At 42.4% G+C, this 67,596-nt stretch overlaps 1 protein-coding gene across 1 annotated transcript; it reads left to right on the forward strand.

The window, feature by feature from the left end:
* The first annotated feature begins 2,756 nt into the window (after window positions 1-2,756).
* Sycp2l (synaptonemal complex protein 2 like) lies at window positions 2,757-59,833 on the forward strand. Its single transcript, XM_036188920.1, has 29 exons — window positions 2,757-2,765; window positions 4,185-4,253; window positions 5,445-5,582; window positions 5,669-5,788; window positions 10,667-10,771; window positions 11,182-11,206; window positions 15,902-15,987; window positions 16,099-16,187; window positions 18,180-18,214; window positions 19,511-19,653; window positions 22,144-22,196; window positions 23,133-23,178; window positions 25,713-25,805; window positions 25,905-25,965; window positions 27,081-27,231; window positions 29,840-29,928; window positions 30,768-30,892; window positions 32,364-32,421; window positions 32,519-32,597; window positions 35,723-35,771; window positions 40,103-40,247; window positions 40,767-40,816; window positions 42,909-43,035; window positions 51,035-51,108; window positions 51,259-51,328; window positions 54,764-54,838; window positions 56,005-56,114; window positions 57,139-57,230; window positions 59,566-59,833. The coding sequence occupies exons 1-29, from the start codon at window positions 2,757-2,759 to the stop codon at window positions 59,831-59,833; spliced, it is 2,634 nt and encodes an 877-aa protein (XP_036044813.1).
* The last annotated feature ends 7,763 nt before the right edge of the window (window positions 59,834-67,596 follow it).

Consider the following 67,596-nt stretch of genomic DNA (forward strand, 5'->3'; position numbering starts at 1 on the left):
TCCAGTCAAGAGCTTGCATGCTAGAGAGGGTCAACTCAATAGAAAGTCTATGGGCCAGTTCGGACCACAAGGGTGAGAAGAGATGGGGGTTAGCGGTTGGGTGCCCGCTGAGAGCATTTCCTGAGCTTGCTTCCTCTAGCTCCAAGCTGGATTCTTATTTTAAATACGAAAAGTCCTAGCAGATGGAAGAGTTTTGGTAACTTCAGAACGGTTCACCGAAGTCTTTTCTAAAAATCGCTCTCACCTTACTGGGGTAGTTGGGGACAACGAAGCGTCTCCATTTTCCAGTGCGCCCTCGTGTTATTGACCGTGAAGGCCCAGGCTGCTTCTGCCATTCAGTTGCTTTTTTGTTCGCGTGTCTTTCATATTTTAGTTTAAACTATTGACTATTTTAAAACAAATTTAAACCTCACTAAAAGTGACAGCTTAAGACAATTTATGTTTTTGAACATATTAAAATAACTTCAAAAACAGCCATTTAACACGACCTCAGAAAACGTATAAAGATCAATTTCTGGCCACAGTGCAAATATTATTAGAATGTTCCTCGTCTCCGTCCTTTAGTAAGATTCCTAGAGCCAGTCCTTCAAAAACATGAATGATGGGCCTGTGAGTCAGGTTAATGGGTAGAAGCACTCACTAAACAAGCCTAAAGGTCTGAGTTGGACCCTGCAGAGGACAGAGGGAACAGACTCCCGGAGGTGGGGGGGGGGCTGGTGCTCTGACCACCACAGAAACAGAAAATGTAATTTATACATTAAAGGCAGATTAATTTGTTTGGGAGGAGGGAGGAAACAACACCCCCCCTCCCCCGCCAACGTACTCAGCCCAGGGTGATGGTGCAATCATGTAACCCCAGTAGCTGAGAGAAAGATCCAGGAGAATCAAATGTTTGAGGCCATAACAGGCTACAGGAGACCTGGTCTCAGAAAACAAAACAAGAAGGTTTTAGTTTGTGAAGAGTTAAAACACATGGTTCAGATTGCCCTGTAATGGTGTGGGGGTAAAATACATTATTAAAAGGAGCTAATCAACGTGAAAATATGAATAAACTACGGTGTATTGATGCCTGTCTTGTTGCTTTTAATAACTTCTCAAGATTGAGATGCATTGCCACTGTAGGGTTTGGAAGTATATAATTTCTCCCAAATTCTGAAAATGATGTTTCCTGTCTAATATTTAAAAATGAATTTTTATCTCTGAGTACATTTGGGTTGGGTTTGGTCACCACTTTTTCGAGACTGTGCTTTCTTTCCTGCTGCAGTCTTGGCATTGACTTAAGATACTCGGTATTGGCTCCTGCCTGTCACATTCTTGATCACTATTTAATATGCAAGAACCTGTGAATTTCAGAAAGGAGCAAGTCTCTCAATTTGCAAAGTTTAGGTTAAAACAGGTGAATTAACTACATTGTCTTGACATCATATTTTCTAGGAGCTGATATGTTCAGTACTAAAAAGACAAATGGTCAGACTTGCAAGTTTGGGCTTATTAACAGGGATTGCAGATACATGCACACAATATGCTTTCTGTTCATGTAGGCTAATGTCTTCTGTAAGCATCACAGCATAAAATTGGGTCTGGTTGTAATAAGTCGGGCTTTACACAAGGGATGCTTGGGATGTAGGAGGCATCTATTTTGTTTATTTATTTATTTATTTATTTATTTATTTATTTATTTATTTATGTCTGTGTGTGTGTCTGTGTATGCACACATGCCACAGTGCTATTTGGAAGTCAGGACAAGTTCCAGGAGTCACCCCGTCTCCCTCTACCCTCTGGATCTTGGAGATCAGTCAGGTCCCCAGGCTTTGTGGCAGGCCGAGCCACCTCTCCAGCACTGTGTCCTTACAAAGAAAACCATAATACAATTTATATTTGTCATGGGGCTCACATTTTTGGTCTCTCTTCAAAAAGCAGCCTGTCCCTAGAACACACACTGAGGTCAGGAAGTGGCTGAAAACCAAGCTATTAAAAACCTGTCTCTCAGGTGGGTCCAGTCTGTAATCACAGCACTGTAGAAGACTGAGGGAAGAGGTCAGCCTGGGCTGAGACTAAAAAAATAAATATGATCTTTCTTCCTTTGACTAGGGTACCATATAACACTTTATTTTATCAGGGTTGTATTAGTAACGTTGAGTCCAAGTCTGGTTCAGAGGGACCACACCACTTTCTGAACGAGAATCCCTTCCCAGGGTGCTTTTGTTTGGTCAAGATGAAGCAGGGAGCATGTTCTGGTGGCCCACACTTTAATCCCAGCCTTCTGAATGTTTGAGACTAGCTTGGGGTACAGAGTAAGTTCCGGTTAAGTCTAGAGTGCAGAATGAGACCCTGAAACCAAACCAAGCTCAACCCCTGCCCCCACAGTGACTCAGTCTAGCAGCTTGGTCAGATTCCTGAGGGCAGTAAACTTCACTGGCTTTAGACACAAGGGTGCGAGTTCAGAACCTCCAACTCCCGCAGGTGCACACTTTCCCTGCCTTACCCGCATTCCCTGCACCTGTGTGCCCAGGCGGCAGGGCAGCCTGACCTTGTTACTCGCGTGCTTTCTAGAACCACAAACCCCGGGAGTCCAGTAGAGCTGGTAGCAGGTTCATCCTATTGGAGTTCCTGGAGAAGATTAAACTCCAAGAATCACCTGCGACCGATCCTCCCTTTAATCTCAGCAGGGATCTTGGGCTAGCTGAGGAGCAAGCCGTGCTGTGCAGCTGGGCTCGCAGGCACTGGGATGGTAGTGTTGCTTGGAAAGCATCAAGATGCCAGCGGTGAGTGACATGGCCAGGGGCCGGGGGCGAAGGAGCACTGTCTTCTCTGCACTCGGGGCTAGGCAGCCCCCACCGGCACAGAGGCCCAGCGCCCAGCACCGTTCGTTCAGCGGTCCAGACAAATCTTTGGGGATACCGGGTACCTTGGGGCGCATCATCCTCTTGGGTATGCTTGGCGCTGGCTGGCAGCATTCAGGAAGATGGGGAAACAACAGGGATCCTGATCCCCTGCTCAAAAAGCCACTGGGGAGGGAAAATGGGGAACTGGAACTCTGTAGCTCTTTTGAGTGCACTATTCAGCGCTTTTCCTGATGGCGCTTCTACAGACCTCTTTCTCTCTTTCCTAGTCCTGGTCACCCAGCCACCAGCAAGAAAAGGACAATCCTGGTGACAGATAGGGTCTTAATACCTCTCGAGCTTCCGCTTTTACCTGTCATTGGCTAGTACACTGGAGAAAAACAAGTCTAGATGGACATGGGTCTTTGCCGTCTTCTATTTGTACATAATGATGGTAAAATATTTCAAAAATACACTTGACATTAGGGATTTTGATTAAGTTCCTACAAATAGGACTGTTAACCTAAAGTAGATTTTCTTTTGTTTTGCCTTGTGTGAGGCAGGGTCTCACTTGTCCAGACTGCTGTAGATTCTCCACATAGCTGAGGATAATTTTGAACCCTTGATCGACCTCCCCAGTAGTGGGATAACAGGAGGTACCACCGCAGCCGGCTCCAGCGTGACTTAAAAAGAGCCATTTAGCAGAGATTTACCTTGTGTACCCTGTACCTGCCCAAGAAATTGTAAGAGGCAAAGGAAGAGACTGGGGGCTATGTGTAAAAGCAGAACCTTCAACCAGGCACCACCCCTTGATGAAAATGTACCAGCCCACTACACGTTTGGAAACTTTGGTGTGCTGTGGCTATTTAAACCTTGAAATTTCACTATGTAAGCCCGAGTGTTAAACTTTGTCACAAATAAAAGGAGCTTTTGAATCTAATTCCTTGTTACAACTTGTAATATAAACTTTGAATATGGATATGAATTTAAACATGGATTTTATTAACTCAAAGTCCTTTTCTAAGTTATGATGCTTTCTATAAACCTTGTTTATCCTGTACAGACATTTATTCAGGTTTTGTTGTTGTTGTTGTTGTTGTTGTTTGTTTTCTTGTGAGATGGTGCTTTGTTTCCACAGACCATGTCCAAGAAGATAACATTTAAAAAAACCCCTCTCTACTCTCTTATTTAAACTTATGATTAGCAATATGTATGAACAACAACACCTGTTCAAAAAAGCTTCGAAAACTTTTCTATTTTTAGAACTTGAAATGCGTTTTTTAATCGTCTTTTCTTTTTTTGGTTTTTCAAGACAGGATTTCTTATTTCCTTTTTAAAAGAACATCTTTTTATTGCACACAGAAAAATGAAAATTCTCTGCAGTCTGTTAAGGAGGATACTGGAACTGGCAAGATCCAAGGTGCTTTCTGGGTAATGATAAAGTTTATTTTCTATTCCATATGTGTTATAGTTGGGAGTTTCGGGTGTCTTCCCCATTGTTCCTTAAGCCTGGAGCAGAGAAATCCTGGCTTACTCTACTGTTGTATCACATGATAACCATACTTGTGATACTTTCCAGAACTCTACCCATAAATTATCTTGTGTCTAGCATTTATTCCAAGTAGAAGTAGCCAGGACTGAAGACAACAAATTCAATGCAGGGAACTTAGGACCTGCAGAGGGCCAACCACCAGTTGCCCAAACCTGATAGAGCAAGGTTATAGTGCAGGAAAGCACCTGGCCTGCTCCATTTAAGGGGATCCTAGAAGCCTTGCCTTTAAGTCGTTACTTGGCAGCTTCACTGAAGAGACTCAGAGACTTCACTGGTGAGGCTCAGGAATCCTGACATACTAACTGTGTGAAAAAGCCTGAGGCAAGCAAGACCTCCCCTTATTCTAGGCCTTAGCTTTCTTTCTCTCCGGCATTGTTTTCTGACCCTTACAGGGTGAGCCTAGGCTGGAAGATTTTGGTTTAGACTTTGCTTTCACCCGTTTACCCATAATTGAAGAGTAGTTTCCCTAAAGTCCATCCTTGTCAACTCAAACAGGGTCCACGGGGAGTCTGAACTCTAAGAAACCCCAAGGAGACACAGCTGCTGCAGGGGCCCTACCAACCCCACATTTAGAACTTTTGTCTGATGCTAATGAATGCTCTGACATTTTGATAAGTGATTATCAATAGACACTACTATTTTGTAGCTCCCATGTCTAGACCTTTTGTCTAAAGCTAATGAAAACTAATATTTTGAGTGATTGTCAACAGATATTTTGCTATTATGTAGGTCAAGACTGATGTCATTATTGTATTTTTGCTTTATATTATCTCACACTGAATTATAATTATTATTTGCAGTAAGGATGTTGGCACAGAAGGTCTTTCTCATGTTAGACAAGTGTTCTACCACTGGACTATATTCCCAGCCACAAAATTACATTTATCCATTTCTTTAGTGGTGCTGGGCCTTGAACCCAGGACCCTGGCTGTGCTAGGTGGAAGCTCTATCATTTAGCTACATCCCCAGCTCTTACAGAATTTTTGTTGAAGACACCATTATTTTGAAATATTGATATAAAACTATTGTGCTTTGGAAAATTAATAATCCACACACCATCTCCTTTCCAGCTTCAGTCTCTTGTCAATGATGCATTCCATGGCAAAGGATTTCACATAATAGAAGAATATCTGCAGCAGAAAGAGAGTCACGTGTCTCAAAAACACAACCATCTCCTCCTACACCATCTTGACAGACTGATAAATGAGGCAAGTGGTCTGATTTGTTTGAGGCCCAAAAAGCCAATGTGTGTGCACTGGGAAGCATTCTGAAGTCAGTGTGTTCTCATGCCTAGGAACTGGATAAAAATGAGTTCTGGAATTGTTCCCTGCTGCTGAAATGTATCCAGAGATTCTTCAAAGATGACCCAGACCAAGATGAGCCCTTGCTAATTCAGCAGGGACTGATCCCAAAGATAAGTGCACTTTACATTTAGGAGGCTTGGGGCCATTTAGAAAATCAGGGTGAGGGGTTGAGGGTTCTGCCCAAGAGTGGAACACACGTGCTTAAGGCATGTGAGGCCCTGGGTGGGGGTGGAGTCAAATAAAAACTAGTATGCTGGCATGGTGGGGTTGCATGATTTTAATCCCAGCACTTGGAGGGTGGGGTTGCATGATTTTAATCCCAGCACTTGGAGGCAGCAGGAGGAGGATCTTTAAGTTAGAGGCCAGCCTGGTCTACAGAGTGAGTTCAAGACAGCAAGGGCTACACAGAGAAACAAACAAACAAAACAAAACAAACCCCAAACAAAAAGCTACCATGAATTTAATTAGATAGTTTGCCTTTTTTTTTTCTTCCTTTGAAATCAAATTCAAAAAAAAAAAACAAATGGAGTCCAACCTTGTTGCTTCTGTCCTATAATTCATGCTGGGCAGAGCATTTCAGTTGTCTTTATAGCTGAAGTTCTGGGGATTGAACTCAGACTCTGCATGTGCTAGGTAAGTGCTCTATTAGTGAGGCAACTCCTCACTCCTCATGCAGAGCATTTTGAGGAAATATGGAATCACATAGTTGTGTAATGAACAACCACTGTTCTTGACAGGACTATGTGTGGTGATGGCATTTTGCTGGGGGAGAGGGAACAGGATTGGCTGTAGACCAGGCTGGTCTCAAACTTTCTGAGGATGGCCTTGAACTTCTGCTCTCCCTGCCTACAGCTCTTGAGTTCTGGGCATAAAATGTAAGGCTTTCTGCATGATACAACTAAGTTACTTCCCAAGCCCATCTTTACTTTTAAATTGTGTGTGTGTGTGTGTGTGTGTGTGTGTGTGTGTGTGTGTGTGCGCGCGCGCGTGTGCGCGAGCGCCTGTGGTACCCAGAGGTACCAGATCCTCCGGAGCTAGAGTTTATAGGTGGTTGTGAGCTGCCAGATAATGGGTGATGGGAACAAACTCTGGTCCTCTGCGAGAGTTGCTCTTTCAACTGCTGAGCCATTTCTATAGCCCTCTATATATCCATATCTAGATTTTTTTCTGAGACAGACTTTTGCTGTATAGCCCTGGGCTAGCCTCAGACTTATATCAGTCTTCCTGCCTCAGCCTCCTAAGTGATGGCCTTGCAAACAGACGTATGCTGCTAAGCTCAGCTAGTAATGGCGTGCTAGTGATCATTTCAGAGACTCTGGGGAAGATCAGGTGAGCAGGGATCTGGCTCTCTATTTGAGTATACTTCCTGAACATGATCAAACATAGAAAGATCATAAAAAACTTCCCATTGATCTTGACACACCTCGCTCTTCATTCTTCTAAATCCTCAGTCTTAAAAAAGGAGCAAAGATTTTTTTTTTTTCTTTTGCTTATCCAAGTCACATGAGTGACAACATTTTACTGCTTTTTGAGATTAGCCAGGTAGGTTGGGGATTTAGCTCAGTGGTAGAGCACTTGCCTAGCAAGCGCAAAGCCCTGGGTTCGATCCTCAGCTTAAAAAAAAAAAAAGAGCAAACAAAAAGATTAGCCAGGCAGTAGCGGTGAGTATGTAGATCAAGGGCAGCTGGGATCAATGCAGTGTGGAAACCTCACTGCTGCTCACTCTAGTAGCTAGTGAGCAAGGTTTCTGCTGCCCTGTTTATGGGAAGGAAGGTGCAGGGAAGGTGCTGTGGCCAAAGGCAGTCCGGAGAGGGAGAAGTCTCTGCTCTACCACCTGGGCTGTCTCACTCCTAGAGTTTACCAAGACCTGATAGGGCCAAGAAAGGACCATTTTAAAATACACTGTCACTCATTCTGGGCCTGCCCCCTCCAGGGCGAGAGTAAATTGGAGGTTTTTAAATTATATTTAATATCATTGAGCATATGGTGTGTGTGTGTGTGTGTGTGTGTGTGTGTGTGTGTGTGTAGGTCAGAGGACAACTTTTGGATGTCGATTGTCTCCTTCCTTCATGGATTCTGATAACAAAACTCAGGTCATCAGGTTTGATGGCACACACTTTTACCCACTAAGCTTTTAAAATGTTACAGAGGGCATTAAAGACTATGCTTCAGCTGGGTCTGGTGGCTCAGGTCTGGAATCCCAGTTGTTTGGGATTCTAATGCAGGAAGAATCTAAGTTCAAAGTAAGTCTGAACTCACTGCAGAGTGAGTTCGAGAGCCACTTGGGCAGTTTGCACATTGTCTCAAAATAAAAGGTGAAGGCTACTCCTCCTGTGGGGCTTCTCCTACTCTTGGGAGTTCTTTATAATTTTTCCCTAATAAACCTATGTTTGCTTTTTTCCAAGAGTAAAAGAAAATAACAGGTAAAAAGAAAACTAGGGATGTAGTTCAGTGATAGAGCACTTGCCTAGCATGGATGAGACCTAATATCTAGTACCATTAAAAACAAAAGGCATGATTTAATTTTGTATTTGATGTTCCTTAACTCCCTGGTGCCCTAACTTAAACAGACAAGGAAGAGGAGATAAACCTCAAAGTAAACAGAGCAGGGATGTCCCATGGGCACTTTGGAAGCTAAGCTGGTTGCTAGGGAGTTGTGAATTGGAGTATGCCTCAACCTGGTTTTCCTCTTAAAGGCTACATTAAACACTTCCCTCATTTCTATGACACAATGCCTTAAGCAAATTCCGGAAGTGTTTGTTTTGGCTCACAGTTTGAGGGTAAAGTCCATCATGATGGGAGTCACAGCTGGAGGAGCATGAGGTAGCTGGTCACCTTGCAGCCACAGTCAGGAAGCCCATGGAATTGAATGCTAGTGTTCAGTTCTTGTTTTTGTTGGGTCTAGGACCACAGCTTGTAAGACAGTGCCATCTACATTCATTGTGGATCTTCCCTACCTGGTTAATTCTCCTGGAAAGAACCTCACAGACACACCCAAAGGTGTGTTTCCATGATGATTCTAAATCCAGTCAAGTTGACAATGAAGGTTAATTATCACAAATGCTCTCCCAATATGTAAAAAATGGGTCACATCAAATCCCTACTGGATTTTGAAATGGAAGTTTCTATGTTCTATCCAAACTCTATTTGCTGATGAGATTGTCAGGCACCTTCCAAAGGGTATATTATTTCATGTACGTTTTGACCAATGAGAGCAGATAGACATTGTTGAGGAGAAAGAGATACTTGATTCTGTACTATAAAACTAACTGTAGACTCAGCACACAGTGTACTTAGGAATTAATTCTACTTCATGGAGTAAGAATTCCCTGCAGAAAGCCCATATCTAGCTCTGTCCCTAAGATCCAGTAGGACTCAGCATCAAATCCTTAAACTATTGCTATTGTCCAGTGAAGAAGCTGGGTATCTGGTAAATGATGTATCATTGGGGTACACAAGAGGGCTTTGAGAATGCTTCTTTTTTTTTTTCTGTACATTTATTGTCACACTAAAACTCATTGTTCTGTAATTTACAGGATTTCTCTTTAAAATTTTTAAAATTGTGTGTGCATGTTTGTGTGTACATGTGTGTCTCTGATTGTGGGTATTGCACACAAGCATAGATGCTCTTGAAGGCTAGAAGTGCTGGACCCTACCAGTGCTGGTTATAAGTGGTTGTCAGTCCTCTACAAGGATAGTTAATACTCTTTGCTACTGAGGCTTCTCTTCAGCCCCATGTGGTTTCTCTTATATCAATCATTTTAAAAACATTTTATGTGGTTTTGGTTTTTATTCCTACAACAATCTGAGAAACATACATTGTTTTTAAATCTGTAACTAGCATAGACACATAGCACAAACTAATCAAATCTCTCTTCCTGTTTCCATGTACTACCTCCCTGTGCCAGTGACTGGTAATCAAAACTCTCCTTTATGTTCATTTTTTTCAGCTTATAAGCTCTCCTGTATTTTATTTTATTTTTTAAAGTTTATTATATTATATGGCTGATGTATAAAATTAAAACACAAATATAATAAATTTAAAAAGAGAATGCTTCTTATTTTTAAGCATTGATCAACTATGCAAAACCATGCCCCTTTCCAACTCAAGTTTTCCATCAATGGTTCATGTCCCTCATGCTATGTTCAACTGATGATTTATGACTTTATATGCATGTATTTTCTTACCCTCCTTTGTGTATATGTGTTACTGAAGATTGAACCCAGGACTCTGCATGCTAGGCAGGTTCCCTACCACTAAACTATATCTCTAAACTTGTTTTTCTGTTTTTATGAGTGGCCAGTTTCAGCAAAAATGGTCCAAAGATGGCCCATGCTTCACTGAGCACATCTATTTCAAGATGCCAGGGAAGTTATTCTCAACTGTTCTAAGCACAGCATGAAATTGAACTTATGTTCTTGTGGGGAAATCCAATTAGCCAAAAGCTCCTAGAAGAAGAAAGATAACAAGGCCTGAAGTATGTGACTATGGTCATGAAGACTTCTGCAGCAATGCCCAAGCTGTTCATCTTTCTGTTTAATTTGGTTTTGTGAGAGGATCTCACTGTGTAGTTTAGGCTGAAGTCCTCCTGCCTCATCTTCCCAAGTCCTGGGCTTCTAGGCATGCTCTACCACACGTACCTCATTCATCTTTTTTGATTCTTTGCTTTCTATAGCTTCTCAAAGCCATACTATTTGCCCTGTGCTGCACAGGTTCACCTAACCTTAAATTCCTTGGCAGCCTCTTCTGGTGGTGCTTTGGCACCAACCCTCATCAAGTGTCCCATTTTTACTGATGTGTGTGACTTATCCTAGTTCTAGACTATTTGCATACTTTCTGACTTGCTCTTGGTGCATGGGAAGCCTATATTATGTGAGGGAAAAGGTTTTCAGGCTGCTTTCTCTAGTGGGAGATGCTCTCATAAATCTTGTGAGGTAGGTGGTACTCACTCGGACCATGCGGTTCTATCAGCATCTCCTCTGTGCACATGGTTTCCTGGTTTGAAACAGTAACAGGATTTCTGATGACAAATGACATGGCCTCAGATGCACTGCTGACTGCTGCCGTGGGAGACTTCCTCGACACTGCGCTGGTAAGGATGGGAGTGTTCAAGGGATGATGCCAGAAGTGATGGGCAGGAACTACGTGATTTGTAAAGTCACTTTTGGATTTAAAAAGAAATCTTTTATGAAGTGGCCTTTTATAAGATGTGGCTTTTAAAAGACTTCTGTAGTTTATAATTAAGTCATTGTGTGAAAGAGTAACAGACATTAATATATTCAACCAATGACATAGGAAACTGAGAGTTCATTTATTTTATATATTCTAACATGTTATTTGTGTGACTGTAGGGAATGTGCTCATTTTAATGAGGTAACTGTAATTCTAACAGTCTCCTAGTGGGTTTTTTCTTCAGTTTCTGTCCGTTAGTATTCATGTGTTAGTGTCGGAATGTGTGATGCTTTGAAGTAACAAGCTGCACTTTTCCTTCCCATTTATCAGGTCATTTCCAGGCACAGCAGGAAAGGTATGTATACGAGCAGTTACTAATTGGCAATTTTTCATCAAGAGGATATCTTGGCACCAATGGTTTAAATGCCAGGCAAGGGTGAAATCTAAACACATCTGTGTGGTGGGTATTGTGTTCCCTGAAATATTGTGTGTTCCCTGAAATAAACATATCTGGGGTCAGAGAACAGACAGCCACTAGAACAGAGCCAGAAATGGTGGCTAGAAAATGGGAAGAGTAAGCTGTAGCAGAAGTTGGGCGGTGGTGGTACACACCTTTAATCCCAGCACTTGGGAGGCAGAGCTAGCTGGATCTCTGAGTTCAAGGCCACTTTAGAAACAGCTAAGCATGGTGACCCATGCCTTTAATCCTAGAAACACAACCTTTAATCCCAGGGAGTGGGGGGCAGAAAGAGAAAAGTATATAAGGCGTGAGGACCAGGAATTAGGGGAGAAAGAAGCATGTAGTGAGTAAAGCATTCAGCTGGTTAAGCATTCAGGCTTTCAAGCACAGTTCAACTGAGAGCCATTGGGATGAGGATTCAGAAGCTTGCAGTCTGAGGAAACAAGACCAGCTGAGGAACCAGTGAGGTGAGAAAACTGTGGCTTGTTCTGCTTCTCTGATTTCCAGCAATCACCCCAATAACTGGCCTCGGGTTTGAGTTTTATTAACAAGTACCTTTAAAATTCCTACTACACATCTGGATTTATCAGCCACTTTACACAGTCCCACACTGATGCAGGAAGGCATTTTTTTTTTTTTTTTTTGTTAAGCGTGTCTCAGTTTTCTTCAATGTATGGGTGTATGGGTGGCTCTGGTCACTGCTGTGTGAAGCTCCTCTGTTTAGGTAGTAGAGAGCCATTCTGTCTCCAAAGCAGCAGGAATTTTAGCTGGGTTTGGGTCTGGTTTCTGCCTAGGTTCACACACTAGAGGCCTGGTCCTGCTGGGCCCACTGTGAAGAAGTCAGATCACCTTGGCCCAGCTCTGTGAAGGGATTCATCAGGTGTGAGACTGAACTAGAACTCATGAGAATAGGCACTACCTGCTGGAATTACTTGTTAGAAAGAGTTGGGCTGTCGCCTTTTGCTTTCATGCTCTCTGCTGCCCACGAGACCCTTTCCACACTGTGTTCCTGCCACTGTGACTCCATCCACCATGGGTTCCTCCCCAGAAGTCACAGACTATGCTGCCATGCTTTGGAGCCTCCAGACCTGTGAGCTAAATCACCCTCTTTTTCTTTGTTAAACGGACTCAGCTTTAGGTATCTGGTTATAGCAGCAGACAGTTGGCCAAGACACAAACCAGCAAGGTGTAGCTTCTATTGACTTAACTTGGAGCTGATATTGATTTACTTTGGAGCCAATGAAAATAGCTTTGCCTTTCCAGGGTGTACAAGGGAAAATACCCTAAAGGCAAAGATTTGTTCCATTCAGTTCCAGTTAAAGGGTAGTTGGCAATTTGAAATATGATAGCCTGGAAGCAAAGATGCACTTGGGATGTTTGAACATCCCAGAACACATGGCCATCACACTATGAAATGTCATTTTTCCCAGGGTGCTATTTGGTTTTAAGAAGCTGTTAATGAGCTGATGTTATGTTCCACAATGGATGGTGATTGAGGAAACAGTACCAGGAGCTGAGGTGCATACTGCATCTTTTGTGTACTTGGGAACAAACGCCACCTGCAAGGTGGTAGGAAGCTATGAGCAGCAGGAGCATGGGCAGCCGTTTGCTCACATCTCAGTAGATCAGGAAGCAGAGATGAATGCTGGAGATCAGGAGATCTGGCTTTCTTTCTTTCTTTCTTTCTTTCTTTCTTTCTTTCTTTCTTTCTTTCTTCCTTCCTTCCTTCCTTCCTTCCTTCCTTCCTTCCTTTCTTTCTTTCTTTCTTTCTTTTTTTGAGATAGGGTTTCCCTGACTGTCCTGGATCTTGCTCTGGTAGACCAGACTGGCCTGGAACTGACAGATCTGCCAGCCTCTGCCTCCTGAGTGCTGGAATTAAAGGCGTGTACCGCCACCGCACAGCTAGAAATCTGGCTTTCTTAATTCATGCTAGCCCCCAGCCCATGTAATGGTGCCACCCACTGAAAAGAATATCCCAGTCAATTGTTTCTAGGAAACACTATAACAGACACAGAAGAGAGATGTGAGCGAAGTGATTTTTAAAGGCAGTGAGGCCAGCAATGAAGACTAGCCATCCCAATCTCCAGCTGCCATACTATAATTTTGAAGAGCATCATTAGGGTGTGGGTGGGACATGGCCGGAACTTTTGGACATTTTCTATCTCTGACTTTAGTTCCTAGAATTCTTGCTCTGCCTTCTGTCCCCATCATAACCCTGCTTCATTCCTTTGTGTTGCTGAAGTTGTAGGCAGGAACCTGTGAGTATATGCTCACACATGGTTGTGTTACATGGCTCATGAATGCTGAATCCAATCTTCAGGAAAATTTGCTCTTTGATAATTTTATTGATGTGCAAAAATTCTCAGTTCTGACATTATCCACTGATGTGAAAAATTCTCAGTTCTGACACTACCCACTCACCCCATTCCTCACCAGCATTCAGTGTATTAAGAGTTTTCAAGTTTTTCTCAGATGGCATTGTTTTCCTTCATTGCTTCTTCCCCAGACTTCAATTCTGTAAACATTACCTTCCCCTCAAGGCTCCGCCCCTCAAGGATGGCGGTGGTCTGCCCCTGCTCCCCTCAAGGCGCCGCCCCTCGAGGATGGTGGTGGACTACCCCTGCTCCCCTCGAGGATGGCGGTGAACTGCCCCTGCTCTCAGGTCTGCCTTCCACTCTTCACTTGGTGTTGCGAAGTGCTAAGTTTCACGGGCCCTCTTGCCAACTGATATAGACTGCTGATTCAGTACAGGAAAACTATTGAGGGGAACAAATAGGACATTTCCTCCCCTCCTTCTGTTGGGGTACCACCTTCTTAAGTATCTTCATTGTCCTTGCGGTTCTGGCCCAGCTGTGGATGTAACTTTTGTAAGATGGCTGTGAGTTCTCCTTCCTTCCTTCCTTCCTTCCTTCCTTCCTTCCTTCCTTCCTCCTCCTCCCCCCCCCACCCCCATGGCTATCACAAAACACTGGAGAAAAATCAATGTATAGGAAGAACAGTTGATTTTGGATCACAGTTTCAGAAGCTCTGTGGTCAGTTGGCCCCACTGTTTGGACCTGAGATGAGACAGAATACTAGAGGCATATGGCTGAGAGGCCATTTCACGGTGGCCAGGAAAGAGAACAAAGGGCTGGGGAGAGCATAAACCCTTGAAGGAACACCCATCAGTGGCCTGTTTCCTCCAACCAGATCTCCCCTGCCCTGCTGCCCTTAAGTAGCCCATTGAGCTGTGAACTCACCCATGAGGTTAATGTAGCCATGGAGTTCACACTCAGGATCACTCACATAGCACCACCACCAGCTGGGAACCTTCAGCATGTCAGATTTTGGGAACATGTTATGTCCAAACATTAGTGCTGGCTTTCTTCTTAGGACCCTCAGTGCTGGGACATTAGGGAATGGTGGGCAGTGGCTTCTGCTGGTGTAAATCTGGGGGCTGCCTCACTGTGCCTTCTCAGTTTTCCCTATCTTTCCAATGATGTTCATGTATTACACCCCTCATACTTAAGTACCTACAATGACTGGAAGTTTTATTTATACTTTTGTTTTTGCGTATGTCTACTTTTGTTTCAACCTGGTGCTTTCTCATGCAAGTTTTCTGCAAATTTATTCCCTAGTTTGTGTTGTCAGCCCCAGGACAATGAGGCAAATGCTTCCTACTTTTTAACAAGGTTTCTTGAAACACGTCTCAGACTTGACTTTTCTGCTACCCCTTTGTTACAGAAGCCCTCCTGCGTCCCAGGGCCACATCCTCTCCCTTTCTCTAGCTTGTCTCAAAAATGAAACCACAACACTTGACTTGTCTGTATGTGGGACACGTGCAGACACCTTCAAGAGTCTTGCTGGCCAGCCAGACTTTTAGTCGAACCTTTGAGTCTAACCTGGTGGACAGTTTTTTTTTGTTTGTTTTTTTTTTTTTAATACTTCCCAGTTTGGTCTTCTACAATTGTATGAGTTATACTGGGGTAAAAGGCATATACTTTGTGACAAAGAACTTACATATTGAGATGATACATTTTAATCTACCAAAATTATACTCTGACCTGGCATTAATTTTTTTGTGCTGTTCACTATTATTTCCACTTACTACCTTAATGTAAGTCCACAAACAAAACTGTAAAAGGTAGCTCTCATTTAGTTATGTGTAAAATAGTATCTCCCAGATCTATAAACAGCTGTGGAAATTTGTGTTCTGTTAATGAAGACCAACTTATTTAAAAGTTCCTGCTTCAATGCTATAGACTTATAGCAGTTTAATTGTATATCATGTATACTATTTGCATTATTATGTAATGTAAATTCATATAAACCATGTAAACAGCACAGCCCTCATGCCTGCACTCGGGATGTTGCCCACTGTAGACAGAAAGTGGCTTTGTTCAAGTTACAGCAGGTTTGCTGGGGCAAAACAAAACAAGTGTCTGGCAGCCTGGGGGCCGCCGTGACCCAAAGCTGGCTGTAACCTGCCCCTTGCCTAGATTGTCATTCCTGCACTGAATACTATTTCCAGCTTGTCCATCTGCCTGCTCGCAGGAGTCAGCTCTGACTCTTTCCAGCATCCATTTGATGCTTTTACAACTGCACTTTCAGGGACAATCCAGATGTTGGATTCCTTCATACGTAGTTTAGGATTCCTGGTAGCAGAAGGCACCTTGAAGCCCTCCATTCAGCAGGAGGTGAGTTGTAACGGAACTGTAAGTTAACGGTTGCTCTGGAAAACTCGGAGAAATCATGCATGCATTTTCATTTGTTTCTTTTCTGTGAATCCTCACTCCAATTCTGAGCAGGCTCTGAGTACTTTGAACTGCATCTTGGACACCGTGCCCCGGGAAGAGAGAAGGAAGCTCTCTTCAGCAGAAGGCACGCACAGTCTTATGTAAGTGAACTCACACTCAGGTGATGGTGTAAGCCCCAAATCCCAAATCTCTGTACCTTTCTTTGTCCTCTGTACACCCATCTACTTTATTCCTTCCTCCAGCTTGTACCTTGTAAGTTCACCAAGCATCAGGCTGAGAAGGACTTAAGACCAAAGGACAGACTTTGCCAGGCTCTGCTTGTAACATGCAGGGTTTTCTCCTATTTGTTGTTGTTTTTGTCTTTTGCAATACATTTGTGGGCCAAAATGCTTTCTCAGCTAGTTATGTGATTGTGAACTCCATTGTTGACTTATGGAAGGATGTCAAGGGCACGTGTGTGTGAGTGTGTACACACATTCTTAATTTTAGTGGCCCAGTAGTGGCTACATAGACCTTAGAATGTGATATTTGAAGATTTGAAGATAAGATTTTTCACAGAGCTTAGAATGTGACATTTGAAGGTATGGTTTTAAAATAAGGTAAAGTGAATTGCAAACATACACCTGTTTTGAAATTTGGACTTAAACATGTCTATGAGGATGGCTAGCCAGGAAGGAGGTGGTAGTACTATGCCCAGCTGGGAGTGTGGGACCCTGTGGAAGCCTACAGGTTGGCTGCTCTTCAGGCTTGGAAGACATGGCCCAGACTAGGCAGGGACACTAGCTGTGGGACCTTAGCTAGATATAGTAAGTTTTGGGAAAAGTATGGGGTGGTGAGGGCAACTTACCAGGCTAGACCCTGGAAGAGGATGTGGATGTCTGGCTTTTTAATGTGGCCTCTGTAGCTAGAACTCAGGCTGTTATGCTTGTAAGGTATGCTCTTCACTGTTTAAGCTTTCTCCCTGACCCCACAAGACATCTTTATTCTTTAAAATGGTATACCCCTGACTTCCCAGTCACTCAGGAGGCTGAGACAGCATCATCAGGTTAAAGCCGGGCTTGGGCTTTATTAGTGAAATGGTCTCGGAACACCAGGGCTATGGATGTAGCTGAATGAAGCATCTGCCTAGCATGTACAAAGCCGTAGATTGGAATCTCGGTGCCACCCTTCCCCATGCCAGCCATGCACAAAGATTTTCAGACATTAAGGAAAAAGAAAGAGTGTGTTTTAGTATTTAGTGGATGGATACACACTAGCACACTAGAGGAGAATCTAAGATTTTGATGTGTCAGTAATGTAAAATGTAATAGCTTACTTCCATTATGTTTCAAAATTAAGTTGGTCAGTTGAAAATTACATTCATTTTTGTCATGGGAGAGGCTCAGGACCAAAGGTCTCAGCTACACCAGGTTCAAGCTGTATGTAAGATGAGTACTCCCATGGGCTGCTGACTGGGGAAAGAGAACAACTAGAGGTGGCCCATGCCTGTAGGGCTGAGACAGGGGGATTGCTATGAGTTTCAGGTTAGCCTAAGCTACAGTAAGACCCTGTTGTACAAAAACCAACCAAAAACCCTCCCTACCCAAACTCCAAGAAGCCTTAAGAAACCTCAAACTTCAGAAGCAGATCATTCAATGGTCCTTCAAATCTTAGGAAGCTAAATTCATTTCATGAAAGAGAAAATGGAACCTCAAAAATACAGTAACTTCTAGCTTCTTTGAAAATGCCTATCAGGGCATTGGAGAAATGGCTTAGGGATTAAGAAGAGCTCTGGCTCTTCTTCCAGAGGACCAGGATTCAATTCCGTGCACCCACATGGTGGCTCACAACTATCTGTAACTCCAGTTCAAAGGTGTCCAGTGTAGTCACATAGACATGAATACAGGGAATACAGCAACACATCTAAAATAAAATGAAATAAATTATTTTAAAAGAAAACTTTTAAAAATGCACATTGATCATTAATGTATGACCTTGAAGAAAATTTCCATTGAAAGGTATTTATGTGCACATTGTGGAAAGTCTGATAACTGATTTCAAGAAATATTTATCTTGGTTTTAAACATTAATTTAATAAGGCTTTACCTCTTGATGTTCATCTCAGTAAAATGTAGTTTATGTAAATGTTTCAGGAAAGAATTGGCAAGGACAATCTTGACCGTGGGAGGTAAGAAGTGTTTAGAATTTTAAATGCTTAGAATATTAGACACTGGGAGATGTATGAGGATTAAATTACGTTCCATCTGAAGATAGGAAATTAAGATTTTGTTTTTACTTCTGAGAGACTCTGGCCTGCTGGAAATCATAGTAGTTAACAGACACTTACTGACCAGTTTTGTCACATTTTAATATCTTAATACATGTGTGTCAGTTAAAATCCTTTCAAGTAAAAGCCATCAGAGTCGTAGATAAAGCCTTCTATGCCCATGTTCCCACTTCCTGTCTTTGACTCAGAGTTCTTTTCATTCTCAAACATAATTTTTATCTGCATAATAATTACATGACAGTTTTATAGATTTAAAACCATTATGTGACCACTGCCTTGTCAGTCTATCTGATTACATCCCTCTTTTTGCCTTTACAATTATTCGAGGTTTGGCCTATAGATGTAGCTCAGCTTGCCTAACATGCACAGAGCTCTGGGTTTGAGCCCTAGCTCCCCCATAAACCAGCTGTGGTGACATACGTGTCTATACTCCCAGCACTGGGGAGGTGGTAGGAGAAGATTCAGGAGTTCATTACCCTTGGCTATATAGTGAATACGAGTCCATCCTGAGCTACAATAGGACCTTAAAAAAAAAGAATTATTTAACATTTGAGAAGATAGTGTAACTGCAGTAAAATACTGTAACTTTAATGAGATTTTATTTTTTATTATTTATTTATTTATTTATTTACTTATTTATTTATTTATTTTTGGTTTTTCGAGACAGGGTTTCTCTGTAGCTTTGGAGGCTGTCCTGCAACTCGCTTTGTAGACCAGGCTGGCTTCGAACTCAAAGATCCACCTGCCTCTGCCTCCCGAGTGCTGGGATTACAGGTGTGCGCCACCACCGCCCTGCAAGATTTTATTTTTATTGTAGAACTATTTTAAGGCTATTTGATCTGACTTCACATTTTAATATGCCTTAAATATAAAATCTAAAAATATATGTACACACATTTGCCACATTACTGGGGAATGAGCTTAGCACCTTGTACATACTAGGCAAATATTGTACCATTGACCAATATTCCCAACACTCAGAAATAGTATTTTAAAGCTGTTCACTATATGAAGCCTATTCTTACTTCCCCCTAGCAATCCTTCAGTATACTTTGGATGGTCATAATGACTCTGAACGCATCTTATTGCATTTCCCTGAGTGCCTTAGCACTGGACCAAATAGTGACTTTAAAATGTCTTATTTTCTGTCACTTTGTGCCCAGAATTGACCATGTCTGCTGTGTTTTGAATCTCTAGATTACAGCCAGCAGGTTGCTCTAGCTGAGGCATTGTGTAGAATGACAGCTGGCACAGTGAGGAATGAACTTGCTCTTCAATGGTTTGATGATGCTGTCCTGGCTGAAGCTTTCCAAGAAATTAAGAACCGGGAATTTGAGACGGTGAGAATTCTGGCCCTAAGAGTCTCTGCTGTCATTATGTAGTGAGGATCCTCTTAGAACTTGCCTGGGTTTTAGATGTAGGGGAAGACTTAATTTTCTTAAGGATGAGAACAATTTCATTACGTGTATATATGAAGGAATATGTGTGTTGAGTGCAGTGCTGTTGGAAGCCAGAAGACGGATCTGGAGTTCGAGGCAGTTGTGAGCTGACGACAGAGGCAGTGGGAACTACAGTAGGATGATCTGCAGAAGCAGTATGTGTTCTTAACTGCCGAGCCACTCCCCCAGCCTCTCAATGGTTAAAGCATGATTGGGCTGCAAACCTTAACTTTCTGTTCCCCCATGTCAGAGAAACAATTTGAAGGTGGCATAAACAAAATATCTGGGCACCATGTGAGAAGATACCTATAGAGCTTCCTTAGAGGGAACTGGTTAAGGAGATACTGTGAATTTGATGGGTCCATCCAGGCAAGGAAAACATTTGGGAGCAGGTAGAGACTTTGAATGGCCCTTGAAGAGCAGGGATCCAGTTGGAGAAGAAAGAGCAGAGACTTGGAGCCTTGAAGAGAGAAGCTGTGACCGTAGCAGGTGGCTGGCATCTGCTCTCATGGTGAGGACCATAGCATGGTTAGGCTGTGTGCCATAAGGCTGCTGCAGTTCAGAAGCACAGAGATTTGGTGGGTGTGGGTGGGTGTGTGTGTGTGTGTGTGTGTGTGTGTGTGTGTGTGTTTTGTGAAGTCTTAGCTTACTATGACTGTTCCCAAGGAGCACAAAAATAGCTTTCAGTTTTATTGTGTATCTGCCTTCTACAGTTGCTAATGTATTTTTTTTTATTCCTTTCAAAATATCTTTAAATCAGGGTTAGAGTCTTAGGAAAAGGTAAAATTAATCTTAAACGCTCATTTTAATAAAGCCTTCTAATCATTATCCCTGTGTAGTCAGGATTATTACAAGATTCACACTGTACTACATTTGAATCTTTATATTGTGCTTCTTGGACTCCAAGACTACCATATGCACAGAAAAGCCAGGATGCGGTATGTTCTAAATGAAAAGGTCGTGATTCTAGGCTCTTTTGGCCAACTTGATTTTGAATTTTTACCTCAAATTAGAGTCTCACTTGCCTGACTTAGGTGATGTTTGCATAAATTTAGACAAGGTCATGGACTAGGGAAGTCTTAGCATTTCAACTACTAAGTGAGAATAAATTCCACCTTAAAATGAGGAGTTTCTTAAGGTTACTATTGCTGTGATGACACACCATGACCCAAAGCAACTTGGGCAGGAAAGAAAGGGTTTATTTGGCTTACATATCCTGAATCACAGCCCATTGAGGGGAGCCAAGGCAGGAACTCAAACTAGGCAGGAACCTGGAGGCAGAAGCTAATGCAGAGGCCATGGAGGGGTGCTGCTTACTGGCTTGCTCCTCAAGGTTTACTCAGCCTATTTTCTTATAGCACCTAGTACTACTAGTCCAGGGGCGGCACCACCCAAACTGGGCTGGGTCCTCCCATGTCAATCATTTATTAAGAAAATACCCTACAGGCTTGCCTGCAAACATATCTGGGCGATATGTGGGAAGGTAAATATAGGGTGTCTTTAGAGGAAACTGAGCCAGGAGACAAACTGAAAATTTAATGGGTCTTATGGAGGCAATTTCTTAATGAAGGGCCCATTGTCTAAGATGACTTTGGCTTGTGTCAACTTGTCCTAAACTAGCCAGCACAAGGAGAATTTATGGAGAGAAATCGAGACTGCCTGGGATGATGTGGGCAACCAGACGCTCCCTTATCTGCTTCTGCAGATAGTGAAAATAGAATAATTATCTTGTTTCCAAAGTCATCTCTCCAACTGCCTCCCAGCCCATCATTTTCTCTGTTGAATTGATTTTAGAGGAAAGCCTTGTGCTGCTCATGTCTATTTAGGGCCAAGTATAGATTTGAAATGTGAGAAACATTTGGCTACAACAGCCAGTCCTTGGAAACAAGAATGAAGAGAAATCTGGACCCAAGTCTCTTTGTCCTCAGAAAGTCAGGGCAGTGTATTGAGCGCCTCGATGACTGTTGCCTAGGAGGATTCTAGTGGTAGTTCTTGCTCTTGGAGTATATGGCTTAGATGGACCTACAAAGGAGAGGCATGCGAAGTATGTCCACATGAATCCACACAAAGTTAATAGGTTGTATAGCCGGGCTAGGCAGGTATTAGAGAAGTATGTGCTAGATTGGTTAGTCAAATACTGGACCCTAACTATTAGGGAAATCTATTTTTCTTGCTTTTTTGCCCAAATGAATCTATCCCATATTTGACTTGTGAGCCCTGGTATTATTCCTCAGCTGAGCAAGCGATGCTGAGGGACTGAGGAGGCATGCCTCCAGCCTTCTCCTGGGGCACAGAACATTGTTGACATAAAGCAGAGAATCCTTGGGAAGATCTAGGAAGGTAATCTAGATAGTGTGCTTTTAAATTGAAGACCTGTGTTACTTATTTTAGGACTGCCGACAGTTTCTCAATTTCCTGAATAACAGACTCGGTGACAGGAGAAGGTAATGTGTATCTTTGGGGTTATCTTGTTGACTAGCTATAATTTGATATGGTCTGATATTTTAAAAGAATATCTAGGATCTTTTTAATTTTTGTTTTGTTTTTGTTTTTCGAGACAGGGTTTCTCTGTGTAGCTTTGTGCCTTTCCTGGAACTCACTCTTAGCCCAGGCTGGCCTCAAACTCACAGAGATCCGCCTGGCTCTGCCTTCAAAGTGCTGGGATTAAAGGCGTGCACCACCACTGCCCGGCAGGATCTTTTTAATTCTAAGAGAATATAGGATCAAGAGTTTACTGATAGAACTAAATGGTTAATTGATTAGAAATTTAGGAAGAGCCTGGCGTAATGGCTCACACCTGTAATCCTAGTACTCAAGAGGCTGAAGTGAGTATGTGTTAGTTTTTTTCCCAAATTTATTTATTTTATGTGTATGAGTGTTTTATCTCTGTGTGTATAGCAGATGTGTGCCTGGAGGGTGTCAGATCTGGAACTGGAGTTATAAACATTTGTGAGCCACAATGTGGGTGCTGGGAACTGAACCCAGGTCCTCTGCAAGAGCAGCCAGTACTCTCAACCACTGAGCCATCTCTCTAATCCTAAGAGTTCCTGGATTTCTTGAAGAATCATTTTGAGAAGACTAAAGGTGCCCAAGGATAGGCACATCACAAACAGGTAAGTCTTTGATGAGACCATCTTTGCTAAATTCACTCTGTTCTTCAGGATTTGGACCAAGTAATTTTTCTGAAATGAGTACTAACCGTTACCTGACTTATAAACTGCCTGCTGGAGAGTTGTAATCTACCCACAATGGGTCTTTATTTGCAGAGCTGTAGCCCTCTCATAGCCTGTGGATAGGGAACTTCCCAGCATGCCATGGTTGTGAAAACTCATAAGACATTTGCAGCTCATTTTGATTTTTAATTGTGGGGTGTTTTGCAGGGTCTACTCATTCCCGTGCTTAGCTGCTTTTGCTGATGCTCAGGAGGTAGGTCTGTCTGTCTCTCTCTCTCTCTCTCAAGAGTCTTAAGGGTGGTATGAATGAAACACTATTAGGTTTGTACAGTTGGAGCAGACCTGCTGCTAGTACTCTGAAGGGCCATTTACTTAATTGTGTGTGTGCACGCACACACTCACTCACATGTGCATGTATGTTCATATGTGTACATGTGCATACATGTAGAGGCTAGAATAACCCTGGGTGTCGCTCCTCAGGTACTGGGCAAATAGGAGCCTTGTAAAAAGGATGCTGATTTCTCTTAGTAATCTCATCTTCAAACTCATCTGATCATGTCATAACCAGGATGCATTTTCAGAAAGAATAAGGGGGTCTGTAGTTATACTGGGAGAAAGGATGTCAGAGTCCAGACTGTCTGAGTCTGAGGCCCTTGTTTGATTTTTGCCTGTTTGCACAGAACATTATTCATGACTGAACTTGAAAACAAAGAGTCAAGGTTCTCTTGTTTTTCCCTTCTAGTTGGCATTGTCCCTCTTTCTAGAATCTGGGCACTTTCCTGTCTCTGCACTGTGTGCTCTGCAGCACAAGGCACATCGGCACAAGGACCTTTCTGAACCGGGTGTCACTGCAGCTCAAACACAGTGGCACCAGTGTGGGCTTCCATTCTGCCTTATACATTGGCGTCTAAGGCTAACTAGCTTCTTTTCTCATCTTATGTGGTTTCTAAAAGAAAGTACAAGGGCTCCAACAAGTAGCATCACAACTTCCAGGTGAAGTAAATGCATTTACCTAGAACCATGACTCAGTTGAGATTTCTTGGATGTCTTCAATCATTTCATTGTTGTGGCTTCAGACACCCCTCACGGCTTCTGGGGCTGAGCTTTTCAACTTACAATACATATGTCCAAAGTTCTTCTGTCCACAGCTGAGTTTGATAGATAGCTGCTTCCCTGTCATGTCCTCCTCCTCTTCTGCCTGCCGGAGGATTTCAGTACTTGCTTGCCAGGGCTTGCAAGCCTCCAACTGTTTAAATCCCGGCTCCTATACTTGAGCGATGCACTGGCTTTTAGTGTCAGTGTTGAGGGGAAAACCTCTGTTCAGCTCTGCAGCTGCTGTGGTAGGCTGGAATGATGGAAAGAAAAAAATGTCCAAAGAACCCCATTCACTAGAAAAGTGGGTTATAGCATAGTAGGTCTGGTGCTTGAGCCACTATAGAGGGAACAAAGGCATTATGCATAAGGTTGAGCACCCTGATGCCAAAAGTCTAAAATGCTCCAAAGTCCCTGACCTACTGAGTGCTCCATGATAGCGAACTTGAAAAGTTACATGCATGAATATCTATTCCTTAGCAATGATCTTTTTTAAACTAGGAGTGGCAGTACCCCCACTTGTAATTCCAGGCCTGGGGAGGAGGAGATGGGAGGCTCTCTGGACTCGCTGGCCAGCCAGATAGAACTTAGAGAAATCTGGGCCAAGATCCTGTCTGAAAAATAGAAAGGTGGATGGCACTTGAGGATCAACACCCATGGTTGCCATCTGGCTTCTACATACATGCATACCTACACACACATATGCACACAAAGGGAGAAACCCAATGGCCCATGATGATGGCTTATAGGATAAAGGAACTTGTGTTGAGCTCAATGACTTGATTTCAGTCCCCAAGTCATGCATGATAGGAACAAACTGGCTCCTGCAAGTTGTCCTCTGACCTCCACATATATGCCATGACATGTACTCATGCACATGCAAACACACAATATGATGTGAAACAAACTTAAAATATCCCACACCTGTCTTCATGCAAGGCACGGGCAAAATATGAGTATACTCAGGCTAGTGTATAAAACTCCCTTCAGGAGGTGAGCATTGGTTTGTTTGTGGTCTGAAGAGTCCGCTCCCCAAGGTAACTCATATTCATGCAGCCATTCCAAAATCAGAATCACTTCGGTCTGAGTGTTTCAGATGAGTGGTGCTCAGCCTGGACTCCCTGACATTTGTCTGGAAAGCCTCTGGGGAGGATTAAAGAAAGGCCTTGTTAGTGGAGCCTTTGGACAGATGCATGTGGGGAAATGGGCAGAGAAGGCATTTACTCTTTCTTGAACACTACATTGTTTGAATCCTCAATTTTCTCTCTAAGTATGTATTATGTAATGATAAAAACAAAAAGAATTTGAGCTCCAGTATTAGCTGTTCTCTGACTGATGGTAAGCTGGACACCAAAGTCTCACTTGTTTGCTCATGGTATCTCTCTTGCTAGAAGTTTCCATCTTTATTCAGTGTGGTTTACTACGCTCTCAGCACAAAACAGGTTCCCCCTACCCCTGTGATTTTCACCAAGAAAAAAAATAGTGTGGGTAGAGTCATGTGACATATTTAAGTATCTATTAAATATGTTGTTGATGGGATCTTCCCAGGAATGGAGCGTGAGACCAAGACCCATTTTCTGATTTGCACAGGATTCTGGTAATAAGAGCCGCTGGTAGTTCTGTTCCAGGGTGTTAGCCATTTAAATCGCACCCTTTGACATGATTCCTTATAACTTTTGCTGAATTCTCCCACAGATGAGAAAGCCGGCAGACGAAAAATTAGAGGAATTTTGGATTGATTTCAACCTAGGAAGCCAAAGCGTGACTTTTTACATAGATAATAGAGAGGTAACTAAGATTCATTCATCCCAGCAGCCCTAAGCATTCAGGAATTCTCTGTATAAATACTATTGCCCATTAGTGACTTTCACCCTGTCTTTTCTCAAGAGTGCTCTGTGGGAGCCAGTACAACTTGTGAAGGAAGCCGTGGCCAAGTTCAGCATAATGGGTAAGATGGTGGTGTTTTCTGGTGTAGCTTCTGTTGATGTTACAGTGTTTAGTTAATTCTAGAGCAGATTTTGACCATGTTCTTATTTGGCATCATCTTTTCTAATTTTTTTCTTTAAAGATTTATAATTTTTATTTATACATTTTGTGTCTGTCTGTGTCCAGGAATACATGCATGTGTATGGGTGCCCACGGAGGCCAGAAGAGAGTATCAGATCTCCTGGAGCTGGAGTTATAGGTGTTTGTGATGTGGGTGCTGGGAACTGAACTGGGATCCTTTGGAAGGATAGAATGAACTCTTGACCTCTGAGCTATCTCTCAAGACCCAGAAGAGAGGCTTCCCTGACTGGGAACTGAACCCAGCCTGAGGTGATCAGAGTGCCAAATCCTAACCCCTAGACCACCAGGGAGGGCTTGAAATTTCCTACTAGCCAAATTAAGCCAAAGAGTGGACTAGTTTCGATTTATAGTTTAACTGACTCTGAAAGATACTAACACATAATTGACATAAAAATGGTTGTGCCGTTGTATCTTCTGTCCTGTGTTAACTGTTTACAGTCTGATGTGGGTGCTGTACTTGCAGGTCATGGTAGTTTGTGCTAGGCAGTGGTCTCAAATGGGCTGCCGTCGACAAGCCAGGTGGAGACCAGTGGGTCCCTTTCTCCTCTTTCCTTTGACTTTGGTAGGACTTGGCTCTCAGGTTTGCCTGCTCCTCCAGGACCTTTCTGTTCTCTCTAGCCTCTACCTAGTTTGTGCTTGTCATGTTTTTTTTTTTCCTGGAGACTGAATTTTAATTTTGGTCTAAGTTATTTTCAGTTTTAAAATTGACTGTTCTTTTGCCGGTAGCATATTGAAAATGAAAATACCTGTTGTATAACAAAAATTCTCTCCTAAAAACATGGAGTAGTGTCACTCAAAATGACATTTATTTCTTTACCAGTAAAACAAGATACTTCATGTTTTCAAATAATTTCTAAGTCACACATTTTGTGTAAATGTAAATAAAAATTCTGAAGTCATTTCTATTTAGTATGACTTCATCTTCTCATTGTAGAAAATTCTGAACAGTTGACAAGAGCTTTCATCACACTGATATAACACACTTGTTTTTGTTAGAAAGTGATAGGATGAAGATGTTCGTGGTTTACCTGAAAGAGTCGATTATTATCAGCAAGAAAGAAGCCAAGACAATAGAAATCCACTTTGATAGGCAACTCGGCATATCCGAAGCTTCTGTTCGAGCTTTGGGAGAAGATAAACAGGTGGATAAACAGGTGGCGGCTAGCCAGCTAGCTCGCTCTCTCTCTCTCTCTCTCTCTCTCTCTCTCTCTGTGTGTGTGTGTGTGTGTGTGTGTGTGTGTGTGTGTGTGTGTGTGTTTGAGAAAGGCTTTCTCTATGTTGCCCTGGCTGTCACCTGGAACTCACCCTGTAGACCAGGTTGACCTTGAAGTCATGGAGATCTGCCTGCCTCTCTGCCTCCCAAGTGCTGGGATTAAAGGCCTATGCTAACATGCCTCTCCCTTCATTCCCTTTGATTATTTGAAAATGTGTTTTCACATCTCTTCATCCTCCATGTTGGGCTTTGATGTATTCTTTGGTTAAGCAGAAGACTTGAGAGTTCCAAGTTCTAATCCCAACTCTCCCTGGTGTGTCATGGTCTTAAACATGTAGACACAGAAGTTCTTCCTGCCTTGAAATGCATTGTTGCATCTACTGTGGCCAGTGTGCAGCTTGTTTGAGGCATCATTCCATTCTTCCTGAACTCCTGAGGAGAGCTGCCAGGCTTCTTGACCCTTCCTCCTGGCCTGGGGAGTGAGGGTGGGGGGTTCAGCAGAGGTTTTCCCACCCTGTACTTGTCTTTTCTGATAGAAACCCCCTGCACCTGCCCTGAGGTTCTGCCGTCCCCTCCTGACCCCACTTTTTCCTGTGTACACATAAGGGTGTTTTTCCATCACAGAAGTAGGGGAGGCAGTGACATTTGTAACAAAAGGACATACAGTAACAGACAAAAGGGATGAATGGAGAGGTCAGGGAGGGGAGGAAACAGGATGAGGGAGATTCTTGGCCGGCTTCCTTTTGTTTTGAGTTATATATTAGAGTATTTTAGAGTGATGAGTGTTCTGCAGAGATAGTTCCCAAGGTTCTGCACGGGGGTGGGGATGGGGGGTGAGGTGAGATTCCCAAGATCCTGCACAAGGGGGGGGGGGGGTGAGGTAAGATTCCCAAGGTCCTGCACAAGGGGGTGGGGGGGGAGGTGAGATTCCCAAGGTCCTGCACAAGGGGCTGGGGGGTGAGGTGAGATTCCCAAGGTCCTGCACAAGGGGGGGGGGGGTGAGGTGAGATTCCCAAGGTCCTGCACAAGGGGGTGAGGTGAGATTCCCAAGGTCCTGCACAAGGGGGTGAGGTGAGAGACAAGAAGTACTAGCCACTTAGGGAAAAGCCTTCTCTATAATGTTCCACAACAAATTGGCCCAGTATGCCAAGTTTGCCTTTACTTGTGAGGACCATCAAAATTGTGCACATCTCCACATTTCCCAGTGTGAATGAGATAGTTTTGCAGTAGAGAACTGGAGTCTGCATGGGACAGAGCCACAGTTCCCAGAGTAGGAAGCCCCTATGAGGAAAGGACAAGTGGGAAGATCAGATGATTGGGTGCTCACTACAGACTCACGCTGAGAGGGTGAGCCACATCCCTGAGGGAAGCAGGGATTGAAAGTCACCCCAGAGTTTAGGACAACTTGAACCAGAACAGAGGGAGGTCTTACAGACCCCTGGCCCCCACATGTAGAGGCCTTGAAGCCCTGCCCTACATGCCCAGCCCTAGCTCCTAAAGGTTGATGTAGCTTGAATCTTAAAGGTACTTGTTAATAAAACTCAAACCCAAGGCCAGTTATTGGGGTGAATGCTGGAAGATCAGAGAAGCGGAACAAGCCACAGCTATCTCACCTTGCTAGTTCCTCAGGTGATCCTTTTTTCTCAGGCTGGAAGCTTCTGAGTCCTCCTCCACATGAATCTCAGCTGAACTGTGTTGCTCCAAAGCTTAACTAACTACATGCTTTCTCCTCCCCTAATTCCTGGTCCTCATGCCTTATATACTTTTCTCTTTCTGCCCCCACTCCCTGGGATTAAAGGTGTGGGTCATGCTTAGTTGTTTCTAAAGTGGCCTTGAACTCAGAGATCTGGCTAGCTCTGCCTCCCAAGTGCTGGGATTAAAGGTGTGTACCACCACCGCCCAACTTCTGTTAGGGCTTACTCTTCCCATTTTCTAGCCACCATTTCTGGCTCTGTTCTAGTGGCTGTCTGTTCTCTGACCCCAGATATGTTTATTTCGGGGAACACACAATATTTCAGGGAACACAATACCACCACAGGTTGAACTCTCAGAAATACTGTACTGGGGAGACAGTTTCTAACACAGGAAATTTGAAGAGTGCATTCAAGCTGTGAGAGATGACTGATATGTAAGTCCATGAGAACGTGACTAAGAACAAAGCAAAATGAGAGCCAGAGATGGTCCTAGAAGGCGTTGTTTGAGGGAAGGGGTGTGTATAGGGAATTATAAACCAGAAAGAGCAACACGTAAATGAAGATGACAGGTACTAATTACTCATAATGGGCAAAAGAAGATGGCTCCCTAATTTATTCATATGCTGGGGGTTCAGCTTTAAAACTTTTTTTAAAGTTTCTCTGTGTAGCTTTGCACCTTTCCTGGGACTCACTTGGTAGCCCAGGCTGGCCTCGAACTCACAGAGATCCACCTGGCTCTGCCTCCCAAGTGCTGGGATTAAAAGCGTGTGCCACCAATGCCCGGCTAAACTTTTTTAAAAAAAATCTTTAAAGAGGTTACTGCTTTGAAAAGTTATGTGGCCTTGGCTTTCCTTTCAGATTCCTGTTTTGATAAAAGTCTCCCCGGGCCTTGAAAAAGAAGATGGCAAGATTCCTAGTAGCCATGAAAGAGAAACAGGTATGCTGGGAGGTGGCAGAATTCTGATTTGAAATTCCCTGTGGAAGCATGAGGGTGCCTTGGAAGAGGTCCGCATACCCTGAGCATGACCATAGCATCCTATGAAGAGCCAATCATAGCCTTGAAGCTCCTACTCCATCTGCTAATGTCCTGTAGACGAAATTCTAAACAGTCTTAGTAAATAAAAACACAGAGCTAAATACAGAGGTAATAGCCAAAGAGATCAGAGAGCCACAACTACCTTATCCTTGCCGCCTGCTTCCCAGAGAAAGTTTCTTCCTGTCTGACTTGTCTTTTTATTGCCTTCCTGTCCTGCCTTCTCATTGGCTCTAAACCCGACCACATGACTTCCTCATCACTGCCTGTCTATACAGACCTCCAGGTCTCTATGGATGACCTTGACCACATAGAAACTCTGCATGCCATGTGATTGGATTAAGGGTGTCTGCTACCACCGCCTGATTCTGCTTATGGCTCACTTTGACCTCTGATCTCCAGGCAACTTTATTTATTAACATACAAATAAAATTTCACATTTCAGCACAAAGAAAATATCACCATAATGTCCTCTTTGGGGACACATCTGGAAATGACTAAGAAGAACAGATGCTGGAGGTGGAGGGAGGTGGGACTCTGCAAGGCCCTCTGTAATGGCACAAAGCCTTTTCTTGAATTTCGATTTCAAGCTTCCATTTGAAATTTGAGGCATAGGTTTATTACCAGATATTACCACAAGGTGGCGATATATCAGAGCCATACATGCCTGGAGAGTAAGGACCCAGTGCCAGCTTGGCCCATGGAGGTTATTGTTTAAATGTTCTTTTTCTTACTGAATATAGAGCATACAGAAGAATCTACAATCCTGCTAGAGCCCATGGATGCTGAAGATGACCGTTGCCTAATAACCCGCAGCTTTAATGTCCAGCCAGAGCCTGCTGTGAGTAAAGGGAGCTGGGAAAAGAAGGCTGGGAATTTGTGGCCCACAGGATGGACAAGCACTTCCTCTCTTGAATACTAGCCTGTTTTCTCTTCAATAGCTGTCTACCATTAATTTACCTGTCTCCCGCTTCAGATTGCTTTTGTCCCTGAGATTATGTATTAGTATTATATCTGTTCATTGATCATGGCTTTCCCATGAAATGTCTGCCTTGTATCCTTATTTAGGATCTGGAGAAAAATGCATGCAACTTAATGTAGGGAAGGAGCCTCACGTTGAAGGCCAGAATGATTTCCCTCTCTTGCTGGGGGCATATGGATGTGTTGATTCATACTGCTGTTCTTGGGGCTTGGTATCCATCAGTCAAGGTGTCCTAGTTAGGGTTTCTATTGCTGTGATGAAACACCATGACCAAAGCAAATTGGGGAGGAAAGGGTTTATTTGACTTACACTTCCACATCACTGTTTATCATTGAAGGAAGTCAGAGCAGGAACTCAAACAGGACAGGAACCTGGAAGTAGGAGCTGATACAAAGGCCATGGAGGGATGCTGCTTACCTGTTTGCTCATTGTGGCTTGTTCAGCCTGCTTACTTATAGAATCCAGGACCAGCAGCACAGGATGGCGCTACCCTCAATGGGCTGGACCCTTTCCTATCAGTCACTAATTAAGAAAATGCCCTACAGGCTTGCCTGTAGCCTGATCTTATGGAGATACTTCTCTATAAGGTTCCCTCCCTCTCAGATGACTCTAGCTTGGGTCAAGTTGACATAAAACTAGCCAGCACAAGAGGTAGCATCTAGCTCTTCAGTCTCGCCTTCTTAGGATTTAAAAATGGGCACTAAGTCATAGATTGACTGGGGTAAGAAGGGCTGGTGTGCTGTTTCACAGCAGGATGACCAGGTAATAATGATGTCAGAAGAAAGAATTTGGGGTGTTTTCATTATAAAGAAATGATAAATGTTTGAGGAGATGTATCTGCTTAGCTTGACTTGTTAAGCTTTTCACAATGCAGACAATGGTACAAAATCTTACATAATACATCACACATGTACAGTTTCATGTGTGAGTTTAAAAGTTAATATTACAGAGCACCCTCTTGGCTTATGTAAGAATTTATTCCTCGTTTTCTTATATGAGCACATGGCATGGAGGTGTGACCGATAATGTCAGGATTTTCATGTTTAACAGTTAGAGATTAGTATTCCAGGTAAATTGTTACCCTTTGATGTTGCTGCTTCTGTGTCTTGGGAAGTTGAACCCTCACCCCTAGTGCTGAAGGTCCTGGAGACACCCTTGAGTGCTCCCTCTGTGCCGTAACACACCATGGTCATCTTTGATAGGGGCAAGTCCTTGCTTGTGATTTGGAAGTGATAGTGTGGAACAACAGAGTCATTGGGAGCCAAGTTGTGTTCAGCTGTTCTTCAGAGGCAGAGCGGGTCCCAACGGCTGAAGACCAAGGCTTCCCTGATGCCATAGCAACTTTTTTTTCTTGTAGCAAACACATACAGAAGACTGTTCACCTGAAAAACCAAAACCACCTAACCCCAAACAAGGTACAGAGAGTCTTCTCCACCATCACCAAGCGATCTGTTAAAGTGTTTGCCCAAGATGCTTACCATCATTTCATTTTTAATGTTCGGTCCTTAGAAGTTACCTCAAAACACGAGTATCCTTTAGATGTGCAAGAACCATCAATTCAAACTCTGCCTTCTAAAGTAAACAATACAAAGTAAGTGGTTTTCATTTTTCACATATTTGTGTTGTTTTTTAATTGTCGTAATTGTACACATTGATGCTTCCAAGCCTGTCTGTATTTTTAGTAAGTTGCATGTTTATGGAGACATTGTGATACATCCATATATGTATCAGCATAGTAATTGCCATGTTTATGGGACATAGGGTGTTTTTCTCCATACAAGTACCAATTGAGTAAAGATCAATGAACAGTTCTTGGTACATCCATCTTAAACATTCATCATCTCTGTGTAGTGAGAGCATTTGGGAGCCTCTTGTCATTTTGAAATGGAATCTACAGTGTTGTTGACTTAGTCACCTCAGTGTGATGCCAATGCCAGGGTCATTCCTCATGTCTAGCTGTAATTATGGACCAATTGCACCCCATCACACCCTCTCACCTTGACCTGGTGACCACCATTTTATCTTCCCCTCTATAGATTGAAGTGTGTGGATCCCACTTGACAGTGAGGTCATGCAGTTCTTGTCTTTGTCCACCTGATTTATTTCACTTAGCGGAATGTCCTCCAGTGTCACCCATGTTAAGAATTTCAGGATTTTATTCTTGGTGGCTGAGCAGTATTCTAGTGTGTATATGTATTATATTTTCTTTATCTCTTTAGTGAACATTTAGGCTGATTCCCCATCTTGGCTATTGTGAAACTACAGAGCCACACAGATGATTGCTTATATGAGCACTACATGCTGGCAGTTTGGAGTCTTCCCCTTTTCCTAACCCAGCCATTCCCATCTAAACTCCACGTGAAGTTTTCTGCAGAATAATTTGAGTTATGTTGGCAAACTCTCCTGCCCTGCAGGCCCCTGTTGTCTTCAGCTACATATTTTTTTCTGCTGAATTTTTAGATTAAACACAAGATCAGTACACAAAACTCAGGCTTCTTCTGATTGAAACAAAAAGCAGAACTGTTTGCATAGGATTAGGACATGATATACATAGAGATTAATTTTCAGGATACTTCAGACACAACCATAAAAGGACTACTCCAGAACACAGTGAGAGAAAAGAGATTTAAGTAGGTGGGGAGATACTGTGCTCATCAGAGGGACAATTGAATAGCAAGTTGTCAGTTCTGCTCAAGTTGACCTAAGTATTTAATATAACCCCCAGTTTGAATATCCATAGGCTTAAAAAGAAACTGGTGAGCCATTTGTCACATCCTTGTGGAAACTTAAAGGTCCTGGGGTATTGAAACAGGTTTTCAAAAAGGAGCAAAGAAAGAGGGCTTTCACACTATCTGCTCTCCCAACTTACTAGAAACTTCCTTAACCAACAGAGGGTGATGTTGCCATATAGATCTGGAAATAGACTAGCTGGGGTTTGCAGGTATGTGGATTGTTGGTATATGATTAAAATGCAGAGGTGGTTCAGTGGAAAAGGATAGGGTTTTCTATAAACAATATGAAAATAACAATGTATTTATGCAAGAAAACAAATGACCTTCCAATCTTTTCATTGCATAAAAATTAACTAAAAATGGGTCATAGGCTTATATATAAAACTTATGTGGAACAAATATGTAACTTTGCATAGGGCAGTTTTGAAGATATCAAAGCAAAAAGAGCCTGTAAACAAACTGAACTGATAAACTAGACTTTGTCAAGATAAAGCAAGCCTTTGTCCTTGTTGAAAATCATTGATAGAAAAGACAAGACCAGCCACGGCCTTATTGAAAATATTTGTAAATATTTGCTTGTGGCCTTGTTAAAATTTTCAGTGGTAAAGAAACAAACCAATGCAAATACAGGCAAAAGATTTAAACAAGCTCTGTCCCAAAGAAAAACATGCAGACAGCCAAAGAGCATGAAAGCTGCTCAGTGTCATTAGTTATTAGGGGAAGTCAGGTGACAGCAAGATGCATTGTACATTGTCAGGATGGCTACCTTAGAAATGCTCTCTGTACTAGATGATGGTATGGAGAGGGCAGGACTCTCGTGCCTGGTGGTAGTTTCAAAGCGTCAAATATAAACCCATCCTCTGGTCCATTTGTTCCAATCTTGTGTATTTCCCAAGATGCCTGTCAGTCTTTGTCTACAAAGGGAATGTGTACAGATGCTCATGGCAACTTGAACATCAAATAGGAACAATTTAAATGTCCAGCAATGGATGAATAGATGAATATATTTTGTAAAGATGAGTGTCCCTAATCCAAATACCTGGGACAAGAAGTTTTGGGTGTTTAGACTTTGGAATATTTGTATGTATATATAATGAGTTATCTTGGGAGTGAGACCCAAATCTAAACATAAACATCATTTGTCCTTTTACACGCCTGATGCTGTGGGACAATGTTGACTTTATCTGGTGTTTCAGCACACCTTCAGCTCCTCTGACCTGTCACACAAGGGCAAAGGTGGAGTTGTCTGCTTGTACCATCTTGTTCGAACTCAGGATGTTTTGGGCTTTGGCATTTGGGGTTTTCAGGTTTGGAATGGCCAACTTTTGCATATCAATATCAGATTTCTCAATTCCTTTGGATATAAACCTAAAAGTGAGATTGGAAAATCATATTGTAGTTCTATCTTCAATTTTTTTCCTGTTGCATCGTATTATTTCCCACAGAAGCTGCCCACCAACAGTCCACACAAGTCCCAGTCACCCTGCAACTACTTATGCTAATAGCCTGGATATTTGATAAGAGGTTACTTACTCACTGTTAAGCATAGACAAGGAACTTACAGAACTCAATAAAAAAAAAAAAGATTAAAGAACAGGTAACATCTCTCTACAGAAGACATACAGGTGTCCAACTGATACTGATACTCAGCATTATGAAACTCCAGGGACAGCTTTTGTTTAAAAGATCTTGGGTGGAACCAGGCGTGGGTTATTCCATTTTTGAGTATCGCCTGTGCTGGCAGGCACCCACCCTGCCCCCTCCTCTCATGTCTGAGAGATGGACTTCACAAAGGTTCATTCTCTTTGCAATAGCAATATCCTCCTTCCAGAGAGCCTATGAAAAGAGGTTGTAAGGTATATTTTATCTGCTGAACTGAGTATATCACACAGACTACATCCATGATCAAGAAGCCAGACCTTTGCAGTGAGGTGGAGGGTGAAGGAGTGGTATCTGCCTGTTAATGTGATATATTTTATTTTAGGGACGATTCTGCCTTTGAGAGGGCTGGAGAACAAGACAGAAGGATGCTGGTAATGTAGGAGTTTCTATGGTTTTAAGGCAGCACTTCCTAAATGTTTGCCATTTGCACACCATCTTCAAAATTGCTGGAACCCTGCTTCTTGTTGTCTATAGTTTTCTCAAAATCACTGTACAGGAAATTATTGCAATTTCAAATGTAAAAATCAGTGATATTTCTAATGTAGACTCTCAGACAAAGAATAATAGAAAATAGCGATACAAATCTAATGGTATGTACAGTTGTAGTTGGAGACCTTCTCTCCAGGTGCCACCAAGCTCTGTTAGTCCAGCAACCCACTTGTAAAATAAACACACAGACATTTATATTATTTAAACTGCTTGGCCATTAGCTCAGGCCTACCATTGTCTAGCTCTTACTCTTATATTTAGCCCATTTCTATTAATCTATACTTTGCCACGTAGCTCGTGGCTTACCAGTACCTTATCTCTTTCTTGTCTTGGCGGCGACTGGCAGTATCTTCCTGCCCCAGCCTTCACTTTCCAGAATTCTCCTCCTCCTTGTCCCGCCTACCCTATCCTTCCTGCCTGGCTACTGGCCAATCAGCACTTTATTTATTTTAACCAATCAGATCAACACATTTGACATACAGAACATCCCATAGCATACAGTTACTTATTTTTCTGTTTTGTTTTGTTTTGTTGTTCACTATATGCTGTAGCTCTTAACTGTGGCAAGGTAAATCTGCAGCCACCTGCCTCATCCAGTTAGATAGATGAATGAGATCAATCAACAAAACCAGAACTTCATGGTGCATCCTGTTTGCTGGTAACTAGAGCATAGAAGTTTTAAAACCAAATCCCTTCAGCCAGCCTTTCGTACAGTAGTAGCACATGTCCACAGACCTTCTCCTTATCTCATGGTAGATGAGAGATGATAGGTTTTTTTCTCTGACTGTGGCCCCAAGAGGCACATTGGATACAAATGGGCATTTCTATGGATACAAACATGGGAAGCCAAAGAGATCTGTCAAAAGGGCACATGTGTGGTATTACTTCAACCCCCTGACCTTGTTAAGATTAAGTTAAATTGGACCCAGAACCTAAAGTTTGTTCTTGCTTTAAAAAAGAAAAAGAAAAGGCTAGTAAATAGATACACTGTACACCTGAGAGTTACCGTTAGTGGATTTTGACCTGTTAAAGAACTGAAATGGTCCAGGTGTGGTGGCTCACTCCTGTGATCCCAGCATATGGGCTGAGGCAGGAGGATTTCCATGAGTTCAAGGCCAGCTTGGGCTACAGAGTGAGACTGTGTCTCAAAACTAGCAAAGAACAAAGACAAAATGAAATGTTTCTGACTCGGTGTTTACAGATGTGGTTTTCTGTCTTCAGAAGACTAATGGCCATCACCCAATGAGCCATGGCTAGTGACCGCCTCTCACCCAGGAAAGCACAGTGCCCCAAGCCTGAAGTCTCAGTGTTATTTTTAAAAATCTCAGAAATGAACACTGGAAAGAAAGGCTTTTCTAAACCAAGACCATGAGCTGCCAACACGGCTGTCAACAAGTGTGTCCTGGCTTTCCTGGCTTTCTCACAGCCGTTCTTACCCTCGGCCCCTGAGACTCAGGGTTCCCACCTGGGGTCTGTAGACAACAGGAAAGTCTGGGACCCTGCTCGGGAAATATTGATACAGAACACAGCCAAGCATTGGGGGTTTAAAAAATAAAAGTATTGAGTTTTTGTTTCTGTGACAGACTGAGAAAATCGGCTATGAGGAGGGAAGTTCTGTCTGGTTCATGGTCACTGCTCTAGGGTGGGACCTGGGAAAATGGAGCCAATAAATGAGGTGGACTAAAGTCTCATGCAACAGCTAACTTTATTCAGAGCCTCAGACCATTTCTACTGTGAGGGATAAGAAAGGTCACGTGAGTAGAGTTCTCATGAGTTCAAGCTGTACACAATCGCAAGGACAAGCCACACACAGCAGAAAACAAAAACAAACAAACAAACAAATCCAAAAATGTTTTTCCACAGAGGCATAGGAAGAATGGTTTAAACATTTAATTAATACAACAGCAAACAATAATGAGTAATATGAAGTAAACTCACTCCTATCTGCTATCACTGAGAGAAGCTTGGAAACACATTCCAAGAACAATTCCATGCTTTAAAGAAACTGAGGTCACAAGACTCTTGTTTTCTTGGAGTGTTCTCACAAGCAGTGAGCATTGTCTTCACACAACTCCATTCCTGGTCTGTGCTCCAACAGTTCATGGTCAGAAACTTTGGTCTGTCACTCCTTGGCCTGTTGACTTGGCCTGTGGTTGCCGGGTAAGTCCTGGCAAGGGTGCACATGGGAGGATATGTTCTCACCTCCTGGTGGCTTGGAAGCAAGATGGGGGAATGGCAAGGGTGCCACTGTCCCCTTCAAAGGCACCTGCAGAGAAGTTACTTCCTTAACCAGACTCTGTGTTCCAAAAGCTTCATCACTTCCAGGCAGCGCCCAGAGAGGGGAGCAAACCTTCAGTGCAGGAGCCCTTGGGGGAATGTTTGGGACCCAAACTGTAGTAATTGCCAACCCCCAATGATTTCTTATATGTAGTCAAATGTAAGAACCATTTTTGTAAATAATTTCCATGTTTTTTAAGTAATTTCCAATACCCTTTGTTGTAAAATGCAGGCTAGGTCAGCCTTGCTGAGTGACTTTTTGAATTGGATGTTGGATGCTTTAGATGAAGGGTTGCTTGTTCTTTGGGAGCCACTGGGTTGAAAAGCTCTTGATCAAAGCTGGGAGGGAGGGCGTGTGTGTGTGTGTGTGTGTGTGTGTGTGTGTGTGTGTGTGTGTACACGTGTGTATGTACATTCATGTGCGGTGTAGGGGGATTGTGTTCCAACTGTTTTTCCTAAAGTAAAGAGTAAGATGTAAATAAGGTTGGCTGCCAGTTTCTTCCAGGAATTACCTTCTCTGTAAATCGTTGTGTCTAGAAGGAGCTGACTGGTAAAAAGAGGTATAGTCTATGCATACAGCCAAGACTCTTCAGTATTTCAAAAGAGAAAAATCAGGTCAATTTTGAGAACATGGGTAAATACAGAGGATAGTTGAAATGAGCCAGGCACAAAAGAATGTCACTGCATGTGAATCTGAAATAGTTGAATACATAGAAGCAGAGAGGAAAATGATGATTCCTAGGGGTTGGGAGGGTGGAGGAGGTGGGGGTCCGAGGACACAAAATTTTAGTTAGACAGGAGGTTCAAAAGACACATGGTGTATGCACTGACCATAGGCAATAGTGTTTTACACATGAACAGTACTATGAAATAGTGTTAAGGTTTTCTCACTATTAGAAATATGCAGGGGAAGTAACACATGGACTCGTTAGATTGATTTATCGATTTCATAAGGTACAGGTTTATAAAAATGTTTGTATACAATAAATAAGTGCAATATTTGTCAACTTAAAAGGAAGTGAGAAATGCTTTTAATGAAAAATGCTGAACTCATGAAGATTTAATTTCAGGATGAATTTGATTTGTAAAACATGAATTCAAGCTCACCATCACCCACCTTACATGTTATGGTCATGGCATTACAATCGGGGCTGAGATTGGTCCGATCCTAAGTTAGCAACAGCTGTGGAGCAGATTCACATTTCAGATGGGTCTGTGTCTAGCAGCTTGTTGAATCTCTTGTTCACCCCCTAGAACTCTGGTAGCTGCTCTTACATTTCTAACTGATGATAGCCTAGGCTTAACTTCAAAATGCTTTAAGCTTAAACAAATGCCGTTCTTGTTTGCTTTCAGTACTTATAAAACACAACAAAAATGTTTGTTTTGTGAAGACATCCATCCCCCTGCCTCCTTTTGCTTCATTGTGGGTAAAACTCGGGGCTATGTATGTTAGGAGAGCACTTGACCATGAAGCTACATCCCAGCCACTGGGAAGAGAGTTTTCACTTGGTTTTTGTCATGTCGATCTGTGCTTGAAGTGGTGATGTTGGTATAACATTGGCATGCGGCTGCTTTGGGACAGTTACCAATCCCTTTCCAGTTCCAAATACTTGACTAGAGAGAATTGTCATCCTGTGCCACAGCGCCTCTCGTGGTAATTGACTCCTGGATGAGTTCCTTTTCTTCCCCCTCACCTCTGTACCTTATTGTGGAAGAGAACGTAGTCTCCTAGCATGAGGTGTTTCTCCCAAGACAAATCATAGTGTGCGTGCGTGTGTGCGCGAGGGGGAGGGGGAGGGGGAGGGAGAGGGAGAGGGGGAGAGGTGATGTGTTTTAATTGTAGGTAGATGGTGCATGTGGTGACGTGTTTAATTGTATGCCAGGTGGCGCTAATGCCCGCTTTTGGTGTTCTCAATTGTCATCTGTTTTGGAAAAGTTTAATTATAGGAAACATCACTTCTCTGAGAGCAGTGAAGATTCAAGTTCAAGCACCAGCGAGCATTCTTGGACCCAGAATTACAAACAGAAATCCCTACGAACATATTCCCACGGGAGGAAGCCGAGAGTCAGGTCTCTAAGGAGTAAGCTAGTTTGCTTATGTTCTTTTGGGCTACTTCTCAGTTAACTCAGCAGGTACTTATACTTCAGTATGTGATGGGGGTGGGGTGGGAAGGAGGGTACCAGGGAAATATGTGGCCTTGGGGATGTCCTTCCCTTTAACACCTGCAAAGGCAGAATGTTTGCTCGTGAAACTGAGTGTGCGGTCAGCCTACAGTTGAAAAATGAGGTATGGAAAAACAGTGGGCAACCAGGCAGGAGGAATCTGGCAAAAGCTGGAACCATCTTCTGAAGAAGTGGGTGGGTCTTGAGTCAGCTCTTTGAATTTGAAGAGCTGAGAAGTGGAGTCATGTGTTCAGTGAAACCAAAGTATGAGGGTGATGGCCAGGGCAGGGTCGAGGTGAATGAGGCTGACTGACTAGAAGAGGCTCCAGGTCGCCTCCGTTAGCTGAAACTCATAGTGTACCCAGGTATGACTGGGGTGGGCGTGTCTATGTCTCATAAGGAAACATGCCCACTGTGTGCTTGCTTTTACTTTTCAGTCCTACCACTTTCCCCTGTCAGAGGTGGCAGAGCTGGGGGGAAAGATCAGGTAAGAGCATCGCATCAGTTGCCCTGGGTCCTCATGGTCAAATGGAATCACTTTCTTTAGACCTGTGAGAGTAACAAACCAGGGGTCTCCTGGTGTGTAGTCTAATGTAGAGATCATGGATGTCTAAATATTTGGTATGCTTCTCAGGTAGATTTAGGTCTTTTCTGGTCATCCCGAAGGATCTTTACTTAAACACCTTTGTTGTCCTGATTTACCACAAATGCATGTTCTTGAATTTCCATTTCAAAATGAACATGTTAATGTAATTCTTCTTTAGTTTTCAATGTTCTGAGATGATTTTAAAATCATGTTCAAAGATTTTTTTTAAACAATTTCAGCATTTGTACCTGAAGGTTGAAACACCTTCAGGTTCATATGAATTGTATCCCTAAAATTATAAATTTCCCAATTTCTCTTCCTTTATCCTTGTTTTCTATCAAAGGACTTAGGAATATGGACACTAGTGCCCAGCAAAGGAAGTGGTTCATCTTGTTAGCGGATGACTTCCTTCCCCTAGCAGTTGCTTTTTGTTTCTTGTCAAATCACACGCACACGCACACACACATATACACGCACACGCGCACACACACAGATACACACACGCCCACAAGCATACACACGCCCACACGCACACACATACACACACGCACACACATACACACATGCACACACATACACACGCGCACACACATACACACGCGCACATACACACACATACACACGCGCACATACACACACATACACACACATACACGCGCGCGCACACACACACACATACACACGCGCACACACACACACACACACACACACACACACGCGCGCACATACACGCACACGCACACGCACACTACACATAATGCCATCACTTCATCATAGTTGAATAAGGAGTAGCTACTGGGATGCCGAGGATACCTCCCTGTGTTTGCAGAAATAGGGCACCATTAATACTCCAGCCCAGTTCCACCTGTTTTATTCTTTAGCAAGAAAATAGACTAAACCTATGAGTCAGGATCAGTACACTTGTCCCTTGGTGTATGGGGTGGCTGGTTTCAGTACCCTGCTTGGATAACAAAATCTCTAGATGATCATGTATTTCCTAAAGTAGTATAGTATTTACTTATGACCTGTGCCTCCCTCCTGTAGACTTGAAGTCACCATTTCCAATGCAATGTAGTGATGTGCACATAGTTGCTGTGTTATATTATTTAAAAGGTAATAACCAGAAAATGGTCTGTTTACATTTGGTATAGTCATATCATTTTCCTGAATATGTTTGATCCATTGTTTGTTGAATTCGTGGATGGGGAAATTCTGTGGATATGGACAGCTCTCTTTAATTTTTTTGTTGAATAGTTCAGCCTAGAATGAGGAGTTATTAGGTATAAAAGGACCAAAAGGAGATAATTCAAGTAAAGACAACTTTGGTTTTAGTTAAGCTCAAAGAACCACCACAGACTCAAATCTGATAAATTTAAACTATGAAATGAGCAAAAACTCTATGCTGGTTTTTCAGTGAGGATGTCAGGCTGGTATTCCATTCTCTGTGTCAGATTACAAGGAAGTAATTTGGGACAAGGGTTAGAAAATATTTTCTGTTAAGGGGAAGAGAAGTATTGTGTTCTTTGAACCATAGATGTACCACGAAGGCTTACCATCTTTGCTGTCTAGTCAGAAAACTGCCTTAGACTGGAAATGAGTGGGCCTACTGTGCACTTATTTATAGGAACTAGCAGCTTGTCAACCTCCACTTAAAGCCAGCAGAGGCTTGGGAGGTGCTGGGCCCTGCCCCAGGCTTCTGATTGATCAACTTGTAGGTGAGAGTTGAAGATGTGCATTTTTGTTGAATTCCTCTGTTGCTGGTCATCTGGCCTGGACCGCACCTTTATGACCACCAGCTGGAGTTATCAGTTAGGATTTTACTTCGGTGTTCTTCCAGTTTGAGGATGGTAGGGTTTTAGTGTTTGTCATCATTTGATGTCGCAAATCCAATACTCAGTCTTCTTAAAGGAAGTTGAAAATATCTTGGGAGGTTTTTTATTGTTGTTTTTGAGTGTTATGAATATTAGCATTTGACAAGACTATTCTATTTTAGGCTGAGCTAACACCAGTTTGGAAAGGCATCTCCAAGCAAAATGATGCCATTCTTCCAAACTTTTCTGAAACCAAACTACAAAGCAGTTCTGTGCTTTTAACTTCTGAGGCATCTACACAGAAAATAGGTACTTGATTTACAATTTTTATAGTATAAACTAACTGAATCTGTGGATAATTGTCTAAAAGAAACTGATTTTTGACTCTGTAAAATCATCTGAGTGTGTGTTTGCGGGGGGTGCACATGTGTGACTGTATCCATGTGGCGCTCAGTGGACAACTTGCAGGAATTGGTTCCCGCCTTCCATGTGGGTTCTGGAGACTGAACTCAAGTCCTCAGTCTTGTCAGACAGAAAGTGTCTTCATCCATTAAGCTTTGTCGCCAGCTCAATCTGAACAAGTGATGGTGTGATGATTTTTCTATTTACTGTTTCCATTAGCTGAGGGGAAAGACACTGTGTTTTAACTTTCCTTTGTTGCTTGAGCTCGGGTTGTACATGAGAATCTGGGGCTCCTCTTACAGGCAGGGAAACTCAAATGGTGACCAGCAGAAAGGATCACTACACCTTTAAGGACTGGTAATAAACAATTTTGCTTTTTGACCCTTCTTGTTTCTGTGTCAACTGTTCAACTTTACAATCACAGAACAAAGGCAGCCACAGATAAGAAGCAGTAATCAAGCTTCCCAATGAGGAAAGGCTTGGGACTCAATTGTGCCTAAGCATTTAAAGAATTCACAACAGAATTTTGCAAACTCCAAAAACCAAAGAGGAAATATGTCTCATGAGTCCAATAGCTCTTCAGTTATCCAAGCTAGATAAGGGGATGGGGAGGTGGCGGGAGGAGTTACATATGAATATTCCTAAAAACATAAATGCGATACTCTATGAGTGTACTGGCTAGTTTGCACACCAACTTGACATAGGCTAGGGTCATGTGGGAAGAGGGAACCTCAATTGAGAAAATGCCTCCATCAGATTGTCTGTAGGTAAGTCTGCAGGACCTTTCTTGATTAATGATTGTGAGAGGGCCCCAGATTACTGTGGGCAGTATCAACCTGGGCAGGTGGTCCCGAATCGTGTGACAAAGTAGGGTGAACAAACCATGAGGAACAAACCAAGTAGTGTCCCTTCATGGTCCCTGCTTCAGTTCCTGTCTCCAGGTTCCTACCTCGAGTTTCTGCCCTGATTTTCTTCTGCCTTGGCGTCCTTTGACAATGCACTGTGAATTGAAATACCTGGTAAAGCCCTTTCCCTCTCCAAGTTGCTTTTGGTTGTAGTGTTGTATTACAGCAATTGAAACACTAAGACAACTAATAAACTGACTTTGGCAGCACATTAAAAGCATTGTGAACCATTATTAAGTGGGATTTATCCCTATAATGCAAGGATGGTTGAACTTATGAAAATTGATAATGACATTCACCACAAGAACAAAATGAGGAATCAAAGTCATAATTTCAATAGTTTCGAAAGAAATTATTAGAGAAATTCTACATTCTCATGATAAAAACACTCAAAAATTAAATATACATAGAATATACCTCAGCATATCAAAGGCTATGCATTAAAAACTTACATCTCATGTCATATTAAAGGGTGAAAGGTTTTGTCAAAGATTTAGAAGAAGCTGGCAAGGTAGGTGTCCACTCCACCATTCAATTCAGTGCAGTCCTAGAAGCTCTCACCAGAGCAATCAATAAGACAGAAATAAGAGGAATGATTGAAAATACCATTTGATAAAAAGAGAAGTCCAGGCCAGCCTGGTCTACAAAGTGAGTTCTAGGAAAGGCACAAAGCTACATAGAGAAACTCTGTCTCGAAAAACCAGAGAGAGAGAGAGAGAGAGAGAGAGAGAGAGAAAGTCCCAAAAATGTTACCCAAAATTGTTAAAACTAATGAACCAGTTCATTAAAACTAGACAGATCCAACCCAATATATAAAAGTTAGTTGTGTCTTTCCCTGGTGATTTATTGATTCAAGCTGTCTGAACAAAGAAGCTCAGAGCAGAACCCAGCTCCTCCACAGAGAAGACAGGAAGTGACAGGTACCCTGCACTATCAGAGGTGGGCGCCATGCCAGAGTGAAAAGACTGCCCTGGCCTAGGAGATCTGGGTGTTCTCCCTCTAGAACAGAGGGTGTTACCAGATGTAAATGGGTTTGTGCCAAGGCAGTAAAATGGTTCCTGTTCACTCTTCCTCAACCTGTGCTGAGCCCAGGCACCTGCTGCTGGCAGGTTATGGAAAGGACACCTAGGCTCCCCTGCTGCCACATCTACAGTGACTTGAGGAGTCTTGAATAACTCCCTTGATTCCAGCTAAAAACCCTGTGCCTGGATGAATCTGCATAAAGGGCCTTCCAAAGGAACTTTGCCTAGCTCTGGCTGTAGTCTCAAGGAAGGAATACTGCCAATGTTCTCCTACCTATTCCTATCAACATAGACTCTGCTCCACCATCACCAACCACACACACTGCTGCCAGGACCTAGTGTGAGTACCAGAGGGAGAGCCCTGCATGCAACTCACGCCATAACTTGTCTCCATGTGTCACCTGGAGACACATGGAGACACATGACCCACACCACTGACTGTTAATGATGTACCTCTCGTGGTTTTTATTTAATGGACCATCTCCTTCATTTTAAGCATTTCTGTTTTTCAAAGTTTCAATCTCTGTGCTAAATTTTCTTCTATTTTGGATTTGGATCTCCAACTCATTAACTGTTACAACTACTTTGGAGACTGTCTTGCCAAGGTCTTGGATTGGATAGATTTCCTTCATCTGACTGACACTTCTACACGATTATTCTTTAAAAAAGGGTAAAACTCTGAATTCTTTCTCAGACATACCAGCTGTTTCAGTAGTTTTGGACTCCCATATGGGTTTCTCAAGTGGGGATGGCTCATGGCGGGTGGTTATGTCATATTCTTAATAATGGACTTTTTGAAGGAACACTAAGTCATCAGTTAGGAGAAAAGATTTAATGCATTGCAACAAATGAAAGTAGAAATACAGCATAGTGAAACTTGTGAAATGCAGCAAAAGTAGCATATTAAGAGGGAAGGGTGGGGCCAGAGCGATGGCTCAGCAGTTAAAACACACTTGCTGTTCTTGCCTAGGACCCGGGTTCATTCCCAGCATCCACATGGTGGCTCACAGCCACCCTTAATTTCAGTTTCAGGCATTTGGTGCCCTCTTCTGGTGTTTATGGGAATCAGGCATGCACATAGTGCACATACATGCCCCACCACCACCCACACAAATCATTTTTAAAAATAGGGAATTAAAAAAAAATTAGTGTCTAGTTTATTAAAATGTTTAAAATAGTCTAATGTATCTCAAAGAATGTAAAAAAGCAAACTCACAATGGACAGATAGGGAAAAAAAATAATAAAAATTAGAGCAGAGATCATCAAATAGGAACAAAAAAAGGTAAGTCAGTGAAAGTTGCATTTTAAAAAGATAAAACAGTTGGCTATACTATCAACAGCTGAAGGTGACTCACATGTAATTGGTGAGGACATTGTAACCAATACCACAGAATTACACAGATTATCCAGACTATTAAAAAAAAAAAACTATACCAACAAATTAGAGGCTTAAGAGAAATGGACAAATCTCTGGACACACATTCCACCAAGACTGATCCATGAGAACATAAAATACCCTAAAAGCAATGAGATGGAGCAATAATGAAGTTTCCTTCGAACAAAAGCCCAGGAACTGGATAGTTATACTGCTGAAATTTTTACCCAAAATTTTAAAGAATAATGAAAATCCTCACACTATTCCATAAAGCCAAACATAGAAAACATTATTTCTAATCCTTAAAAATAATTGTGTGTGTGTGTGTGTGTGTGTGTGTGTGTGTGCACGCGCGCGCGCGCCACAGATTAACATCAGGTGTCTTTCTCAATTGCTCTTTATCTTATTTTGTGTGCATGCATGCAGACCAGAGGAGAACTGTCTGGTGCCAGGCCTTCTCACTCTTTTGATGTAGGGTTTATTGACTGCTGTAGACATCAGGCTAGCTGACCCCTGTAGTTTTGAGAGTCTCTTGCATATGTGTGTCTGCCTCCTATCTTCCCATGGGCATGATGAAGTTACAGATGTTTGTGCTGCTACTACATCTGCCTTTTATATGGTGTCTAGGAATCCAGACTTGGGTCTCCAGGCTTGCGTGACAAGCACTTAACCTCACCAAGCCACCACCATGACCTTACTGTCATTGGTGACAGCATTGCCCTGTTACCAAAATGTGACAAGGACACAACAAACCACAGCATGGATCCTTGATGATTATACATAAATTCGACAACACACTAGCAAGTCAAGTTCAATATAGCAAGACTTTTCACCATTATAAAGTTGATTTCATGGCCAAACATTAGGCAGAACTTGGAGAATCCTGCAGAAGAGAGAGAGGAAGGAGTGTGGGAGTCAGAGGGGTCAAGGACATCACAAGAAAACCTACAGCATCAACTAATCTGGGCTCATAGGAACTCCCAGAGACTGAACTGACAACCAGAGAGCCTACATGGGACTGACCTAGGTCCTCTGCACATATGTTATGGTTGTGCACCTTGGTCTTCTTGTGGAACTCCTAACAGTGGGAGTGGAGGCTGTCTCTGTCTCTTTTGACTGTTTTGGGACCCTTTCCCTCCCATTGGGTTGCTTCATCCAGCCTTAATATGAGGGATGTGCCTAGTCTTCTTGCAACTTGATAACCATGTTTGGTTGATATCCCTGGGAGGCCTGCCCTTTTCTGAAGAGTGGATAGGAGCGGGGGTTGGAGGAAGGGACTGAGAGGAGAGGAGGGAGGGGAAACTGTAGTCAGGATGTAATAAATGAGAGAAGAATTAAAAACACTACTAAAAGAGTAAAGCTGGTTTCATTCTAGGGATGCAAAATGTGAGAATGATTCAGGAAAAAAAGTGTTGTAATGGAATTAGCCACTAAGGAAATGAGTATCAAGCCTTTACTGAGTGGCGGGTACTATAGACCTGTGAGAGAGCATTGAATGGTGTATGCTGGGTTAATCTTTAGCACAAATAAAACAAATCTAACTATAACAAGGACTCAGCTTACCTAGATATGACAACTTACTTTAAAATACTGTTGACAAGGATGTGGACAATGGGAATTAATTCTTATATACCAAATTAGTGTAGCTATTACAGAGACCCATTTGAGGTCCCTTACAAAACAAAGACTAGACTTACCATATGGTATAACTGCCCACTTCTGTGGTTGTAATCAAAGGGAATGAAATCAGCGTGCCAAAGAGGGAAACCTTCAGGATGACACTTAAATATGAACTTAAATAAATGAACTAAAACATGGGACCATCCCAGATGCTCCTGTACAGAAATATGTACAGGTAGCAAAAATGTAGCATTTATATAAAATGTATTATTAAGCCATAGAGAGGAATGGCATCTTGCCTTTTGCATCAAAATGGGTGGAATCTGGAGGATTTGTATGAGATAAGTCAAACAGAGACCAGTACCATGTGTCCTTTCTCATTAGTAGAAGCTAAATTCTTCTTGACAGTAGAAGCTAGACTTCTAGAAGTTGGGGAGGGGATGTGGGGCGGGGGTGGAGAAGATTGACAAAGGATGGTTGGCTTTAATCAATGCATACTATTTTGATGTATAGAAACATCACAAAACTCCATTAATATGTACAATTCATGTTAATTTTAAGATCTGTCCTCTATGCTAGCAGAGAGTTATCTGAAACATGATGCAAGACAATGATCCTATTTATAAGGGGAAAATAATAGGAACAAATTAAGCAACAAAGTGAAAGTTCTATATACTGAAGAAGGAAAAAACACTGATGGAAGTATCTGAAGAAGAGATGAATACATGGAAGGCTCTCTCATCTCCTGGACTGGAAGAAATGGTATTTTAAGAACATCACACCATGCAAAGTAATTTGCAGTTTATGTCCAGTCTTTGTCAACATTCTACATACATCCCTCACCAAAATAGAAAAATAAATCCTAAAAATTTTATGGAGCCTCAGAAAACCTCAAACAGCCACAGCAATCTTGGGAAGGAACAGAGTTCAGATTCATATGTCAAAAGTCCCTCATTTCATTTTATGTTACAGAGCCATAGAAAGTAAAGTTGGTATAAAAACAAAGGCCAGTTAGATCCAATACAAACACCACACATACAGTCAACTAATCTTTGCCATGGATGAAAAACTAAATGATAGAGAAGGAAAAGTGTTTAATGGGTGATATGTGGGAAACTGGATATCTACATGCAAAAGAACAGAGTAGGGCCTTTGTTTTAAATTGTGAAAAAAAAAAACCACCCTCAAAATGGATTAAATTAGCATTAGGAACTATTGCAGCATGAATCACAATAGCCAAGTTATAGAACTAACTTAGGTGTTTATCAACAGAGAAATGGATAAAGAAAATGTGGTAGGGGCTGCAGAGATGGTTCACTAGTTAAAATCACTGGATGCTCTTGCAGAGATCCTGGGTTCAATTATCAACACCCACATTGTGGCTCACAGCTATCTACAACTGTAGTTCCACAGGATCTAATGCCCTCTTCTGGTGTGCAGACATACATGCAGGCAGAACACTCATATGCATAAAATCTTTAAAAAGTGTATATTCACAAAGGAATTTGATCATGAAGCATGGCACCATGTCATTTGCAGGATAATGGCTGCAATTGGAGCTAATCAGATTAAACTATGAGTCTGTGACAAGTCAAATGGTATTTTTGTTTTTGTTTTATGTGTCTGGGTATCTTACTTGCTTGTATATATGTGTACCCTGTGTGGGCCTGATCCCCATCGAGGCCAGAGGAGGGTGTTGGAATCCTTGGAACTGGAGTGAAAGATGGTTGTGAGCTGCCATGTGGGTTCTGGGAATCAAACGGGGGGCCTCTGGAAGAGCAGCCAGTGCTCTTAACCATTGAATCATCTCTTCAGCCCCTCAATATATTTCCCTGTCTGTGGGTCCTAGACTTTATAGATATATAAAATCATACATACATATGACATGAAAGTAGAAACAAGGTTGTATGTAAAGGAGACTAATTAGCAATTGGGCATGGGGCAATGTGCTCAAAGTATATGATAGACTTGCATGGCCTATGCAACTCTGCATTATACAACAAGGAAACTGTAACATTCTTGAAATAAAGTACAGGGAAACTGCTCCTTGACATTGCTCTTGGCAATGACTTTTTAGATGTGCAGAAGCAGGCAGCAGTAATAAGACTGCATCAACAGAAAGCTTTTGTACAGCTGATGGAATGCCTGACCACTTACAGAGAGAGTTTGAATATAGCTGGTCAAGTCTTGATGTTTAAAACCTGTACGAAACTTGCAGCTTCAGTGTGAAAAAGAATTGAAAGTGGTTGAAATGCCCAAATGTCCACCAAGTGTATGAAGAGGTGCTCAGTGTCGTTAACCCAAACTCATAGTAAGATGTGGAACAACTTAAATGTCTACTAGTGGATGGGTGGTTGACAAAAAAAATGTGGTGTGCATATGATTCCATTCCCTGTCTTGCCTTTTGTGGAAAAGGTGAATCTAGAGGCTGTTTTACTACATGAAACAAGGCAAATGGAGAGACGCTGTTAGATGAACTTTACCCATGTGTGGAACCTAAAATTTTCAAAATCATAGAAGCAGAAAATAAAATAATGTTTACCATGTGGGTGGGGATACAGAGATGTCAATGCTTGTAACTCTTACATCTTTAGATGAACAATTTCTGTAATAGTGAGCGATGTGTTAAATTAACTGGGATGTAATAATTAGTAAATGATGTATGGGCATATCAAGTCATCACACACAGGAAAGTGTAACAAAATAAAGGAGGTAACTTAAGTCAGAGGGGAGAGAAGCAAGGCTGGACAGAGTCCTTGTCCATCATCTTAGGGCCAGATGGACAGCTACTGAGGCAGCTGATCAAGCCGAGGTGACATACACACCCAACAAGCATATATGCCCCAAGAGACATACAGATTTTGTTTAGGACTGTTCCTCAATTTTTAATGATGAAATCTGATACAGAGTGCAGTCACAGAATGTTATTTGTCTTTACTTCTTGCTTTATTTACTCACTGATATTGTTTTCTCTAATATTCAGAATTTCTAAGTCCTCATTCATCAGACAGTCTGTCTTCCTTAGAGCCCCCAGAAGTTGAAGAAAACATACCTCAGGTACAGTTTGTTATTCATTCAATTTTCTAGAATTGAAATTATATTTGCATGAAACAATGGCTTATTCTGTTGACAAGATGCTATAGTACCACTTTTTTTACAATTATGTATACATGCCCATTATATACATGTCTGTATTTTGTGTTTCAGATTGTGAACCGGGACTCATTCATGGAAAACAGTAGCTTCAAACACAAGCTAGAAAATTCACAACAAAGAGGTGGTTGAGTAATTCATTTTTTTTTTAAAAACAGATAAAAAGTGAAATTAATCTGGACCATTTTAAGATTGTACCAGATAAAAATCACTTTGTGCATGTCCCTTTCATATGTGTTTTAAAAAGTAATGATATTCTTTGATTTCATTATCTAATTCCTCTACATTATCTTCAGGTCCCAACATTTTCTATTCTGCTTGATCCTTTCTACCCATTAGATTTCTGATTGGGTAACTGAATTTTCCAATTCCAGCTTCATGTCCACTTGACTTTCCTTCAATATTTCTATCTTTTTACTTCATTCAGCATCCTTGTGTTCCCTTGGGTTTCAAGCAGATTCATGGCATTGGGTTCACCTAGGTAATTCTCCTTGGCAAAGATTTCTGTAGTTCTTGGTTCTGGGGAAAGTCATGTCCTGGCCTCTTATTGTTTGTGATTTGTGATGTGACCTGTGGGCATGTGGACCTATTTCACTGCTTGTACAACTGACCAGCAGTGGGAGTTTTGGCTATTGTCCAATACTGGTCGACTTTAGATCTGGTCTGAAGAATTTGTAGGTCTTCCTTTCGGGTGTTTGGACCTGACTTTGACAGGCGAGTATGAGTGGATTCCAATTCTCTGGTAACCAAAAAGCAAGCGACTGTGGCTCTCTGCTGGGTCTGAACATAGAAAGGTTCAATGTGAGGCACCAGATCTGGGGCCTACTTACTGATAGAATAAGTGAGTGGCTCTTCCTGGTGAGTCAGGGTGACATGCCTGCCTGTAGCCAGAACTTTTCCTGTGTCCTACCGCTGCTCGGTCTCAAATAAATACACAGAAGCTTATATTAATTACAAACTGTTTGGTCTAGGCTCAGGCATATTGCTAATTAGCTGTTTTATCTTAAGTTAACCCATTTCTATTAATCTGTGTATTGCCATATGTCTCATGACTTTACTTGTGTTCCATTATATCTTGCTCCCTCAGGGTCCCATGCCATCTCCCCCGACTCCACCTTTCTTCTACCAGTACCTTTGCTTGGGTTTCCTGCCTGGCTATAACCTGTCTTGCCATAGGCCAAGGCAGCTTCTTTATTAATTAATGGTAGCAACACATATTCACAGCATACAGAAAGACCATCCCACAGCACCTGGCTGTTATGAAAGTGGGTGCTACTAATTCTCAGCCTGGGAGTCTTGGGGTGGTGTGAGTAGGCATCTGAGGGACTCACCTTGTTGCTTCATTCCTGTGCACCTCCAGATGGTCCTTTGTGGAGGTCTAGGGAACTTGCCTGACAAGGTTTCCTTCCTATGAGACTCCAAATGGGCTGGAGCATAGAGGAGAGGTAGTCTGGCAGTCAACCAGCTGGTTTATAGTCCTGCACAATTCTGGATGGACTGGACAGAGTTATGTGGGGTCTACGATATTTTCTTAGTTAATTAATCTGTAGGCTCGTTCTATAACTTGGTTATTTTGAAAGGTGGCTCAAATGGATGACCAGGTGTTTCTGTAGTATACAGACTTAGATTCCTGTGGATACAGGCCCAGGAATGGTATAGCTGTGTTGTATGGTAGTGCTGTTCTTAGTGTCTTGAAGACTCTTACTTGTGTCCACAGTGGTTGCACTAAATACGTTCCCACCAACACTGGACAATAACTCCACCCTATCCTTGCAGTACCTGCTGTTTGCTCAGGGTCTGGGATGAGACAGAATTTCAGTGTGTTTTTTCATTTGCATTTCTCTGATGACTAAAGCTGTCACATGTTTTTTTCATGTTTACTGAACATTTATGCTTAATGTTTTGAAAACCACCTACCAAATTCCTTTGTTAATTTATTGACTGGATTATTTGTATATGTTTTGGAGTTCTTTATTTTTTCTAAATACTGGTCCCCTGTTGGATATCTAGCTGGAAAAGATATTCTCTCATTCTGTAGGCCATCTCCTCATTCTTTTAATAGTTCCCTCTGCTATGCACAAGCTTTCAGGTTTTATGAGATCCCACTCTTTAATTCTTACTATGATCTTGTAGGCAGCCGGAGTCCTTTTAGAAAGTTCTTGTCCATCCCTAGATCTCAAAGTGTTTCCCCTGTGTTTTTCTCCAGCAGTTTTAGAATGTCCGATTTGATAGTGACATCTTTCAGACATTTCAAGTTGACTTTTGTAGAGAGTGAGAATTAAGGGTCTAGTTCCTCCCTTCTATGTGTGTGTCCCCGGCTCCCTAGCACCATTTGTTGAAGAAGTGTAAAAGTGACCTACAGATTCAATGCAGGCTCCATCCCACTTTCAGTCACACTCTCCAGAAAAGTGGGTGGGTGGGGACCCTAAAGTTCATAAGGATGCACAAAAGACCTACATCACCAAAGCATCCCAGAGAGAAGGAGCAAAGCTCAAGGTATCACAGTACCTGACTTCAAGTAATTCCACACAGTGCCAAAAACAACATGGTATGACACAAACACAGAGGTCACTAGAAGGGAGGGGACTCACAAATAAAGCCACAGCTACAGCCAGTTGGAAATACTGTTGCTGTCCACTGTTCTGGCTTTATTTGAAACACTATGTTTAGCAAGTCTGTCTGTACCTTGTGAAGCAGAGAATTCCTAAACATGTCTAAACTCATCAAAGGGATGTCTGATGTCTGTAGCCAAGTCCTCCTTCAGGCATCAGTAGACACCAGTGCTTTGATGCGTAGGTGGAGTTTGGTCCATCCACCCAATAATAAGCTATTTAGTAGTGAGAAGGAAATGAGGGTCACTTGTGTTGCATCAAAGTTAGATATTAATTAGAAAAAAGAGGTCCAAAACCAGTTATAGTGCAATAAATAAATGACTGCAGGGATACCTGCCCCCAAATGGGACACCCACAGCACAACTCCTACACCTAAGACCCAGGCAACATCACAGAAGTGCAGGTGTAAATGTTTTTAAGAGCCTGAGCACTAGGACTGATACTGTGTGACAGTTTCTTCTGGACCAGACAGGGATGTGCCCCATGAACTTGGGATACCATCGCTGCCTGCACAAAGACCTGCAAAGACCATACCAGTTGAGACACCATCCTAGATGCAGGAAAATCTCACAAGGCCCACCCTAGATGAAGAGCTACTGGAAGTCAATGGCTGCTGAGGGAAAGAGAAATAATTTTTCCCCTCAGTGATGAAACCCTAATCCCAAGGAGTCAGCCCTAAATGCATGAAAATAAATGCAATACTAATTAGACTCAGTAGGATGTTCTTATGCATGTGTGTCTGTAGAGGTTATGAGTGCAAGAGGGGGCAGGTTGGGGATGTAAGAAGAGCTGGTTGGAGAGAGGGATATAGAAAGACCCAAATCAACACAGAGCAGTGCAGATACAGTGGCGCACATGTGAGAACCGCCAGGAAAAGAGGACAAGATACATTTGAAACAAAAGAAACATGCACACAAGAGTTTCATCACAGTGCTGTTTATGTTTAGAGACCCCAGATGGAAGTATTGCTGCCCCAAAGCAATCAAGATTAGAAGATGCTCCAAGATCCCCCATCGTGACAGGTAACTCCATGCATTCAGCCGGCAGCTGTGGGAGGGATGATTGCTATGTTTGTTTTTAATGTACCAATGTGAATTACAAGAGCTACATTCTAAGATCACCGGGGCTACTGCAGCCTACGTGCTAAGCATCCTGTTCTTTCTGAGATAAACAAATTGTTCCACAAATTGTAGATAAAGCACACGCCCTCCCTTCCAGCATTTTGATGTCTGCACTGTAGCTCTCCTTTAAGATCCACAGGTTCTAAACAGACTTCTGCTTAGCTGACAGCAATTACATTTGTGTGCATACATAATTTATAGAGAGTGACCTGGCATGTGTATGTGAGCTTGGCCAGCTTTCTGGATGAATAGCACTATGTATTGAAATGAAGGGCTCTGAGAAGATAAACTGGGAAGCCCAGAGGCATAAAGGCTATGATTTGAGATAACCTGCATTCTATTCCTGGAGCCACTGGTGCGGACTTGCAGAAGTCATGTGGTGTCCATGTTTCATGTGAATATTAGAAGTACCTACTATGGTTTTTGTAAGAAATGGATGAGTTGGCAAATGCAAATGCTTAACAGAGACCTCTTATATGCCTAGGTAAGGGTGGCACCCAGAAATTCTGTCAGGCCATCCCCGTTGAGGTAACCTATATACCCTCTGTTATTTGTGTACACAAACATGCATGTTGTGCATGTGTGAAGGTTGGAGAACAACTTTCTGGTGTCAGTTTTCTCCTTATACCATATGGGCCCCAAGGACTAAACTCTGGTCATCAGGCATGGTGACAAGCACCATCAGCCACTGAGCCATTTCACTGTCTCCTCTGTTGTGTGTTCCTGACAACTTCCTGTAATACCCAAGCTTTGCTCTTACATACAGTATCAACTGATCTGATTTAAGGTGCTGAGAAGGTTGGGATGGAATGATCACTTGAAAGAGGGTGGATTTGGTGGGAAGCAGTGTGAGGTGCTTGTCTGACTGATTCAGTATGCGCTAACTAGTGTGGCCATGGCCAGGGTCAGCCATGTTGCAGAATCAGATCCAAAATAGCTAGTTGGGGGTGTGTATGTTTTATATTTGTGATTCTGACTAATGGTTCCATCCTCTGGTCAGCAGATAGATCAAGCATGTCTACTTGAGGATTTTTTGTCATCTTTAATATTTTATTTTTGTTTATCAGGTATTTCTACTTTATCCCAAGAAGATGTGCCAGAAAATGCAAATAGTTCTGCTTTAAAAACAGCCCTTGAAAACTTCACTAGAGATCTGAAAAGAAGATTTGAGGTATCAGTCCACTAAGGCAGAAAATGTGGAATGAATCAGAAAAACACATGACCTCACCAATATATATAATATCTACAAACGTTGAACAAGAAGGGAGAGCAGAGGGGTGGGTGACAGGGGCCAGGGAGAAGTGGGGAATGGACAGGTACTGGTCAACAGGCACAAATGGACTGAGGGATCGCTCCAGTTCCATATTTTCAGTTTGTCGACTGAAGTTGGGTAAAAAGGCCACAGAAAGAAAACTCAGCTCGTTCTGAATTTAAAGTGCCAAGTTCCTTTCTTTCTTCTGGAGTACAGAACCCTTCGTGTATGAAGGTCTCCTGAGTGTGAGGCAAGAGCATTCATCTCAGCTGTGGTCACTGATTTTTATCGCCACTCTGAATTATAGTTTGTATTGAAAAGACTACTCTGCAGTGAGACCAAATGTTCTTGGCTTGGTTTCATGGGTGGCATTCTCAGAAGGCACTGATTTGGCCATAGTAACAAATGAAGGAGGGAACTGTGTGTGGGAGAGCAGACTCTAAGACCCGGGGGCATACAAGCCATCTAAGCTTTGTCTGTGAAATGCATATCACAGCAATTTCAGGCTCCTCTGACCTTGTCTTATTATTTGAAAGTCCTCAATGACTTCTGTATCAGCATATTTGTGAAAAATATTGTACCCAGCCAACATCTCTCTAATTAACTCAGGAGACCTCCAGAATCCTGCTTTCTGCAATAAGCCAATGTATAATGGGCACATTATATACCTTATATCAATAGTATGACTATACATATATATAATGAATATGTTCTATCAATACCATGAACATAGGTTTTTTCAGTTTCTCTTGTTCATTATCACACCAAACTGGAGGCAAGCCTGAAATGGACACAGGATGATGCTTTACTGAGGTCTCTCTGCAGGAATGTTTCCTCTGAGCATCACTGTGTGCTGGTGGCATCTCTCTAACTCAGTAAACACTCAGCTAACTTATGTACCATGTTTACCCCAGATGCGATTATTTTGTGTTTTGTGTTATGGCTTTAGCTCAAACAGAAGGAGATTCCACTTTCTTCAGAGAAGGCAAAGGAAGTGCCAGGCTGCCTAGTCAGACTTTGGAACCAGATATACACGTGCAGGTAAATATGGATTGAAAAGCAGAGTCACAGGGGTGAAATAACATGTATCTTGTGACTATTACGTGTGGGGGTGGGCTAAGGAGACACAGTGTGGGGGATGTGAGGCCTCCTGTGTATTTTAACCATTATGGCGTCTTGTTTTCCATCTACAAGACAAGAGCTGGGGCTCAACATTTTCCTTCAGCCTCTTCGTGTCTACCAGTGATCAACCCTGAAACAGGCTTCTTTAGAAACGATAATCCACCTGTGGAGACAGGGCAGTCCCAGGGAGCTATGTAAAAACAGACTAAAGTGTGGTGTGTCCACCCCACTGACTGTCATCCAACCTTGGGGAGAAATTTATGTTTTTAGTTAAAATATACCACTTTCTCCTTTCCTTCCCACCCTTGAGCCCCTCTCAAATGCCCTCCCTCCTTCCATACATCCCTCTCTCAAACAGATAGCCTCTTTTTCTTGGATTATTGTTGTTACACACACACACACACACACACACACACACACCAATATACATGCTAAACACGGATGAACCTTGTAAACATTATCCTAAGAGAAAGAAGCCAGGCCCTAGAGGGGAAATATTGCATGACTCTGCTTAAATGAGGGGCACCTGCTGGAGTGGGTCAAAATTATAGAGACAGAAAACACCAGAGGGGCCGAGGGAGAGGCTGTTATTGTTTAATTGGTGCAGATTTTTTTCTCGTGATAAGAGAACTGTAACTGTAATGGTGAGGCCGGAGAGTACCATGAATGAGACTACAGCCTTGAACTGCCTTCTTAAACATGATTAGAAGGGTAAATGTTACGTTAAGCTGTGGTAAGAAGATATAATACATCTTCTTATGTATCACCCTTATGACCGAGTCAGTAGGGAGTGCCAAGATGCCTACATGTCAGAGACGTGAAGAAGGAAGGAGACGTGAGTGGTGGACTTCTGTGTAATTAGTCCATTTAGAACAACTGCTAGGGAGGCACTTTCTGAATGAGATCTTAGGGACAAAAACTTGAGCAGCATAGGGAAGAACTTAGAGATTGCTCCATATTGGAGAAAATGGCTTGAAGTGTGTGTGTGTGTGTGTGTGTGTGTGTGTGTGTGTGTGTGTGTGTGTGTGTGTGTGTATGTATGTGTATGTATTTGCTTAGCTGAAATAGAAACATTCTTGGGATTAAAATGCATTATTTGAGTAAGAATATTTTTCACGTTCTTGTATACATGCAATGGCCAGACAAAGCCACAGAGGGCTCTGGATTTTGGATCCTGCTGTATTTTAAGGGCCTTACCCTCAGCTGCATATCCACTCAGCTAACACATGCTGAATGATAATGCCAGGTGGTCACTCCATGCTCAGTGTGGGAGAGCCATCTGTGAGGGCCAGCTGTAAGGTAGCGTTCTGATTATTAACAGATACCTGAGGTAGCTAGGCATGGCAGCTTGTGCCTGTAATTCCAGCACTTCAGAGGCTGAGGCAGGAGAGTTGCCATGGTTTTTGGCCAGTCTGTGATATGTAATGAGTTTCAGATCGGTCTGAGATTGTAGAGTGAGGCCCTATTGCAATAAAACTAGGCTCCATGTGTATGCACGCACATATTTTGACTCATGGTTTCGGAGGATTTAGTCTGTGATCAATTGGCCCTGTCGCTCTGGGCTCTGTGGTAAAAGAAGGGTATCATGACAAGAATGAGTAGCAAAGAGAACTGCTCAACTGACAGCTAGGAAATAAAAACAAGAGCCCCATATCTCAGAGGCACCTTTGGGGCATGCTCAGAATGATCTAAGACCTCCCAGCAAGCCCTACCTCCATCACTTTCTAATACTACCCTGGGACAAAGATTTTTAACATTCTACGTCCAAATGAGCAGAAAGCCACAGGGTCTGTGTTTATATGGAGCATCAGGCCTAAAGGAAAAGGGAGACAGTATGCCAACAGACGAGCCATTTATAGGATGCTTAGACACAGAACGGTGACTGTTGGAAAATCTGAAACTAAAACACAGAGGTAGGAAAAGGGTATGAACCTACCAGAGCACAGCTCTCACAGCAGCCCAAGGCCAGACAGAGGGAAGCAAGCAGACGGTGAGGGAGGGGGCATCCGGTCTCTTTCCTGGGGCCATCTGTGATGTATTGTAAAGTTAATGATGACCTTGTGGCTCCCTCTGGGCTGCTCTCAGGGGCTAAGTGAGAGTTTCTGAGATGGGGGTCACTGAACACAAAAAGGTGGAAAGAGAAGGAAGGTGCCAACATGTTTTTAAGGCAAGACTGTCTGGTGAACAAGCTCTCTTGGGAATATGGCATCACACCCAATTGATCCCACAAGTCTGTTGCATTTGCGTTTGGCAGGCTGAACAGGCTGGAGAGCTTTCTCAGTTCTGTCCTTCAGGAGCTGAGCAACTTGGAGAAGGATCTTCAGGATCTCAAATACCTCGAAGAGGATGCTGTGGCAAGTTCCTTCCTTGTCCTGTCTCTGGGAAGAAAGATGACCTTTTCTAGGAAAAAAGGAAGCATGGAGTGTTTAGTCAAAATCTTTGTTCCGTTTCAGGAGTTTTGGGAGAAGCAGTCAGCTGACTTGCAGTCGTTCTGTGATCAGCAAGCACTGAGGTACCTTTAAAGCTGTTCTTTCTAGAAGTATCTTTTTGTTGTTTGTTTGTTAGAGACAGGGTTTCTGTACGGAGCCCTGGCTGTCCTGGAACTCACTATGTATTCCAAGCTGGCCTCAGACTCACAGAGAACCGCCGCCTTTGCCTCCTGTGTCCTGGGATTAAAAGTACATTGCATTACATCTGGCTCATTATGACATTTCAAAAACGTAACATTTTTATTTATTATATGTGTATTATGATGAAAGACGAAGCTTGTATGCCACCACACACATTTAGAGGGTAGGGAATGATTTTGTGGGGTCAGTTCTCCCACCTTTAAATGGGTTCCAGGGATCAAACTCAGGTTGTCAGGCTTGTATAACAAGCATCCTTATCCACTGGATCACCTTGTGGCCCCAAAATGACATTTTACATATACATATAGAACACACTTGGCTCATATTTCCTCCTGCCACATTCTCCTGACCCCCGTCCTGTTCCTGCTGATCCCTCTTCAGTACCTACTTTCCCTCTACTTCCCTGTCTCTGTACAGGAACATGGGTGAGGGGCTCACAGGGGCACAGACAGCTGGTCAGTGGCCATACCACTGTCTCTCCTCATCTTGTACCTGCTTCTGCGTCCTGGAGCAGCTAGGACAGACCACTTCATGGTGCGGTAGTAGGAAAAGCAAATACTGTGTTAATGGTACCTCCATTATTATCAAAGTTTTGACCTCACAGAACCACTGGCTCCTTATGGGCTCCTCACCCCACACTTTGAGAGCAGTTGATAGAAAGCAACTCTGCTCTAAGTCTCAGAGAAGTCTTCTAAAAAATGAAAGGCTCATTCATTTCAATTATCCCACACTCCCAGTTTAAACCACTCTCCACTTAGCATTGTTCGATAGTAATTACTGTTTACATCTGTATCCCCTTGATTCAGGCCCTTGGGGAGTTTAGAATGCCTTAGGGGACAGCTCTCCAAATGTATATCCTTAAGCTTTTGCTTTTATTCTCTTTTCTTTCTAAGGCAAAAAAACAAACAAAAACAAAAACCCTGCCCCCTGGATTGCAAATGGCAGACAGGATGCTGGCTTTTAGCTCACACTGAGTGATGGCTGAGCTCAATGCTCTGGGCTGGGTGCTCAATGCTTAGTATCCCTTCAGGGGGTTAGGTAGCTCAGTCAAGTTCAAATAGGTACCCAGGGTCCACCCTACCCCTTCAGGTGTCATCTCAATAATAGCATTCTCTCTTTTCCTGGGGATATACCAAGGACACCCTCAAACTAGATTGTTTTGACTTCTAGCCTACAGCTTCAAGGAGTTAAGGATTTGAGTGGTGATTGTAGAATGCCTCATATGCGTGGACTAGTGGTATTGGAGAAACAATTCCTAAAATAGACCCAAGTGGAAATATAAAGGAATCTTTCATGTTGATAAAAGATAGTAACTGGGTTGCCACAAACCCTCCTTGGGCATTGTCATCTAACAATCTACTCTGTGATAGATACATAGATATATGTTCCTGTTTCTAACATGCCTAATATGAGTGTAATAAGTGATAGATCAATTTCTTCCAGGTTTAGCTCAACTCAGTCTTCATAAGGAAAGTCAAAGCCTGGCTTTATGACTATACCCCTCAGGTAAGTACAGAAATTGACGTTGTTCGGTCCTTGTGAATCAGGCACTGAAAAACCCTGATGTTTTCTATAAAACCTTTCTGCTCTGAGCTTCCTCCAACCCTACAATGAGGCCCTTGGGTCAGTCAGTCAGTCTTTATAATTGAGTGCCTGCCACTATCTATCACACACTGCACTAAATGTGGAGATACAGCGGCAGATTAGCATGCAGACATATTCCTACCATATCAAAAAAAAAGTTCTAAGCCAGTGAGGTGGCTCAGTAGGTAAAGACATTGCCACTGAGCCTGAAAATCTGAGTTCAATCCCTGGAACCCACATGGTGGAAGGAAAGACTCCTGAAAATTGTTCTCCAACCTCCGTATATGTTACACACACACACACACACACACACACACACACACACACACACACACACACACCATAAAATTTAAAACAATAACAATGAGAGAGATGGCTCAATGGTTAAGAGCTCTAACTGATTTCCAGAGAATCCAGATTCAATTCCCAGTACCCACATGGAGGCTCACAACCATTTCTGTCTCCAATCTCAGGATCCAATTCCTCCTTCTGGACTCCTTGGACACTACACACAGGTGGTGTTCAGACATACATGCAAGCAAAAACTCATACATAAAAATATCATGTAATAAGTTCATCTACAAAATAGCTGTGTTCGGGTAAGTGCATTGAATGTGATAACTCCCAGGATACGGAGTATAGTCATTGGTAGTTTATTTTGCCCAAGCATGCTGATTGGCTCCCTATCAGGTTTCCATTCTCCCTGCTTTCTTACTAACAGTTAAGCATAGAACTGAAGGGCTGTGTTTAAGACTATGGCTTCCCAGAATATCAGAGTCATGGACGTGTCTCTCGAAAAGGAGGTGATCTTGTTGACTGTGAGTTTCAAGGGCCCAAGAGGTATGATGCTTGTGCCTCAACTAATGACTGTTCTCCATTTCCTTTTCCACCAGGTACAATAGCCTGAGATGGGAGGTGGAGTCTGTGGTGCCTTGGCCCAAGAGCTGTCTTTCCTTCAGGGCTATGCTCAGCTGCAAACAGCCCTTAGCAGGTGCTGAGTTAGGGCAGGTTCACATCTTGTACCATATTACCCATTTGTTCATTGAAACCAAGCTTCTTATTCAAACATGGTCCAATAATAGAAAAACCCAAGATGTTCAGCAATTTCAAGTGTTTACTTTTCAATTTAAAAAGAGTAAACTTTATTTTAATTTGAGAAAGGCCTTCAAGTTTTGTAGGAACTAAAACTTTAGCAGCATTGGCATAGGGCTTATTTCATGAACTTCTTTAAAGGAAAAATCACCTAGAAACAGAATTGGATGAGAAGAGTTTGACGTGAAATTATAAGGGGGACACACTAGGCTCTTCAGGTATTTCCACGCCTCCCACCCTCTACCAAAGCATGTGCTCAGTAGAGGAGAAATATTCCTCCTGAGATCACTACTGAAGTCTCCATTGAAGTTTGTCTGTAGAGGGCTGCTTGTACAGTGGGGCACTGAATTTATTTTAGAGAAATTAAACAAAGCCCATATAATCTAAGGCCACCCATAATGTCAGATGGTTCATGACTGGATCAGTAGAGTGCATTGAGCAGTATGTTCTCAATATAACGTAGTTATGTTATATGTACCATATTAGTTTGTAGTTTTTTCTAATACAAATGTATGTAATCCTAATTGAATTGTGGAGTATTTTTTTCTTTATAACTTTTAATGAAGTATGCCTTAGTGCATTGCCGTAAGGTTTTGCTTATAAGAGCACATTTTAAAAATAGATTTATTTATTTATTTACTTATTTATATTACAACCTGGCTGCAGTTTCCCCTCTTCTCCTCCCAGTCCCTGTCCTCTACCTTCCCTCTGTCCCCCCACCACCCCAATCTACTCCTCCGTTTCTGTTTAGGAAAGGGCAGGTCTCCCATGAGTATCAACAAAACATGGTATATCAAGTTGCAGTAAGACTAAGCTCCTCCCATGTATGGAGGCTGGGCAAGGCATCCCCGTATGAGGGGTAGGGTCCCAAAAGCCAGTAAAACAGTCCGAGGCAGCCCCTGTTCCCTCTGTTAGGAGTCCCACAAGAGGACCAAGCTACACAACTGTAATATAGATATATGCAGAGTGCCTAGGTCAGTCCCATGTAGGCTCTCTGGTTGTCCGGTAGTCTCTGTGAGTTCCTGTGAGCCCAGGTTAGTTGATTCTGTGAGTTTTCTTGTGGTGTCCCTGGCCCTCTGGCTCCAACAATCCTTTCTCCCCTTCTTCCGTGGGATTCCCCGAGCTCTGCCTAATGTTTGGCTGTGGGTCTGCATCTGCTTCCATCAGTTGCTAGATGAAGCCTCTCTGATGACAATTGAGTTAGGCACTAATCCCAGCACATCCCATAGGCAGGACAGATGTAGGTCAAAGGTGGCTGGGTTGATTTCTCACTTGTTCCACTTGAAGTCTTGCTTGGTTACAGGAGATGGACAGTTCAGGCCAAGTATCCACTATTGCTAGGAGTCTTAGCTGGAGTCATCCTTGTAGACTTCTGGGAGATTCCTTTGCACCAGGTTTTCACCTAACCCCAGAATGCCCCTCTGCCATCCAGTAGTCTCTTTCAGTACTCTCCCCACCCCAACCTGATGGCTCATGTGCCCATCCCCACCTGCCCTCAGTCCACTCACAAAATCTCTTCTATTTCCCCTTCCCAGCGAGATCTTGGGTTCCCCCCACAAAATGCCCCCCCCCCCCGTTACCTAGTCTCTCTGGGTCTGTGGATTGTAGCATAGTTATCCTTTGTTTTACAGTTGATGTCCACTTATGAGTAAGTAGATACCTTTCTTATCTTTATTGGTCTGGGATAACTCACTTAGGATAAATCACTCCATCTATTTGCCTTCAAATTTCCTGGTATCCTTGTTTTTTAATATCTGAGTAATACTCCATTGTGTAAATGTACCACATTTTATTTATCCATTCCTCAGTTGAGGGTCATGTAGGTTGTTTCCAGGTTCTGGCTATTACAAATAAAGCTGCTATGAATTCAATTGAGCAACTGTCCTTGTGAAATGAATGAGTGTCCTTTGGGTATATGCCCAAGAGTGGTATAGCTGGGCCTTAAGGTAGATTGATTCTCAGTTTTTTGAGAAACTGCCACATGAACTTCCAAAGTGGCTGTATAAGTTTGCAATGGAGGAATCTCAGAGTCATTTTGATTTGTATTTCCTTGATGGCTAAGGATGTTGAACATCTCCTTAAATATTTCTCAGTTATTTGAGATTCTTCTGTTGAGAATTCTCTGTTTAGATCTGTACCCCATTTTTAAATTGGATTATTTGGTTTGTTGATATCTAGTTTCTTGAGTTTGTTTATATATATTGGAAATCAGCCCTCTGTTGGATGTGGGGTTGGTGAAGATCTTTTCCCATTCTGTAGGCTGCTGTTTTAACCCATTGACAGTGTCCTTTGCCTTACAGAAACTTTTCAGTTTCATGAGGTCCCATTTATTAGGGAGTGCATATATTTTTAAGTACAGAAAATTAATATACACACACACAATTAAAAATAAAATATTTCAAAAAAGATCAATTAATGAGGTTAACTGCTCTTCATTTAGGCACATCCAGTTCAAGGCTTGGCAGTTCTGATGATACAGTATTTTGTGGGTTTCACTGCTATTACTGATAGACACCTAAAGAGTACATGTGACTTCCTTTAAGTGGGGAACACACATTTGAGCACTATTCTCTAGAAAACCCTTGAGTTTAGCTTATATGGAAGAAGCTAGGATGCATAGTGATATGTGACTGTAGATGCTAAGGACTTTTCTGGGGGCGGGGGTCAAAGGGCATCCAGGTGACTCCTTGTGTGTGCCACTCACTGACAGATACCTGACACTGGCAAAGTCACAAGGAAAGAGGTCATTTTTACTGTGTAATCAAGAATGGCTTCCTGCCGTTTTGTTCTATTGACAGTGTCCTTTGCCTCACAGAAACTTTCCAATTTCATGAGGTCTCATTTATTAGGTGTTGATCTTAGTGTCTGCTCTATTAGTGTCCTGTTCAGGAAGTTGTCTCCTGTGCCAATGTGCTCAAGACTATTTCCCACTCTCTCTTCTATCAGGTTCAGTGTATACATATAATTTCCTATCATCTTCTTGACTTTGTATTATTTGGTGTTTTCTATTCCTCTTTTGCTTAACTGTTATTCAAGAGTGGTTCATTCTTCTGAGACCCCATGGGTGTGTTTGTCTCTCTCATCAGTAAATCGTTCCTTCAAGTATCTTTGGTAGAGCTGGCTTAGTGGTCCTAAATTCCTTTAGCCTACATTTTTATGGTAAGTTTTCCTCCTTCAATTATGACTGATAGTTTTGCTGGGTATAGTAGTCTGTATTGGCAGTTGTTGTCTTTCAAAACTTGAAAAGCATTGTTCTGAGAGCCTCCCAGCTCCTGAATCACCCAAGAGCTGCACCCCCTGCCCCCCACATCATCCCAAGCCTTGCAGACCACTGCAGCTTTCCTAGTTCCTGTGGTAACTCTGACAGGCCTGCTCTGCCATGTGAACTGGTGCTTCCCTTGGTTACTCTACTCTCTTTGGTCTCAGTATTTAAGCGAGTTAATTATGACATGAAGAGGGAAGCCCTTTCCTGGTCTTGTCTGTCTCTGTTCTAAATGCCTCCAGTGTCTACACAGGTGTTTTTTGTTGTTGATGTTGTTTTGTTTTGTTTTGTTTTCCTGATTTAAGGAAATTTCTGCTGTGACTTCAATTTAAAATGTTTGCTGTTCCTTTAGAAGGGAATTCACTTTCTTTCATGCCTGTGATGTGGTTGTTGCAGAGTATCTTGTATGTCGTACAAGTTCTGTCCAGGCCTCTTGACCAATTAATCTCTGTCTTTATTGGAATGTCCCAAATCCCCACCTTATCTTCAAGTCGTTCTATTTTATCCTCCTCTCGATCTATCCTATTGGTGAAGCTTTCTACACAATTTTTATTTGACTTGTTTCCATTATTTCCATTTGATTCCCAGCTTCCTTTTGAGTTCCTCTTTCCTATCATACACCAGCCTTCCTATTTCATTCAGTGTCATGTTTTCTTGGGGTACTTTCAAGAGTTTTTTTTTTTTTCCTTTGTATTATTTTAACATATTTATAATCCTTATTTTAAGTTCTTTTTCTGAGATTCCATCTAACTCATTAGTATTGGAGGTCATTACTATAGGATTAATTTTGGAAGGAGTTGGATTTCCTTGATTTTTTTCTATTCTTGTGTTTTTGTGAAGGGAGCTGGGTCATTTGTTGAATTTACTATGTTTTATTTATTTTACTGATTTTTATTCTTTCAGAGGAAATATTTAAACTGTTGGCAATATACTAGGTTATTGTTATCCCTGGAGAGATAGTAGGAAGGGGCAGTGGAACTTGTGGGCCCACTGAACTCACCTGAGCAATGGATGGGGCTAGAGCCTCCTGGGTACTCTGTTCTTCCTGGAGTGATGGGTGGAAATGATGTGTCCTGAACACATTAGCCACACAGGGTGACTGACAGGACTGTGCTCTTCCATGCAATGGTATGTAGTAGGGTATAAAGTCCTGAAGATACACTAACAGCACTAGGTCAATGGCTGAGACTTAAGCTCTCTGGATACACTGTGTTTACCACAGTGCCTGAGGCTGCAGCCTCTTAGACACACCTTGTTGGGTTGACACATGGTGTAGAGAGCTTCTTGGGCAGGCAGGACTGGAGACACACAGATGTGCAGCCCTCACCTGGGTGACAGGTGGGGCTTAACTTTCTCAGGCATGGAGTCTCCTTGGGAACAATGGGCAAGTGAATGGGTGACCTCAACATAGCTGTATCATGGAAAAGTCGTAGCCCGCCATGGGTGGGTACACCCCCATAGCTGCATAGATGGAGTCCCCAGGAATCTTGTGACATAAAATTCCTTCCTTGTTCATTTGAATTCCTTAGGTACCAAAACCAAGTTCAGCATTAATTCCTTTAGAATGTCGTCTTGGTGTAAACCATTTCTAAGTTTTAGAACTAAATGGTCTCTCCCAGGCTATGACTCTAAGGGCACATATTCATCTGGATCATTCTGTAGCTCTAGTACAACACATAACACTATACAGCATAGATTTGAGAAAATATTTTACTGA

Source organism: Onychomys torridus, chromosome 5 (genome assembly GCF_903995425.1).
Source record: "Onychomys torridus chromosome 5, mOncTor1.1, whole genome shotgun sequence".
In the NCBI taxonomy this organism is placed as follows: Eukaryota; Metazoa; Chordata; class Mammalia; order Rodentia; family Cricetidae; genus Onychomys; species Onychomys torridus.

What these genes read in the sequence shown, in the direction of transcription:
- Sycp2l (XM_036188920.1), top strand. An exon ending in AAGATCCCCCATCGTGACAG is followed by an intron (nt 54,839 to 56,004) that starts GTAACTCCATGC and finishes TTTGTTTATCAG; the next exon opens with GTATTTCTACTTTATCCCAA. An exon ending in AAAGAAGATTTGAGGTATCA is followed by an intron (nt 56,115 to 57,138) that starts GTCCACTAAGGC and finishes TTATGGCTTTAG; the next exon opens with CTCAAACAGAAGGAGATTCC.